The sequence below is a fragment of the Lotus japonicus genome, chromosome 5 (genome assembly GCF_012489685.1).
Source record: "Lotus japonicus ecotype B-129 chromosome 5, LjGifu_v1.2".
In the NCBI taxonomy this organism is placed as follows: domain Eukaryota; kingdom Viridiplantae; phylum Streptophyta; class Magnoliopsida; order Fabales; family Fabaceae; genus Lotus; species Lotus japonicus.
Window position 1 is genome coordinate 56,949,822 of NC_080045.1, and position 71,287 is coordinate 57,021,108.

General features: G+C 37.3%; 8 protein-coding genes across 9 annotated transcripts; 6 read left to right on the forward strand and 2 right to left on the reverse strand.

The window, feature by feature from the left end:
* Positions 1-4,868: 4,868 nt before the first annotated feature.
* LOC130717197 (protein VAPYRIN-LIKE-like) lies at positions 4,869-6,631 on the forward strand. Its single transcript, XM_057567333.1, has one exon. It carries the CDS (start codon positions 5,045-5,047, stop codon positions 6,428-6,430), a length of 1,386 nt encoding a protein of 461 aa, XP_057423316.1. The 5' UTR covers positions 4,869-5,044; the 3' UTR covers positions 6,431-6,631.
* Positions 6,632-8,130: 1,499 nt separating this feature from the next.
* On the forward strand, positions 8,131-12,057 carry LOC130717198 (uncharacterized). Its single transcript, XM_057567334.1, has 2 exons — positions 8,131-8,846; positions 11,131-12,057. The coding sequence occupies exons 1-2, from the start codon at positions 8,386-8,388 to the stop codon at positions 11,738-11,740; spliced, it is 1,071 nt and encodes a 356-aa protein (XP_057423317.1). The 5' UTR covers positions 8,131-8,385; the 3' UTR covers positions 11,741-12,057.
* A 2,126-nt stretch (positions 12,058-14,183) lies between these two features.
* LOC130720263 (serine/threonine-protein phosphatase BSL1) lies at positions 14,184-30,831 on the forward strand. Its single transcript, XM_057570890.1, has 21 exons — positions 14,184-14,721; positions 14,803-14,863; positions 15,010-15,088; positions 15,183-15,262; positions 15,365-15,459; positions 15,964-16,063; positions 16,147-16,216; positions 16,631-16,732; positions 18,360-18,441; positions 18,551-18,718; positions 25,018-25,183; positions 25,293-25,485; positions 25,559-25,726; positions 25,849-26,087; positions 26,829-26,911; positions 27,003-27,103; positions 27,175-27,374; positions 27,461-27,536; positions 29,687-29,822; positions 29,898-30,037; positions 30,359-30,831. Exons 1-21 carry the CDS (start codon positions 14,520-14,522, stop codon positions 30,440-30,442), a joined length of 2,625 nt encoding a protein of 874 aa, XP_057426873.1. The 5' UTR covers positions 14,184-14,519; the 3' UTR covers positions 30,443-30,831.
* Positions 30,832-32,616: 1,785 nt separating this feature from the next.
* On the forward strand, positions 32,617-34,453 carry LOC130720264 (protein SLOW WALKER 1). The gene has a single exon (XM_057570891.1). It carries the CDS (start codon positions 32,685-32,687, stop codon positions 34,281-34,283), a length of 1,599 nt encoding a protein of 532 aa, XP_057426874.1. The 5' UTR covers positions 32,617-32,684; the 3' UTR covers positions 34,284-34,453.
* Positions 34,454-39,953: 5,500 nt separating this feature from the next.
* On the forward strand, positions 39,954-42,899 carry LOC130718786 (rho GTPase-activating protein 2-like). Its single transcript, XM_057569412.1, has 4 exons — positions 39,954-40,430; positions 41,257-41,377; positions 41,483-41,833; positions 42,109-42,899. Exons 1-4 carry the CDS (start codon positions 40,111-40,113, stop codon positions 42,658-42,660), a joined length of 1,344 nt encoding a protein of 447 aa, XP_057425395.1. The 5' UTR covers positions 39,954-40,110; the 3' UTR covers positions 42,661-42,899.
* Positions 42,900-45,408: 2,509 nt separating this feature from the next.
* LOC130718787 (uncharacterized) lies at positions 45,409-46,246 on the reverse strand. The gene has a single exon (XM_057569413.1). It carries the CDS (start codon positions 46,103-46,105, stop codon positions 45,716-45,718), a length of 390 nt encoding a protein of 129 aa, XP_057425396.1. The 5' UTR covers positions 46,106-46,246; the 3' UTR covers positions 45,409-45,715.
* Positions 46,247-56,088: 9,842 nt separating this feature from the next.
* LOC130719840 (uncharacterized) lies at positions 56,089-56,955 on the reverse strand. The gene is made up of 2 exons (XM_057570445.1): positions 56,562-56,955; positions 56,089-56,285 (listed from the first exon to the last, which is right to left on the reverse strand). The coding sequence occupies exons 1-2, from the start codon at positions 56,953-56,955 to the stop codon at positions 56,089-56,091; spliced, it is 591 nt and encodes a 196-aa protein (XP_057426428.1).
* Positions 56,956-60,991: 4,036 nt separating this feature from the next.
* LOC130721519 (mediator of RNA polymerase II transcription subunit 11-like) lies at positions 60,992-64,039 on the forward strand. 2 transcript variants are annotated; one of them, XM_057572323.1, is made up of 4 exons: positions 60,994-61,139; positions 62,547-62,622; positions 62,701-62,817; positions 63,663-64,039. In XM_057572323.1, exons 2-4 carry the CDS (start codon positions 62,569-62,571, stop codon positions 63,837-63,839), a joined length of 348 nt encoding a protein of 115 aa, XP_057428306.1. In that variant the 5' UTR covers positions 60,994-61,139; positions 62,547-62,568; the 3' UTR covers positions 63,840-64,039. The 2 variants fall into 2 exon arrangements, with proteins under 2 accessions (XP_057428305.1, XP_057428306.1); XM_057572322.1 differs by having other exon boundaries at positions 60,992-61,139; positions 62,547-62,817.
* Positions 64,040-71,287: the final 7,248 nt, after the last annotated feature.

The window sequence follows — 71,287 nt, forward strand, 5'->3', positions numbered from 1 at the left end:
TGGTTGTCGGTTTTGACAACGGTCGTGGTTTTTTCTCCGGTTTTGGAGTTTCCACGTTATATTCTTGTGTTGTTGATTGCGCTCCTGTTTTATTTTACTTCTTCAGCTGTGTTATTTCCTAACAGTGGTATCAGAGCTTTGGTGCACGATTTACAGTTGGTCTACAGCTGCGATGATGCTGTTGTGATGGAGGAGTTGATGCAATCATGATTACACAAGGCGTTCTGGGCATGAGATTGTCCAGGTGGCACACGGACATTGGTTGATATAGATGCAAGGTGTGTGGTGATAGCGTGCGAGCATTGGTTGGCATTGATGCAAGGGATGTGGTTATGTCGATGGCTGATGAACTTCTGGAGAAAGCCAACATGGAAGTTGCACCATAAATTTTCAGCAAGGTTTCGGCATGTGGAAATTCTTGGGATGGTATAGTTCCAAGTGAAGAAAATTCTTGGGATGGTTTAGTTCCAAGTGTAGTGTACTCTTTATGGTGGAGTATGATAATTTAATTTGTCGGTATATAGACAATTATAATTGTGTTTGTCGGTGAAGACAATAATTGTCGGTGTAGACAATGAAGATTGAAGACCATTGCAATCAAGGTGGAGATTGTTGGGGTTGATTGCAATGTAAGTCCCAAATTGCTAATGAAAGAGAAAAAAAATCAAGTTATGCATATTGGAGAAGTCCCGCATCGCTTAGATTAGTGAGGGGTGAGAGGGTCCAAAACTATATATAGGGATCTCAGGCTCCTTGTTTCAACACACCAAAACACCAAAGATGTACCACCTGAAAACACTTTAAGTTTATATTTGTGTTTTCTTTTTCTCTTATGCTCTTGTTTTAGAGCACTGTGAGATGTGTTCAAATATTTACTTTTGAGAGTGTGGGTGTATTGGGGTCATGGGGTGGTTGAGAGTGAAGTCTATGTGTTGTAACAATTTTCACATAGTGTTTATTCTCTGGTTGTCGGTTTTGACAACAGCCGTGGTTTTTTCTCCGGTTTTGGAGTTTCCACGTTATATTCTTGTGTTGTTGATTGCGCTCCTCTTTTATTTTACTTCTTCAGCTGTGTTATTTCCTAACAAGATTATGATTGATTGCATTAAAAGAGATGTGATTCTGGTAGTTTAAACTCTTAACAATCACTCTAGTCTCTAATCATGCTGTATGGAACACATTTTCCATCAAAGTATCACTAATAGGATGATTTGGTTCCAACTTAACTCTCACCCCTGTAAGAATCTTCATGGTTTGACTTTCAACCAGTTTGAAAATTTGACTAAAAAAAATATAGGTTGGATCAAAATGGTTGATTTTACTGGGAAATCACTCAGCAAAGACCCCTGCTATTTCACATTTGAATTGGTTCAAACTTGCACTTTACCTTTCTCCATTCAAGTCTTAGTTTCACCATTAGTTGAAGACTGATTCGCATCCTTCTCCATTCCCTCATTATCCATGTTCCCATTTCCCCTGTCAAAGTCACAACTCCAACCAACTAGCATGCTACACAACCATATTAAAATTAATTACACCTATCACCTTAATAATCATAATCAATTAACAAAGAAATTGTAAACATCAATCAAAATATAAATTAAAGAAATAGGGAAAAGATCCAAAGGAACAACAAACAACACCCTTCCAGCAAGGAACTTTTTTCCTCCATAAATTGATTGATAAACCCGAAGTCAGAACAGAAACAACAAGAATAAGAACAACAAGGACCTTTCTCTAGTTTTGCACCACACCACCATGGACAGGTTGGTGAAACCAGAAGCACATGAAGTGGAACTCATGTTCCAGAAGGGCCAAAAGTGCAGCATGCACCACCTTCAAGCTCACGAATCTCATGCACCATGACCGTAGCAGTGTCCCCTAACCACCACAAACCCATCACTTTTCTCCATCAACAAATTAAACCCTTCTCTGTAACTGTAAGCCCCAACCCTCTTCAGCCTTATACATCCTCCACCACTCTCTCCACCTGGCCAACCCTCTCTCTCCAACCTTCTAACGTCAGAACCTCCATGCTCCCCACCGGCAAAGCCCCACTGCCTCTTCTGCCGACCGGCCCCCAGTACTAAAACAAGACCATTTTATTCAGGGAGCCATTAAAGAAGAAGTAAGGGGACAGGAAAATTAATACATCAAGTTAAGTTAATAGCTGATCATACAATACCAGCCAATCACTTTGGAGAGTGTTTTGAGGTAGAGAATGGTGGAGGTAGTCTCTGATGCTTCTTGGTTGCACCTTCATCGTAAGGGGTCAGTGGTACGCTAACTATGGAGGGTCATCAGATTGTCTGACACGTTGTATTCGGATTGACATCTTGTGACTATATTTTCATGTCGTTTAGCTGGTTGCCATTTAGAGCAACTTTATCCCTGGTTCTAAAAGTTAGTTCTTAGAAGTGTGCCCTTGAATCGCCAATTACTTAATGTACAACAAATAAGTGTGCCCATGAGTCATCAATTACTGCTTTTGACACTCTCACCATTCCAACTTTAATTTTCATAAGCTTAAAAGGATCCCTCAAGCCTCAACTTAAGCCTTCATCATATCCATCTTCAAAACACATATTTTCTCATTGTATTTTTTTTCACGTAATGAAAACACTCACATGCAATCAGCACATTATTAGTTTTTAACTGATTAGGAACAAAAGCACTTTGAGATTCATTAATAATATCAAGGAGGAAAAGTCTAAGCACATTAGCATTTGTCATTGTGACTAATTTGAATAAGACATTACATAAGCTAATAAGATTAAATTGGTCAGGATGCAATGGCTTTTGAATCTTTGGAATAAAGACAATAAAAGTTTGATTTATAAAGCATGGATCAATATTCTTATTCAAAATGCTCAAAATAAGGCATAAGACATCTCCCCCAACATTATACCCCTTTTTTAAATAAAAAAGAGCACACATATTATCTCTATTAGAAGCTTTCATAGGATGCATCTGACTAAGAGCACAAATTACATCTTCTCTCGAAAAATAATTTCACAAAATATTTAAATGATCGTTGATTACTCTACCATTTATGAGAGAAGTAATCTCAACGATATTTTGTGAAATAGAGGTATATAGTAAACAAATCATAGAAATATCTTATGACAACTTAATTGGCCTATATCTTCTTGGTCCTTACAAAATTCACCATCATCTCTAACCTTTTACCGACGCCCTACGTGGGGCAGTGAACCCTAATTACTAAATCTGAATCACAACTCAAACCAGAGACTTTAAGAATATAAAAGTGTGCATACTTTCTTGAATGTTTGACCCCCCCATATACACACACACCGTTGAGTTGTATGGTGTTGGTGGTGGCAGTGAGTGGTGATGATAACGACAACGTTTACATTGGTTAAATATGTTCACATAACTTATTTCTCACAATATTAACATAATATGTTGGATTAAATAATACTTCATTTTAATATATAAGATTGAATAAATGAACAAAGAGGATGTATCATGTGAGAAATGTGTTTTTATGTGAGAACATGAGAATAAATCATGATCGTTAGATCTAATCATGAACGGTCCAGATTAAAACATTAAGTCATGTGAGTTTTTAAGAAAGTCACATGACTTTTTTAAGTGATCATGTGAGCATTAAATTGTTTTAATCTGGACCGTTCATGACATGATCTAACGGTCATGATTTATTCTCATTTTCTCACATAAGAACATCTTTCTTTTGATACATCGGAAAAGTATAAGAACATCTTTCTCATATGATACATCCCCATGAAAAAATATATACAATACAATATAAACAAACTCAGAATATATTATGAAAAATTATACCATTAAATCTAATACGGCCTACCAAATTAGTCATAAGTATTTAATCAAACTATGTCAAGACCTCCCTCTAGAATATACTCCATCTAGTCAAATTGTACCAATCTAGAAAATTCTCACATAAAAGTTATTGCGTAGTCCGTTGATGCATATACTTTTATTATTCTTGGTCACAAATATATAAAGAATTGACGCATGGCTGCTGAATACGACCTCATCATTATACTAATAAAACTCTAAAACAACAGCTGCATTTTTTAATAAGCTTAGGCACTTGGTAATCCGTCAACACAAACGGCCAAAACACTACACAACAGAATATCTTTTCAGGGTTACCTGGGATTCGATGCTCCCATTTTCACTTTCTGTCCTGAGGATACAAAAATCTCAAACCCAAATATGACAATCCAACTAGCTTGGGGCTTTGTTTTTCTCTTCATCCATGTCCAACCTGTGAAAATCTCGTAGGTTTTTATGCCATGAGTCATGACAAATTTTTTGAGTGATTACATAAAATGTTACAAGAATGTGATTCTAGTAGTTTTAACTTTTTTAGTTTAACCATCACTCCTTTTTTTTGTTACAAGAGGAAGAGTAGTTGAAGTATTGAACCATCACTCTAATCATGCTGTATATAAAACATTTTCCATCCAAATATTAATAGGATGAATTGGTTCCAACTTCCAACTTAACTCTCTCCCCAGTAAGATTCTTCATGGTTTGACTTTCAACCAGTTTGAAAAATTGACTTATACAAATATATGTTGGATCAAAATGGTTGGTTTTACTGGGAAATCACTCAGCAAGACCCTTCCTTCAGAATCAGGCTATGCTATTTCACATTTGAATTGGAAATTGGTTCAAATTTGCAACTTCAAAGTCTTCACTTCACCCTTCCTTCTGCATTCCCTCATTGTCAATGTTCCCATTTTTCCTGTCAAAGTCACAACCCCAACTAACTAGCATGCTACACAACCATATTAAAATTAATCAAACCTTATCACCCTAATAATAAATTAACAAAGGAAATTGTAAACATCAATCAAAATATAAAATTTAACAAATAGGGAAATGATTCAAAGGAACAAAGAACAGCACCCTTCCAGCAACAACTATATTTCCTCCATAAATTGATTAGATAAACCCAAAGTCAGAACAGAAACAACAACAACACCAAGTAATAAGAACAAAAACCAAGAACCTTTCTCTACCTCAAACCACCATGGACAGGTTGGTGAAACCAGAAGCAAATGAAGTAGAAATCATGTTCCAGAAGAACCAAAAGTGCAGCACCACCTTCAAGCTCACAAACCTCATGCACACCATGACTGTGGCGGTTTCTCTAACCACCACAAACCCATCAATTTTCACCATCAACAAGCCGTTATCTGTAATCCCACCACTCTCTTCAGCTTCATACACCCTCCACCTCACTCCGCCGGGACAACCACCTCTCTCCGACCCACCTGACGTCATCACCGTCAGAACCTCCATGCTGCCTACCGGAAAAGCCCCCACCGACCACCTCCGCCGCCTGTTCTCCCGGCCGGGTCCTCATGTCTTTCGTGACGCCGTCATACCCATCACCCTCGTTGGCCCCCATGCCGTCGAGCTTCTCATCTCTGAACCCCTTCAAAGCCGTGACCTCTTCACCAAAGCCATATCCGCTTGCTCGAAGCCGCACCTCACGAATTTGCTGAAACTCGCCGTGGAAAGCGGGGAGGTTGACACCGTCGCCGCTCTCATCGCCGCCGGCGGAGACCCGAAAGGGCAGTCGCTGATTCCGTTGGCAATCAGAGCTGGGAAGCTTGAGTTGGTGAAGCTTCTGGTAGCTTCTGGGTGCAGAATCAACGACTCGGTGGAAGCGGGCGCGGTTTTGCTCGAAGCTGCGGCGGTGGATCGGATCGATGTGTTGGAGTTTTTGTTTGAGATTTTTGGTGAAGAATTGGATGTGAATTCGGCGAATTCGAAGGGGGTGACGCCGGTGCATGTGGCGGCGATGGAGGGTCACGTGAGGGTGATCGAGCTTCTGGTATCGAAGGGAGGGGACCCGGAAGCGGTTGACTCGGGAGGGTGGACGCCGCTGCACTTTGCGGCATGGCGGGGGCACCCTAAGGCGGTGGAGTGTTTGCTGGAACGCGCTGATACGAAGCGCGTGAGGGATAAGGAGGGGAGGACGCCGTTTTCAGTGGCGGCGGAGTGCGGGCACGCGCAGTTGCTTGGGATACTGCGGTGGAGCGACGGGCTGTACCGGGCGGCGAGGGCGGACGATGTTCATGGACTGAAGAGGTGTATAGCGGAAGGGGCTGCGGTGGGTGGGAGGGACCAGAATGGGTGGACGCCGCTGCACTGGGCCGCGTTCAAGGGCCGGATCAAGAGCGCGAAGGTGTTGCTGGAACACGGTGCGGTGGTTGATGCGGTTGATGATGCTGGCTACACTCCCCTGCATTGTGCGGCGGAGGCCGGGCACTTGCAGGTTGCTTTGTTGTTGATTGCTCATGGTGGCTCTCAGGCTAGTCTTAAGAGCTTTGAACATGTTGCTCCTCTGAACTTAAATTCTTTTCAGAAACATGTCTCTCTTGATTATCAATGTAAGAGTATAGCTTGAGAAAGAGAGATCCTGTTGGGGTTTTTCAATTTTTCCTTTTTAATGTACATTCATAGAGTTGTGAATTTTTGTATTTTACATTGTGAATGGTGGTTGATCAAATGATGAGGAGAAGAGGAAGAATGAGTAGCAGTGCTTGTGTTCTGCTCCCAATTAAGGTGTACATGGAGTTTAATAATACAGTTTCTTTTGGCTCTTGTATCTTCAGTTTCTTTTTGATGAATCCATTGTCTGCAATATATGCCACTATGTCAGGCAAAAGAGGCTTGTATTCTTTTTAGTTTCAATGAAGCAGCAAGTTGTTTTGAACTAATACATGGTGTGATTTGTGGGGACCCAATTGTATCTCTTCAATACACAATCATAAATTCTTTCTTTCAATCTTGGATGATTTTAGCAGATTTACTTGGGTGATACTGCTAAAAAGCTAGGCTGAAACACATGCTCCTTTGAAGAGCTTTATCCTATTAGTTGAGATACAACATAATGGTGGAATTAAGGCTATTAGATCAGACACTAGGACAGAGTTGAAGCGAACTGGTTTTTATGCTTCAAAGGGATCAAGACCACCAATTCCACATGGACTTTTCTTGACCTACCCACACACATGCCAGACCATGCAAGTGTATCAAACCACATACTCCACTGCAAAGACTACCACTGCTCTCCCCTACCAACCAAATCCTCCACTGCAAACGCACTATCGGCACACTTCTCTTATTAGAACCTTTCACTCTCTCACCTTTTATATTGCTTGTTCTTAACTTCAGACAGTGAACCTACTAGTTGCTCTGAGGCCAGCAACCATGAATCTGGCAGGCTGCTATATCAGAAGAAATTCGAGCCTTGAACAGTTGAACTTAATGGAAATTGGTAGATTGTTGATCTTCTTGCAGGGGTTGTTTCTTTTGGAAGCAAATTATGAACTTAAGAGGAATGCAGCATAGACTGCTGCAAGGCCCAACTTGTGACTAAGGATTGCAATTAGAGAGAAGTTTTGTACTACTTTGAAAACTTTTCGCATGTGGTTAAGTTGACCACAGTGCGGATGTTACTTGCCTTTTCTCTCATTTGGCACTTGTATCAGCTTGAGCCTTGATGTAAACAATGTTTTTCTCTAGGGGGGTCTATAAGAAAATGTGTATAATTGTATTTCTAATCCTAAGGGCCTCTCAGCTGCTGAACCTAGACCCAACAAATCTTGTAAACTTATCAAGTTTTTATATGTCTTCAAGCAAGCCAGCAATAAATTGTATGAACAGTTATCTACTTGTTTATGTGGATGGTGTCATTCTAGTCTAGTTGACAATTTCTTAGCTCAGTTTGCTTCCATCAAAAGCACCCTGCATGATTCTTTTGAAATCAAGGATCTTAAATATTTCTTTGGTCTTGAAGTTGCACTCTTTGACAAGGGCTTGTGCCAACGCATGTATTTCTTAGATCTCCTCTTAGATGCTTGTCTCACAGGTCTTGAATGAGAATCTATTGTTCATTGACTGTCACACATATCTTTCAAAGTTTCAACTCTTCCTCTTACTTTGACTATTCTTGCTTATGCATCCAACTTGGAAAATTGATTTTTGTTTCCAGAGAATTTGTGTATGTAAAATTATGGTTTCAAAAACAGTCTTTGGATAGAGAGCCATACAAGAAAAAAAGAGGAAAGGAAAAAACATACAATTAGTTATGTTATAAATAACATACAATTCAACCAAACCGGTTAACAATTAAAAACATTAGTTAACCGTTGTTAACCGGTTTGGTTGAATATTGGGACCGGCCCGAGTGGGTTCATTTCATCTGGTCAGGTTAGGGGAAATTGATTTCCACTCCCCCAATTCTCTTCTTCTCTGCATTCAAACCCAGAAAAGGGGTTTGGATTCCAAACACAGCGAAAATTTTCCAGCATTGTAGTTTCAGTTTCATCTGATTGTTCAATTTCTTGGCACACAAAAATGGAGGAAGCGAAAGCATTGCACCAGCAACATCAACATCAACAGCAGCAGCATCAGCAACACCAGCAACAACTGATGCTTCAGCAACAACAGCAGCAGCAACAGCATTTCCTGCTGTTACAGCAATTGCAGAAGCAGCAGCAACAACAGCAGCAAGCAGCCGCAATTTCTCGCTTCCCTTCCAGCATTGACGCTCACTTGCGCCCCATTAGACCCATCAATCTCCAACAAAACCCTAACCCTAACCCTAATAATCCCATTCTCAATTTGCACCAGAACCCTAATTCCAACCACCTTCAGCAGCAGCAACAGCAACAGCAACCCCAGCAACAACAGCAGCAGCAAAAGATGGTTCGACCCGGAAACCCAATGGAGCTCCAGATGGCGTACCAGGACGCTTGGCGGGTCTGCCATCCGGATTTCAAGCGACCCTTTTCTTCTCTCGAAGATGCCTGCGAGAGGTTCATTCCCTAACCCTTTATGTGTTTTCTGGTGCAGTAATGTTTCATAGAGCATTCCTATCATGTTTTATGCTTGCTTTATTATTAAATGGTATTAATTCTCATAAAAGTGGGAGAAACATTATCTTGCAAGCCACTATGTATCCGGTTTGATTTTACAGGTGGCTAGTGGTTGTTGAAGAGACTTGTTTGATCATTTAATGTCTTTTCTCGAAAATAGGAAAGATCACTTGTATGCTAATGAGTAATGACAAATAACTTAGGAGTTATCGGACATTTCATGAAACCCTTCTCCTTTTGTAGTTTATGCGAATGAGAATGTCATTGAAGGTTTAGAAGATAACTTTTCTTGTGTGCCCGTGCTGTATTTGCATGTGGATACTGGATACATGAAAATAATTTGCAAAGAGTTAAGTAGATGAGCACCCCATTTAAACAATTGGTGCAGAGCTCACTATAATGTGTATAAGAGATTGGGAAGCAGGAAAGAATAAATTTTGCTGCTTTCCACAGATATAGTGTTTATTGGGTGGTTTACTTAAGTAATTATGTTTATAGCCTGGCAGTTACTTGTTCATTGCAGCTTATTCTTTAGTTCTTTTTGAAAGTTGAAACTCATTTCATAGTTTTTGTCTCTCTCAAGTTCTTCAGGTTTTGTTATTTTGTTTGTGCTTTTACCATTAGCCAATAGTCTTTGAGCGAGAAATGCCTTTGCTTATCATACCATGTTAGGACAGTCCGCAGTTGTATTTCATTAGTGTTTGGGCTGCCTTTATCTGTTGCTGGTTGCCAGTGTCTCACACTTTTCACAGGGTAGCTATTGCTTGTTCATGATTCCCAACCATCCTTTGTGTGTTGTCAGATGTCTTTTTCTGAATAGATTTCATTGTTGCACTGCCAATAAGTAGAAAATTGATTAACAATTGTTTTTCTGTGAATTGATTTCCAATTGGTAAACTACTTCTTGGTCATGGTTAATGCTGCTGGTTTTCCTTTCTTTCATTCATTTAAGCTGATGCCACCTAAAAATCAAGTCAAGGTTTTTGTTATAGGCTTATATCCCGATAGTCCATGCATTTAATATTATCTAGCATCAGATTTCTGGGCTGATTCTATCTCTTCACTTTCAGCTTCTCTCACTATAACCTGCTCCTTATATTGGATTTGCTATGTAGCTGCAGAATACTCTCATGTTGCATTCCCCATTTTATTTGTAATTGAAGTTAAATTGCAATCTGTCCTTTTGGTGTGTTATATATTCAGTTTTCATCTTTCAACCTTTGATCTTCTGTGATGTTTGTCACAATGTTATGTTTAGCTGCTCTGCTTTTAGTATTGTTTAGCATATGCCATCTAGTATTCCGAAATTTCTCTATTTATTTATGTTTGCTACCATACCATTAAATTATTACCTATTTCCCGTGTTCTTACCTGTAATTTATTATATGCTTATATTATTTATACAGTTAATTCTTCAGAACCTATAAAAATTAGATTCTATAAAATATAATCCTTTACTTGGCCGTGTGGATAGTTAGAAAGCACAGATACAATACAATATGGATACAGAGATACAATTTTCTTAAAAAATAATAGGACACAAAACAGCTATTATACAAACATAAAATTAATATAAAAAGACAAACTTTAAATGAAAAGAGGGAATTAATATTTTAAAAGTTTGCATGAGTCATTGTAAGAACTGTAAAATAAAAGAAATATTTGAAGTGTCCAACATGATTATGCATCCAGCACAGTTATGACAGACACGGCTACTCTATTGAAGTGTTCATACTTCTTGGCAATTGATGTGCTAATTTACTTTAGTCAATGGAAATTGGGACTGACAGTTTATTTACTGTAACAGAAATCATCAATTCATTCTTGAAGGCTTGAACTCTAATAGCTTATTACTATGTTGCAAATGCGTGGTGTTTTTCCTTGTGGTAATTTTGACCACAGGATTTCAGTGGGTGCTTTGAATTGCTTGATATTTGATAATGAGGTGCATGTTGAGCTTTAGCAAGACATTGATATGATAAATTAAAACATCAATCAATGCTTTGTGTAATTTCTTATTACTTGCTATGTATGTATTTTAGCTTTAAATGCCTTTTAATCTTGATTGCATTTCGCTTTCTAATATTCTATAATCTATTACTAATCTAAGAATATCATTTTAGAACAAGTAAACATTTACTGAATTTTAAGTCTAATGCAATTGAATTTTGTTCTTACATGGATTTCTTATGTCTCAGAATTTTCCTAAATTTCCCTCCTGCAGATTATTGCCATATCATGTTGTGGCAGACTATGAAGCAGAAGAGGATGATAGGATCCTTGATTCTGACACCACTGGCCAAGTGCTTTCAAGGTCCCAGCAGTGGGATAATAATATTGCTGCTAAAATTGCTGAGTTTACAGCAACTTTTGAGAAACAAGCACTTGCCTTCAACATAATATCCCAAAAGAGAAACTTGGGTGAATTCCGGTCTGAGGAGAGATTGATGATTGAACAGGCACTTCTCCAAGAAGAAAAGCGAGCTCTGATGGCCGGTCGTGAAGCACATGAGGCTAAACTTCGGATGGCAGCAATGTATCAAGCTGAGCAGGCCCGGGCAGAATCACACTCTCATGCTGAAATGATGTCGCGAGCCCCCATAAGAGGGAGTGCACTTGGGTCCCAAGGCAGTGGTGATATGATGGGCCATGACATGGGAGAGCAGGATCAGGGAGGTCACCCAGGTGATATGATGAATGGATGGGGGAACAATGCACAGAGAGAAGAGAAGGAGCCATCTGAGGATTTCTTGAATGATGAAGCTGAGAATGGAGACACAGGCACACAGGATGGTTGGCGTGAAGTTGGTGAATTTGATTTGAATGCTAGGTGATTCTCCATAGTGACTGTATAAAACTTTTAAGGGAGAGTTTGAATTATGTTAAGAGATCAATATCCGTTTTAAAAGAATCATTGTCCTTGGTATCTTCAAGTTACCTATCTTAAGATTACTTTCTCGATCAATATCCATTCACAGGGGCGGAAGGAAAACTATTGAACCAGTCAAATGTTGAATTGGATGAATGTTCAGTTTATGCTCCTAGATTAGTGTAGTGCACATGATTGGATTATTAGCTCCAATGGAGTGTTATATAAGCATACAAATTAAGTCCAATATGTATAGGAAACTCTGGTTTCATCATTTTGTCATTTGATTTTGCAAGACGCCGTCAGATCTTCACTACCATTTTTCTCAGAAAATTGTCAAAGATATTTTAAGATAAGAATTTAATAATATGGGGATAGTTTTTTTTTTTGAACCAGAGGATAGTTAATTATATGTGGCCATGTGGGTTTTGAACTTGGCATTAATTTTATCTGACTATTTTTTTTCTCATTAAATTCGAAGAAAATGACTGATTCATGCTAGTTTATATCTTCATTTGTAGTAGCATAGAACCGATTCAACAAAGTCTTGATTCTCAGTAAGCTAAAATCAATGTTTGAAGTTATTGAATATATTGAACATATCACCTCGCACAGAGTACAATCTAGTTTTTGGTTGAATAAATTCTTTCATACTCCACGCACATAAGTGCGCGCTCAAGAGGCAAGTAGTATCTAATTTCTAGTCATTTTAAAATGAAAAATGTTGTTTTATACGACACACAAAACACACGATTTCGCGAAGAAATCTCCGGATGGGAGGAATTATTTGTCTGTCATTCTTGATGACTGCTTTCGTTTTAGCCGTTCTTTAAATTTGATTTTCAGTTGTTTTTGTTCGCCGTGATAACAATATTGTTGCATATTTTTTAGCTAAGAACGCCTCCTCTTATGCTGGGCATGTCTTGATAGAGGAGGTGCCCCTTGGACCGAACCGTTTGTAACTGCTGGTGTTTTGGCGTCTATGCCACCAGTTTAATATGGGGTTGTCTAAATGACCCATGTGAAAGTTTGTGTTAAATAATTCATCATCTAATTACATTGGAGATAAATGAGTTGGAAATAAATTAATAAATAAAATATAGAAATTTCAACCATGTATTTTCCCCTTAAACTTATACAATAGGACAACCATGCATTTTTTTTTAATATTTAGAACTGAAAATTGAATAATTATTTTTAAAAGGCACATAGATGATGTACAAGCCAATTTTTTCCAAACAATAATTTGTGTTAATAATCTGGTAGGTTTTCACAATTGGAAAAAAATGTACAGTCATGGACGTTTTCTCCATTGGGCAGTCAAACCCCTGGTCATCTGTCGTGATATTTGCTTGGATGCTTGCGACAATGTATCACTTGGAAAAATAAAATCTCTTGCCCCCGACTCTGCTCGAGATTAAGCAAAGATCAAAGGACCGGCAAGGAGAAGATGGTAGAGCAAAAGAACCCTAGTTCATGCCCTATATAAACACATGTATCTCCTATAGAAAAACACATTAAATGTACAACTAGTTTGGCGAGAGAAGCTCAATGTACCGACCGACTTAGCATTTTTAGATCTTTATGTGAACAAAAATGATTTCAAAAGAATACACTAATAGTATGTTTAGATCAACATATCTTTAAATCAAAATCAATTCCGACATTAAAATAATTTCATAATGATTTCTCTTTGATTTTAACTTTAAATTAATTGTAAAATAATTTTCAAAATGCAGTAAGAATATATTCTACAGATGAAGAATAAATGAATCTAAAACAAAACTAAAAATGGCAAGAATCTCAGGTGAGAAAGTTTCATAATTGCTTGGCAAAATGCATCATAGCACAACACGAACAAACAAAGCTGATTTCCTACCTTAAAAAAAACTGATTTCCCATTCCTGACCAGTGATCACTAAGGAAAGGACAAGAAATTTACCATTTTATTTTGTTGGAAGAGATTGGGCTAGTTATAGCCTACAAGGTACATACTATTATAGTATCCTATAGTATATACTAGCATAAATGTATTTGTCATCTCATACTCCACTTTATTTTTTTTAATCTCTCAAATATTTTACTAACATATCATATATTTCAATTTTCTCTGATCTCTTCCTACATCTCGCTACATCCAAGTGTATTTAAGATGCCAACTCTTTGTCATCCGACTATATCTAACCTATGAAAAGGAAAATCTTTTCTTCACACCCGATTCACTTTGACCTTCCATAAGAATGGTAACACAATAATAATAAGAGAAAGTGAGATTATCCTAGATAGTAAATAAACAAATCTTGATATACTAAAGTTGAGGATGTAAAAAACACTTTGACATTCACTTACCTTTTTCTCCCAATGACAACCTGTGACACCCGTTTGACTTTGTGTTGTTGGTGGCTAATCAACTTAGTTCAACCAAATTGCTCTGTTGAACTTAACTTGCATGCATAAATACAATACAACCATGAATCAAAACCCCAACTCTTTCAATCCAAATCCAATTCATCTTCTTCTTCTTCTTCAATCACTCTCTACAAATTTTCTGGTCTAAGTTAACAAACAAACAACACAACACACAGTTGTACAATACCACCATTCAATTCAATTCAGCGGGTCCGGTGCTTCTCCGGGCCCACCACCGGCGCCACCACCACCACCATTACCATTGCTAGGGTTCTTCTTCTTTTTCTCTCTTCGTTCAATTCAATTTTGCTGCAAACTGAAGAAGACATCGATCGATGGGGTCGAAACCGTGGCTGCATCCTGCTCCTCCTTACCGACCACTTGAATCGCACTGGGACACCGATGAAGACGATCCTGGTCCTCGCTGTGGTCACACGCTCACTGCTGTAGCCGCCACCAAGTCGCGCGGTCCGCGCTTAATCCTCTTCGGCGGCGCCACCGCCATTGAAGGAGGATCTACTTCAGCTCCCGGCATTCGTACTTGCCTCTTCTCTCTCCCTTGAAATTCTCTCATTTTCTGTCAGTTTTCAACTGAAAGTCTCTTCTTCTGGTTTGCAGGATTGGCTGGAGTAACGAATTCCGTGCATTCTTATGATGTTCAAACGAAGAAATGGACTCGGTTAGTTGATTTAAGCTTGCCCAGTTGTTGAATGTTTCTAATTTAGTTGATTTATGGTTCATTGTTGTAGAAAAGTTAAATTGAGTCTGTTGGGTGATTGAATTGCTACTCAAGTAATGATCTTTGGTTTATGGTTGTTTGTTCAGTCTTAAACCGGCCGGAGAGCCGCCGTCTCCTCGGGCTGCCCATGCTGCCGCGGCAGTTGGTACCATGGTCGTTTTTCAGGTGATTTTGGGTTAGGACTGAGATTTCATTTGATTGGGTTGATGGTGTAAGAGTTAGGACTTGACATTTGTTTTATTTTGTTTCGCTTGGCTAGGGTGGGATTGGTCCTGCTGGACATTCGACTGATGATATCTATGTGCTGGACTTGACCAATGACAAATACAAATGGCACAGGTGAGCTTGGTTGCAATTGACCAAGCTATTTTACTTTTTCCTACCAATTGCAATTTGACAAAATTATGGGGTTAGTCAATGTTGCAATTAATTCGATTGTAGAGTCGTTGTACAAGGGATAGGACCGGGGCCTCGCTACGGACATGTAATGGACTTGGTTGCTCAGAGATATCTCGTCACTGTCAGTGGAAATGATGGTGAGAGAAATTTATTTCCTGTTTGTCGTTTTCGTGTTTTCTTTGAATGTAGTGAATGATTTACTTGTATTAAAAACTAGACATATGGTACAAACTTCCTAGATGGAAATGTTTAGGAGGAACAAAGGTAAAGTTAAACATGAATGATAAGCTTGACTTATGAATGAATTCCTACACATGTTTGCCATACTTCAGTTGATTGAGAGTTGGGAAGAACTAAGAATAGTCATGAACATACTACAGAAAATTTGGTCATTAAAAGTTCGACTCTTTTTATCCAGTGATTATTACATAATGCCGGCATCTTGTTTTAACATGAAATTTGAAAATAAACTCTATTGAATTGGTAATGAAGTTTTCTCTAAGCTGTTTTCCTTGTGTATTCATATGCTACATATATCTGTCTGACTGTAGAGTGCCTGTCTTACTAGTAAACTCTTGTGAATAAAGTTTATATTGCCTTGTGATACATAGCTAATAATATTGTTTCTTTATAACTTGTAGGAAAACGAGTTGTATCTGATGCTTGGGCTTTAGATACTGCTCAAAAACCTTACGCGTGGCAGAGGCTGAACCCAGAGGGTGATAGACCTTCTGCTAGAATGTAAGTCTGTCTAGCCTCTTGGAAAGTAAAGCCTTAACTGACTTCATTGTTGTAATTTTACATTCTTCTTCCTCAATTTATAGGTACGCAACTGCTAGTGCCCGCTCAGATGGGATGTTTTTACTATGTGGTGGAAGAGACGCTTCGGGAACTGTATGATTCATCCTACCCTTTTTCTCAGATCATTGGATTCTCTTGCTTTTAGAAAGCTAAATCTGCCTCTGTCACGCTTTGGATTATTACATCCCATTTGTGTTGTAAAGTACCTCATCACAACTGTAGATTAAGAAATCAATGGTTGTAATTTTGGTCATATACTTGCACATGTATACCAAACTATGGTGTTCTTTAAATCTCAACCGTTGATTTCTCAATCAACAATTGTGATGCCCTAATTTATCCTTTTAATGTGACTCTTTCACTTTAGATGAGTCAAATCCAAAATTGTGATGTACTGCGTAACAAATACTTTTGTTTAAGCAGAAAACCATAGTTTGGGATGTCATATTGTTCTGAATCTGACATTTAGCGAAATATGATCGCAATTATTGTATATATACTTCGCAGCCACTAGCAGATGCCTATGGACTACTCATGCATAGGAACGGGCAGTGGGAATGGACCCTTGCACCTGGAGTTTCCCCTTCACCGAGATATCAGCATGCCTCGGTAATTGAGAGATTCCTACATGATTTTTTTTCATCACTACGATTTGTTTATGATATAACTATTCATGTTTAATTCTTTAATCTTGACTATTCATGCATGATATAACTATCAAGATTAAATACTCCATTCTTGTAATAAAAACATGCTTATTTATGTGCATGTGCACAGTCCCCAATTGCAAGAATTGATCTTACTTCCATATAATGGTTAAAAAACACCAAACTTCATTTTGGGGTATCACTTTAATTAGGAGCATTACCAACTAAAAGGCTATATTTCATACTCACACCCGAAATAAAAGTTTTGAACTGTTCATCTTACTTTCATCAATAGCCTAGTTGGGGTTTATAACATTAAATAGGAGCATAATACTTAAAATCATGCGCTGACATGCAAGGTTTCACGATCTTATGATTTTTCTGGCGCCTGAGTGATCTGAATAACACTCAAAATCGCGATCTCACACCAACAACTTGAAACGTTTAAATCGGTGGGATCATGCAATCCCATCGTGTTGGAAAAAAAACCTGATTGTCATTCATTGAACCATGACCTGTTTCAGCTTTTCAATTAGAATCCATCATCCATGCACCTCAGAGGCATGCTGCCTCTGTCCATCGATCTCCCCATGAGCACGCCGGTTGCCTTTTCCTTTTTCTTCTCTTCCTCTCCCCCCTGCCCCCACTCCCACACGTTTCTCTTTCTTTGACCCCATTCCTCTTGTTTGCTCTTCATGTCGATATTCTTATGTTAGGTTCCGGCACATTTAGTTTAATTTTTTTGGGGCAATTTCTAATTTTTATTGTTTTATTTGTCTTTCGTTAATTTATTATTATTATTATTTGTCTTTCATTATTTAAAAAAGGGGTGTTCTGTTCGGTCTAAGAAAACTGGGCTGCCTTGGTCCAAGTGATCTTGCTTTGATTGGCACTTTTGATCGTGTTACTCATTTGTATCTTCTTTTCCTTTGTTATGAGTAATGTATGCGTTTTAAGTATAATTAAGTGTGTGTATGATTTAAATATTTTTTTCTCTTACTTATGCTATATATTTAAAATTGTGTGTGAAATTCTAAAATATTTAAGTGGATTTCTCTTTCATATTTAATGCTGGATTCCGGAATAAGGTTGAAATATCTTTTATGATGTGAATTGGCGTAAGAGTTTTTCTTTTATAATGACGTTTATTGATATTGATTAATTTACTCATTCATTTTTGTTGAAATTATAAAGATTTAGGTAGAGAAGGAGGAAAAGAGATTAGAGAAATGCTTTTACGACACATTGCCAAATGAATAAAAACCAAAGTTAAACAATCACATTTAGCATCTGATTGTTGCTGTTGTTTTGGTAATATTCGTCTGTGTTTTGTAACACACATCAGTTCCCATATAAATTATATTGATATTATTATGAAAGATGTGATATTAGTATTTATACTAATAGAAGATTTCTAATCCTAGGGAAATTAATGATGAAATATAAATAAATATAGGAAATATTCCTAAGAGTTCTTCTCAGATACTCTAACTATTCTAAGATATATTCATGATAATATGAGATATCTTGTAGATATCCTAACACTTCTCAAGATTGTTTGTTTGATGGTGTGGCATTCATTTCATCAGGTTTTTGTTGGTGCACGATTACATGTTACAGGAGGTGTTCTCAGGGGTGGGCGATCTGTGGAAGGAGAAGCATCTGTTGCAGGTAACTTTCCCTGTGTTATTATCAAATTTTTATCTTGTGTTTGTTGCCATGCTGTTTTCCGTTTCCGGTATTCATGTACACCTATGTTTTCTATTTCTTGTTTTGGCAGTATTGGACACTGCTGCTGGGGTTTGGTTGGACAGAAATGGCATTGTGTCCTCCTCCCGCTCAAACAAAGGTCATGATCATGACCCTGCTTTGGAGCTTATGCGTCGTTGCCGCCATGCAGCAGCAGCTGTTGGTGTTCAAATCTATATCCACGGCGGTCTTAGAGGAGGTAATTACTCGTATTATGGGTGATGAAGTTGTATTGTTGGACTGAGAGTTTATTTTGACTTGAAAACTCAAATGCAGCATATTACATTACAATAAGTTCACAAGAATACTGGCACATTCCCTTGTGTTCATCCCAATGGATTTAGCCTTAAAGAATACATGACGAAAATGTCATTGAGACAGTCTGTCATATTAATATACTTATTTTATATTTTTTATTAGTTTAAATAGTATTAATCATCCCTTTCGAGGGTTATTGGCAGCTGCATGTGACTCTAGTTCTCTGTAACTTCTGGGCAAGAAAAACGTAGAATCCTTGTATCACTTTATCAATCTTGGATAGCAGCGCGGAGCAACCGGCCTAAAAATTGCTATATAGCTGGGTGGCTGCCGACATCAAAGATAATAGATTCAACATACATTATTTATGCTATATACACATAAATTGCTCAAGTATAAAAAAGAGATTTCTCCAACGTTAATAAGTAAGACATAGTCCTAATTAGTAAGTTTTGGTCTTTAAAAAACTGAACAAGGGGAGCTTGAGTTAACAAAACAGAGGGTGAAAAAGGAACACAAAAACACAGCTGCAAACTGAAGCAGGGGCTTGACTGGAGGGTTAGCGGTAGATTAGAAAGAAAGCAAATAGATCTTGTAGCTGGAGATACCCGCGACTATGTGTTTGGATACAAGGTGAGTTCAACGTGGACAGACTTTCTTCTTAATTCATAAGAAGAGGTCTTTCACTTTTTACCCAGGGTTGCCAATAGCGCGCTAGCGGTGCGTAGCGGCCCTTGGCCGCTCCTATTTGTTGCGTAGGGGTGCAGTTCAGTGTAGCGGTTGTTGCGGCTGATAAAGCGGAGGAAATAGTAGCCATAGCGGCGCTATTTGGCGGCTATTTGGTGGAACGGACAAAAACCCATAAAACAACCCACAAAAAAGTTCATGTTAGGGCATTTTGGGGAGGTATTTCAGGGTTTTTGCTTCCAACACATACTGAAAATGGTCTAGTTTTAGGAGAATGAGGAGGAAGTGATATCAAACTTTCATGTTTTTAGGCAATTTAGTTTGGGAGTTAGAGACTTAAACTTCTTGGTTACCTTGGCTATTATTGGTTCTAGTATGTTTTGTTTATGACACCTATGACTTGTTAATGTTAATTATGGCTGCCATGAATTTTGAGTATTCTTTATCGTTTATATGTTTATTTATAGTCATAGTATATTTACTATACAAAAAATTTAGCATGGCCGCTATGCACATACTGCTAGCGTTTGTGGGGTTGGCTGCTACGCTCCGCTATCCGGGATTGACAGCACAATTTTACCTTGAAGTGTGCACTAACAGCCATTTACAGTGGGAAATTTGTTAGGAACCTGATATTTTATTAGAAAGAATAGGGAAAATCTCCCCTATTACAGCACTGCAGATCTTTGAGTCCTGCACCTCCTTGCTCCAAGGCTCCAAGTCTTTCACAAATACATTGATAATTCCACCATCTTATCCTCGATCATTTATAACGTGCTAATATTTTTTTATTTTTCTATTTTTGTCATATTCATAATAATCATAATTCCATTATAGAACTTTTTTTTTTCTAATTCTTATATTCAACAATATCTTCTTTTAATAACTTCGAATGGTTCTCTTCCAATTACTTTAGTTAATGATATCCACTTTTGATAATTATGTTCCAGAATTATTCTCTCCTAATTACTATATTCAATATTATCTTAAATTATTCTTTCCTAATGACTATTGTTAGAAGTCCCACATTGGCTAGAGATAGAGCATAGATAGCCTTTATAAGGGGTAGTGAGCTAGCTTTTGTGGTTGAGTATAGGCCTCCCAATTTCTAATATGGTATCAGAGCCTATCCTAGATCCATTTGTTGTTTGTGGAGACTTCTCATATTTGGGGCACCCGTTGTTGTTGATCCCACGTTCCAGGTTGTTCAGTCCTGGACGTGAGGAGGTGTGTTAGAAGTCCCACATTGGCTAGAGATAGAGCATAGATAGCCTTTATAAGGGGTATTGAGCTAGCTTTTGTGGCTAGTAACTATATTTACAATAACTTTAACTATTGACTCATCCTAATTTCCTGTTTATATACTTTCCTGATAAACCTATAACTAGCATACACCTGACAATACGCCCCCCATGAGATTTCACCCAGTCCACTGTTGAAAGATTTTTTACCACTCTACGTTCGAATCTCTCAAGACTCAATTGTAGTATAGTAAAGGGTTTTGTCGTATCCACTGGGAGGTGTAATACTTATGTCATTCAATAGCTAACAAACTCAAATGATGGTTAACAGAGATATTAGGGGTTTGTTTAAGAACATGAAAATATAAAGAAAGCAGATAAAGTAATTCGATTCACCAAGGTAGATAGTTTTGCTGGGATTAGAGTTTCGTTGTTTGACCTCTATGTATTCTATTGATTCACATACAAATATCGTTCTATGCAATTGATTCCTCCCACCATTTCTTATCTTACTACCCAGTCCCCCGGCGTAGAAGATTATCAACTCAACTATATTAACCTTCAATCCCTTGATCGATTAACAATAGTGAGTAGCATTAAGCATGGATGTTTGAATAGACTAATGATCTAACCCTATCCCTAGACCTTAGAATCATTAGATGATTTTACCTATTTCAGATTTAAATAGTTAGTTCCCACCATCCTATTAAATCTAAATTCATGTTCTAGGTGATCAATCCAAAACAAGCATGAAGCACAAGGTAAAAATCATTGAATCATGGAAAAGAAACATATGATTAACTCCAGTTCAGACTCAAGAACGTGTGAATTCCCTACTCAAGTTTGAATCAATCAAAATACCCAAGGGGATCAAACCTAAGATGTAGCATGAAGCAAAAGAGAAAACCATTGATTCTTTAGCATAGAAACATGAAATTTGCATGAAAGGAAATCAAATAGATTACATGAGCATCAAAACAACTAGTTCTAATCCCAACAAATGAGAAATTAGCTATCCATTTCCATGGATAGCTTTACAATCATAAAAGAGAAGAAGAACGATGAAAAACCGAATACGTGACGGTTCCCCGGCGATGAAATCGGCTCCAAAGCCTTCTCCCAAGTCTCCTATACCTCCCTTGATGCTCTCCTTCGAGTTCTATCTTTCCCTAAGTTGTGGGTTTCAGTTATGGTCCAAGAAGTTCTCCTCTGTTCTGCTTTAAAATTTCCTTTTAAATGGCAAATCTGGCACGACCGCTCAGCCCCTTTTCTGGCCGCTCAGCTCCCTGTTACTTTAGGGATGAGTTTTCTTTAACCGCCTTGAAGACGTTCAGCCCCTTTCTTGGCCGCTCAGCCCTTTTCTGACAGGATAAAAGGAGCTCAGCTGGTTTTTAAAGGGCTCAGCTGATTTTTCCCAAACCATCCAAAACTCTTTATCTTTTCACCAAATCTTCATCTCTTCACTAGATTCATGTCCCTACAACAACAATTGAGATTGGATCTCCATTTAAACACATTCTAATCAAAAGAGAGTCAATTTGCAAGATAATTTCCATAAATCACATAGATAAGTGCCTTAATAACAATGGAAAACTACGTAAAATTGGCAATTATCATCCACACGGTGAATAACTTGTGATAGCTGAAAACAAACTGCCACCAGTGTTCCACTATTGGGGTCCATTGATCTTCTTCAAAGCCCCTAATGACAATGGACTTAATAGTTTGACTGGTGGCTTGGAAAGCATCCTTCTCTAGTTCCTATAGCAGCTTCCATACTTAGTCAATTAGCTGAAATACTTGGTCATCTCATCTCAACTTCTTACTACAACTCTCATTTATGGACTAGGCTTGGCCCTTACATTCAGTAGATGCAGAGCATACATTCTCAGCCTTAGCTTTTTCCCTTAATATGAAGAAAGTCCTGTGTATTTAGTGAGCTCTGTGTCCTGCTTCCTGCTAACCAATCCAACGACTAAGATACATTGGGTCTGGCCCTTTAGTGCAAGAAACTGGCTAGATTTCCATGATTCTAGTCTCAAAAATTGCCCACTCATGTGTTGCGCCTCTACCTTGGAGTTGCAGAACAACCACCATTTCTATCCCCTTCTCTCTTAGCAACGTAGCTTGTGCCACTGCATGAGTAACCTTGTTTGGAGATTCCGGCGGGAAAAACCTAGCTGAGATTTCCGGGTTCCTGAATCTCAGCTAGGTTCCTGAAAAGATATTGTTTCACTCAGATTTAGCAGGGCAGGATTACGATTTAGCACGGGATTAACATTGGCAGTGACATCTCAAATCTTGAAAATCGTACAATTTTGCGATTCTAAATGTAATTTCTCGACTACGGTGTTGCCCACATCTCCAAGATCGGAGCTCTTATACTAGCTGTTGGAACCTAGTATTTTATTATGGGAAAATCCCCTCATTACAAAATTGCATATCTTCTAGTCTATGCACATGCTTGCCCTGATGTTAAGGTCCCACATTGAGTAGAGATATGGTCATAATATATCTTATAAAGGGTAGAGCATTCCTCACCTTAAGCTAGCTTTTGGGGTAGAGTTAGGCCTAACCCAAATTTTAAGATGGTATTCGTGCCTATCATTGATCCGTTCATTGGGCCACCCATAAATGGGTCACGTGCATGTTGAGTCCTGCAAACTTGACGCTCCTGATGCTCATCCCTGAGCGTGAGAGGGGGTGTTAAGATCCCACATTGACTAGAGATATGGCGAACTTAAACCATATAAAGGGTAGGGTAAGACAATCATCACTTCTAAGCTTAGCTTTTGGGGTAGAGTTAGGCCTAGCTCGAAAGCTAAGACCTGAGGTCCCATTCTCTCTCAAATACGCCGTTATTGACTCTCTTATCTTCTATTTTTGTATAAAATACCATATTTTCCTCTTTTTCCTATTTTTTTCATATTCTTAATAGGCCTAATTCCACCATATATTGATTCTTTACTAATTACTGTATTTAGAAACATATACTTTCAATAATAACTTCATAATAATTCTCTTTCAATTACTACTTTTAATGATATCTACTTCTAATAATTCTAATCCATAATTATTCTCTCATAATTATTATATTTAATAACATCCTCAATTATTCTTTACCAATTACGATATTTAACAATATCTTTAACTATTGACTTATCATTATATCTCCTTTTTATATATATTCTCCTAACAACCCTCTTAACTAAAAACACCTAACAAAATCTATGGGCTCGAGCCCATGGTGTATGAGACAACTAGAGAGACATTCGGAAATGAACAGAAGTAGTTTTCCCATGCTCAAATATGCCAGAAATATGACAGAAGTATAAAAAAATTAGGGTTCGGAAAGATAAAAAGGGGGGTGGGGCTTTACCTTTCATGAACCAATAATGGTCCAAAATGGACGCGATTTTTGCCATGATTTGCAGCACAATGGACGCGACATGAAAAGATTCTGTGGGCTGAGTTGGGTAGTGGCCACGATCTACGATGCACTCCGCTGCTGCCTGCTATTGCGTCGGTGTAGCCACAGTTAGTTACTATGCTTAGTTATGATTGAACTAATGCAGATTTATCTAATTCATATTCTAATCTATGTCCAGTCATGCTACTACTAGATTTCCATATCATGGCAAACCAGAATTGTGTGCCTATTAAGCTCTGATAGCCATTGTCAAATAGGTTATCACATGCCATGCTGGCCTGCTGAAAAATGTTTTAACTTTTAAATATTCTTAATGCATTATAGCCTTTGGGTCATACATTACAATGCTTGGAATTGATTAATTCCCAGACATGCGTTGTTAGCTAGCAGGAATGGAATGTGAGAACTGGTTCAGAATATGAAGTGAAAAGAATGATTTCTATTGAGTAACCCTAATCTCAATCTCTCCTCAATGTATATGCAACACCAAGAATAGGGTGAATCTTCTGAAAAAATGTGTTCCCCCAGATATTCGAGAGATCCAAGACTCTCCCAAGTACCCAATACAAATTCCATGACCCTTCTCTCTGTTTCTCTCCTCTTACCTACCTAACAGTAGCAGTAGTTAGTCGTTAATCTACTTAAAAGAACATCCTCCCGCTCTTGAGAGGTTATTATCCTCTGCATCTCTCCTCGCTCTCCTCTGGTAGACCTTCCTTTCTATAAAAGTTACTATTATATTGAGTTTTCCAATTTTTATTATGGACTGTAAGTGTTTGATAATTTTATATTTTTGTTCCTCTTAATTAGATGTTCCTTAGATATTTCAAAATTTGTTTTCTCTGTTTATTAATTTTCATGAAACCATGTTATTACGTGCAGATACACTACTAGATGATTTCTTAGTGGCTGAAAATTCGCCATTTCAGCCTGACAATTCTCATGCGTTAACAGCTGAGAGAACATCACCTCTTACAAGTCCCAAATACAATCAGTCTAACTTCAGCTTGGATGGTACACAAGACGGACCCTCGTCTGGCGGCTCAGGGTATATCATTTATTTCTTCCTTCTTTGGAAGCCCGACAATTTATCTTACAATCCTTGTGCTTGTTATATTTCAATTTTATGACAGTTTGATATGTGTTCATTTTACCAGGATGGACAAACATTCGATGGAGAAACTGAGGGAGGCATCAGCTGCTGAAGCTGAGGCAGCGAGTGCGGTCTGGCAAGCTGTGCAAGCTATATCTGCGGAAGAAACTTCTGTGTCAGATGACAACTCACAAGCTGCAGAAACCGTTTCAGATGGAAGCGATACAGAGGGAGATGTTCACCTTCATCCTAGAGCTGTATGTACTTGGAGCCTTGTGTATTACTGAAAATTTCTATCACGGATGCAAAATCATGAACATTTTGTTACAGGTTGTAGTTGCGAAAGAAACTGTAGGTAACCTAGGTGGAATGGTGAGACAATTGTCTCTGGATCAATTTGAAAATGAAAGCAGACGCATGGTTCCCATGAATAATGATTCGCCTTATCCTACGAAAAAATTCACCAGGCAGAAATCCCCTCAGGGTTTGCATAAAAAGGCAAGCAGTATTTGATGTGCATTCTTCTTCATACTGTTGGTGCTTGATATATAATTGTGTACCCATTTAATTATCATATTCATATATTGGACAATCACTTATCATCATTGTCCTCTTTCCAGATAATTTCGACTTTGCTCAGGCCTCGCAACTGGAAAGCTCCTGTTAACAGACGGTTCTTCTTGGATTCGTATGAAGTGGGTGAGCTTTGCTATGCTGCTGAGCAAATATTTATGCAGGAACAAACTGTTCTTCAGCTAAAAGCTCCAGTCAAAGTATTTGGTGATCTTCATGGTCAGTTTGGTGATTTGATGCGGCTATTTGATGAATATGGATTTCCTTCAACTGCTGGAGACATCACGTAAGTCTGTTACATGTATATATCATAAATTTATCATTGCTTGTGTCAGAATAGTTTATGTGTAGATAAAGTATAATCAGGTCTTCCCTATTCCTGTGGTATCATGTGATCATGTATCTTTTCATTCCTTTGCAGTATTTAGAACTTAGTTCCAACTAGTCTTAGACTAGCATATTGTAAAATGCCAACCATCTCTATATTTTAGGTGTTAAAATAATTAAAATAATACGATCTCCTAGATAAACTGGTCACTGGATTTATTTATGTGTCTTTAGTTAATGCATGCTAGATACATCAAAAAGTTTGTTACTAAAGGCCTTAGGAATATTGTTGTGCATTTAGTAACAAGTTTTCATTTTCTGAACAGTTTAGCACTTTTGATTGGCTCTAAGAATGTACCTTACATTTACTATGTGGATTGTAATATTCAATTTTTCTGAATGGTTTGTTGTTTTGAGCTCTACCCCATGACCAAAAATGTTTTCCATCCGAAGACCATATCTAGAACTGTTTGCTAGCAATTTGTTGTGATTTGAAGTTAAAATTGCAGACTGATTGTTGGGATTAACTTAATATGTGATGTGTGTTCCTTAGCAGGATTGATTTATTTTCAGTCTTTTTCTGTGTAAATGACACATTCTTTTAGTTAATGGTTAAGTGATAATTTACTGAGACATTCTTCTATTGCTTTGCTCCTTAATCTGAACACTTTGTAATTAGCTTTCTCATTTAATGTTTCAGGTATATTGATTACTTGTTTTTGGGAGATTATGTTGATCGAGGACAGCACAGCTTGGAAACCATTACCTTGCTACTTGCTCTTAAGGAAGGCTACTGTTTAGTTATATTAGTTGCAGCTATTATTTTGTTTCTTTGTTTTTATAATTAACCTTGTAATTGCATCCTTGTTTCTGCAGATCGAATATCCTGAGAATGTTCATTTGATACGTGGAAACCATGAAGCTGCTGACATAAATGCACTATTTGGTTTTCGCATAGAGTGCATTGAGAGAATGGTAGAGACAGAAACATACTTGTATTGATTCAGTATTTAGGTTCGAATCTGCAACTAATTGTGCGCTTGTAGGGAGAAAATGATGGAATATGGGCATGGACGCGATTCAATCAACTTTTTAACTTTCTTCCACTAGCTGCTCTTATTGAAAAGAAAATTATCTGTATGCATGGTGGGATTGGAAGATCTATCAATTCGGTAGAACAGATAGAGAAGCTTGAGAGGCCCATAACAATGGATGCAGGATCCATCATTTTAATGGACCTTTTGTGGTATCTCTCTCTCTCTCTATCTCTCTCTCATGTGGCTTTGCGTTATGTTTGCATTTTCCCCCCTTATAACATCTATATATTTGTAGGTCTGATCCCACAGAAAATGATAGTGTAGAGGGTTTGAGACCAAATGCTAGAGGGCCAGGGCTTGTCACTTTTGGGGTAAGTATAATACCATTCATTGCAAACATGGGGGACCTTTCATGCTATGAGTAAATCTTTCAGTCCCACCTCCCATAAATTATGATGCATAGAAATGTATTCTCATGTTTAGATCTGAGATTATAGACTACTGTGTGAAAGGTGTGGTCTTAGTCTATTATTTTATTTTATTATTATGTTATTGAAAAAATCTCAAGAAAATATATGGACATATATATTTCTCCGTGGGAAATATGAATTTCAATTTCCACAATTTCCGAAAGTCTGAGCACTAGTTGAGAAGGGTACACTGCTTGCTGTTTTGTTCTCCTCTTTGGAAAATCATTATAATATTACTTTCAAAATATAAAAATAGTCACTTCTTTTGTTTTAAGTTTGATTCACTGATGAATAGGATTAGGTGTCTACCATTACTATAAATGCAACGTCTATCATTTTGCTGCATTTTATTCTTGTACTTCCTTTTTTTCTCATACTATACCCTAAAGACTTAAACCCTATAATTTCGTCATGGTATCAAACCAATACCATCCTTTGTGATCCATCCTATCAATATTTCACTGCCAAGTTTTCCAAAGTTTGAAACTCTGTTCTAACAATGTCATTCTCTCCCCAACAAACAATCCAGACAATCTTTGTTGTGTCGATTTTTTTGAGGTACTCTGGTTTTGTTCATATCCTTGTTGTCTGGTTGCAATAGCTATCAGCGCTGACCCACCTTACATCGTCTCTGCAAGTTTCGATATCTCTTTTCAATTTTCATTATTTAGTTTTAGGGCTTCAGTCACTGTTTACAACAACCCACCCACTCTATGCAGTCGTCAAACGTCAAGATTGACACCCTCGTTCATCTCAGAAGCCATCGATCGACCAATCAGTCCCCCTAGCACTGCCACAAAATTCTCCACCATGTGTAACCGTATCAACCAGTACAAGTTTTCACCAGCACGTGAGGTACATGCGGCGCCTTACTAGCCTCTACAAAATCCTCCACCATTGACGTTGCCGCTACTTTTGTGGTGGTTGTCCGCTTCTCCTGGTTCTGTTTTACCCCGGTTTGGCTTTTAGATTTGTTGGTCATGGTATCTCATTTGATGGTCACTATTTGCTGAGATAGACAGTCACCGGTGACTTCTATTCTCGTTTGGCCCTTTATTTGGTCTTGTGGTTGCTTATTTCACTCCCTTGTTTATCCCTAACTGGAGAGTACTTTTAGAGTTTCTTTGTCTATTCTGTTCTATGAATTTGTTTTGCTGCTTTTGCACCATGGTGCTCTATTTTCTCTGTTCCGATGTCTTTTTTGGTTGCTACTGGTTTATTGTTCTTATAGCCCAGATTTGTTTCTGGGTGAATTGATGCCGGTTTTCCGCTCTAGTTCACTCTCTACTTTTGTTGCCTGAATCAGTTGGCCCTGCGTTAATCTTAGAGAATCAGTTTGGCTTGCAACAGTCCTAGATAATCAGCTAGGCCCTCATTATTTTTCTATTTCTAAAGGATACATTTTTATTAAGCTTAAACCTAAGTAAGCTTGAGCTTTAGGGGCAGTGTTATGTGTTATAATAGTTTGATCATATCTTAAGTAATTGAGGGCAGTTTAGATTATTCTTTAGTTTTGATTTCTTTATTTCCTTATTCTATTGATTTAATTCCTTATTAAATTAAGATTAGGATTCTTAATTAGTTTCCCTATTTGAATAAGACTAGGACTCTACCATTAGTATAAAAAAGACTACGTATTTTTTTGTAAGATACCCAATATATTATATCAATACAATTTTATTTTGTGTATTCTTTTTCCTCTTTCTATACCTTGACTAAACTCTGATTTCATCATATATCCTAGAGGTGCTAATTTGACTATTTACTCTGATTTAAATTAAGATCATTCATGAGAACCTACATAAAGAAATGAATAGAAAAATCAACAGACAGACTTTGGAGATCTCTACAAATTGAAATTACAATTAAGGCAAACTTAACACGCAATAAAATATCAATAATTATTTCTTAACACAATTCAAAGCTCGTACTTTTTTTTTCACTCTCTTAAGACATTTTATAAATATAATATTTTTCCACAACTAGGCATGCCTTGAAGTTCTTGCTAATTATATGCGAACGTGGCCTAATATTTTTCTAATTTTATGCAGCCTGATCGTGTCACAGACTTCTGTAAGAGAAATAAATTACAGCTCATAATAAGGGCCCATGAATGCGTCATGGATGGTTTTGAGCGATTTGCCCAGGGACAATTAATCACCCTTTTTTCCGCAACTAACTATTGCGGTAAGCATAATTTCTCACCAGCTTTCTCCTTTGCATGTGATAGCATTTCAATCTCATATTTGGTATGTTATTTAGGAACTGCAAACAATGCGGGAGCTATACTGGTAATTGGTAGGGGTTTGGTTGTGGTTCCAAAGTTGATTCATCCTATACCACCTCCCCTTCAGTCACCTGAAACATCTCCAGAGCGTGTGATGGATGAGACATGGATGCAGGTGAGCTTAATATTTTGTTTGTTCTGACTTAATAGCATGTTTGGATCAGCTTGTTTTTCCGCGGAATCAATTTGGTTGCTCAAAAGCTTCAGTGTTTGTAAATTCTTCTAGAATTGATTTTGGGAGAAGTTTCTGGGTGACATTATTGATTTTGAGGAAAAAGAAGCTAATCTAAACATGCTATGCTTTTCCCCAAAATTGATTTTGGCTTTAGAACCAACCGTAAAATGATTTCCAATCATGCACTTATTCTAGGAGCTTAATGTTTTGCTGGTTATTATTCTAGGAGCATAATATTTTGTTTGTTCTTACTTATTATAGGAACTTAATATTCAGAGGCCGCCAACTCCTACTAGGGGTCGACCACAGCCTGACCTTGATCGTGGCTCTCTAGCATATATATGATGTAGTTTATGACATGAAATACAGTTTGGGGATTTCTCATCCAGCCTCGATATCCGCCCGCCAAATGTTCTGTTTGTATATCTCCTGTTGTTGACAGAAAACATGTTTTGTACAATGTTTTTTCTTTTTCTGTAGTTGTAGATGATCATAGTCTCATTACTTTGCAAATAGCTTGAGAGAGTGCATTCTTATTGTTAGACTATCTTGTGTAGATTGGGTTTATAAGGGCTCTGGACGAGGATAAAGTTGCAGAGATGTTGTGAGTGTCTTATACCCCTCAATATAGGGATGACTTTTAGTGAGGGAATAATTTGGCTGATTAGTTTGTATATTGTATCATAAAAAATATTCATAGTTTTTATTTTATATACATTTTTATAGCATTTGAATCAAGTGTCTTTAACCTCGAGTTTGACTGCTTTGCTTATTTCGCGAGGGTGAGAGTAGTCAGTTCTTAGGTTTCAAATCAAGTGCATTTATTTTAGATTTTACCAATGGGAAACTTTCATTTTACGAAAATGGAAAATTTTCCTCCTTTCAGTTCCAGTGTCTCAACAAGAAGGATGCTGCTAGCCATGTTGTATCACAATTGATATCAGAAATTTGTGTTGTACATAATAGATATCAGAATTTGAGGTATACATAAGTTAACATTTTTTTAGAAAAAATAAAGAATTCCAGCACCATGCCTGCAATTATTTGCTATTGAATTTTTCAACCTTGAACTCATTTCAATTACTTTTTACTATGTTTCCCTTGCTACAAGTAACCAACCTGTTAAATTTAAGTTTGACTCTTTTCTTTTGACATCAAATTGCATGGATCTATTTTTTTGGGCAATATCTGAAAATGTTGTTTACATGGAATTAAAATTGATGTTTATTTTCCCTCAAAAAAAAATTGATGTTTATTTGATATATAAAAAGATTGTTTTATTGCTAAAAACATTGTTGTTTTTCAATAAAGGGAGCATTATCAAGTCCTTAATGTTATAAATGTCAAGGTTATTAAGTGGACCTTTAGGAATTTAATTGGTTAATTTGAAATGAATCTCTATGACCACCTCTATCCTCTTTTGCATTATGAACCTCAAATCAAGAACCTATTATCCACATGAAAATCACATCTATCATTTTGCAATTGTTCAGCATAATTCCCAAATGTTATTTTGTCGACATTTAGATAAATAAAAAGTATATATAATATTATTAAACCTAGAGCGAACATAGACTCAGCCAGGATATCGGGTCACTAATCGGACGAATAAGTGTATGATTGGATCTGTTGACTCAGTTACTAGTGCTACACTTGCATTCAAGAGTTAAGGAATTTGCTCCAAGAATTAGTTATCTCAAATGTACCATTTTGTCTACTAAATCTTTCTGTCTCTTGGGATTTGATCTAGTCTTTCTTGTATGAACTTATCCTATGAATAAACCCCTCACGTTCGGGAGCCGCGAATTCAATAATACAGAGCGAGGATACAAAATGCAAGATAAAAAATGGTAGTCATAGTTCATTGCCTAAGAACACGATCCATTGAGCCTGCTCCTCAAGAATGAAGCTTGTTGCGATACCAGTATCTATACATAGACGTTACTTCATCAATGTCAGGGGAGTTTTATATACCCGACCCGAGCCTATTGTCTCTTTCCCCGCCGGGACAATACAACTTCCCGACTGAGGGACACGAATGCATTGAAAAAGCAAGTGAATTCCCTCTAAGCAACAAAGCATTATACTTTTGTAATACTTCTAGTTTTACAGAAGCAATAAAACAAGTTGAAAAAATGTAAAATAATCAAAGATATTTCTTGATTGTTATTAGAGGCCATGTTTATGGGACAACTGATATCTTTGATCCAATACAATTCATCTTAAAATTCAAGCAAAGTTTTTGTTAACAAGATCAATTAAAATTAATCAATTTCTTCACAACTAAAAAACTATTTTTAAACCAATTCTACTCGCTCCACTTATTTGTATTGAATACCTTCTTGTTATTAGAAAGATTTTCTCTTTGCTCAAGAAGTGTTTTTTTTTTTGCAAGTCTCATATACTTATTTTCATACTCATACACATACACTACAGTGTTTAATTTTGTCTGATTATTTCATAATTATTTGTATTCTCAAAACATACCCTATAAAACCCAACCAAACGACGTCGTGTGTCTCTCTATCTTAAACCCTAAAAACCTCGTCTTCCTCTTCAGAGTTGCAGCATTTCACAGCATTCATCAATGGAGGAAGCAAGAGTGAAGAGCTACCCTGTGAAACCGAAGCTCAAAACCAAACCCAGAACTCCATCCCAAACCCTCGAATCAAACTTCTGGTCCTCCTTCAAAACCACCCAAATCAACAACCTCATCTCCGTCCCTTCCCTCACCTTCTCCCCCACTCACCCTCACTCCTTCGCCGCCGCACACGTCACCTCTCTCTCCATCTTCAACCCTCAAACCCTCACCCTCACCGCCACCATCTCCTCCTTCAAAGACACCGTCTCCTCCGCTTCATTCCGATCTGATTCCCGCCTCATCGCCGCCTCTGACCTCTCCGGCCTCGTCCAGGTCTTCGATGTCAACTCCCGCACCGCTCTCCGCCGCCTCCGCGCTCACACCCGCCCTGTCCGGTTTGTCCACTTCCCCGTCCACGACAAGCTCCACCTAATCTCCGCCGGTGATGACTCCCTCGTGAAGTACTGGGATTACGCCGAACAGAAGCCGGTCCTGGAGTTTCGCGGCCATAAGGACTATGTCCGCTGCGGTGATTCCTCTCCTGTGAATGGGGACACGTTTCTCACTGGTTCCTATGATCACCTTGTTAAGCTATGGGATGTTAGGGTTAGGGATTCGAATTCGACGGCGGCAATGCAGGTTAACCATGGTGCCCCTGTGGAGGATGTGATTTTCCTGCCGTCCGGTGGGATGTTTGCGACGGCGGGTGGGAACTCGGTGAAGCTTTGGGATATGATTGGGGGAGGGAAGCTTGTTGGGTCGATGGAGAGCCACAATAAGACGGTGACTTCGATTTGTGTCGGTCGGATTGGGAAGGGTTCGGGTGAGGAGGAATCGAATAAATTTAGGATTATGAGTGTGGGTTTGGATGGGTACTTGAAGGTGTTTGATTATGCCTCTATGAAGGTTACATTTTCAATGAGGTTCCCTGCACCGCTTTTGTCGGTTGCTTACTCGCCGGATTGCTCTACGAGGGTGATTGGGACCTCGAATGGGATAATCTATGCTGGAAAGAGGAAGATGAAGGAGGAAAAGGAAGGGGAAAATGAGGAGAGTGAGTCCAGCTTGTTTTGGAGAATTAGGCCTGTGGAGCATGTCGAGAAGCAGGTGTTGAAGCCTTCGAATTTCAGGTACTTTCACAGAGGGCAAGGAGATAAACCTCGTGAGGGTGATTACTTGGTTATGAGGCCCAAGAAGGTGAAGCTGGCTCAACATGATAAGCTTTTGAAGAAGTTTAGGCATGGGGAGGCTCTGGTGTCTGTGTTGGAAAGTAAGAACCCTGGGAATGTGGTGGCTGTCATGGAGGAGTTGGTGGCTAGGAGGAAGTTGCTGAGGTGTGTCTCGGACTTGGATTCGGAGAAGCTGGAAATGCTTTTGGTGTTCTTGCATAGGTATTGTACCGAGCCGAGATATTCAAGTTTGCTGATGGGATTGACCAAGAAGGTTCTTGAAATGAGGGCTGATGATATTAGGGCTTCTCAAGCCCTCAGAGGTCATATCAGGAATCTCAAGCGCTCTGTTGAGGAGGAGATTCGGGTTCAACAGTCATTACAGGAGATACAGGGTATAATTTCTCCTTTGTTGAGGATAGCTGGAAGAAGATGAAATTTTGGCTTTCTCTCCTCATCTAGGAGGTGTTTTTGTTCTCATATTGTGCTATTTTATAGAATGTCTTCTTTGTTTTTGTGATTTCAGGATATTTCAGTTTATTTGAGAATTTTTGTGTACCTTTAAAGTGCCGGAAAATATTTAAGTTGTTGCCTTTTTTTGAGGAATTCTACTTGCACTTTCATTTATTGGTTTCATTTGGTACCTTTGGTTTGTGTTGAGTGTGATTTCCCTCCGAACTTGAACAGCGTTTAGGTTATGAATGGGAGGGTAGGGTGGTTCGACAAGTCCATTTTACACTTGCATCCAACTTGTGCTCTTGGGATATTTATCCAGTGGACCAAGAATGAATTCAGTTTCTATTTCAGCTATATTTACCAGGCTTGAACACTTGAAGAAGATTTTAAAAATGCTGTGATGTACAAACTTCAATTCTTGTGCTAAACTAATTCGGTACTTGACCGAAATGCATTCCTGAAAAAGCTGCACGCAGAGCAGCATTAGAAGCATGCACTACATGGCTGAATCAAACATTCTGCTGCAGCAAGAAGCTTTAAAATGTAAAATCAATTTTCAGAAATTGTATTATCATGCACGTAAACAGTGAATAGTTTGTCGTAGGAGCTAAACCTAATTATTTAAAGGCTAATATGATTCATAACAACAGGTCACTTTTAGTAAAAACAGATTTAAGTCTCTACAGCAATGCTGTAATGTAGAAGTGGCCAAAACACATCCTTCCTGTTCCTTAAGCAGGGTTTGGAATAAGATTTAAGGAAGTTGATGAAATTATAGGGTCTTTAAAGTATAGAAAGAGGAAAATGAGAAATTTTCAAAGTTACACCTTTCACATGAGCATTTGTTCTTACTCTAAAGTTGAGCTCTTGTCCCTTGAGCTCTTCACTGAACTTCATTCTCTCTCCCTCAAGCTCTTTGTGCTCTTGATCTGTTTACAAATCAAGCTTATTGAGCTCGTTTCTCCGTCTACGTAATTTTCAACAGAGGTAAATTGGTTTCTCTGTCACTATGCTCTTTGATGGTTTTTGTTTTGATGATTAGGTTTTTAAAATCCTTATTTGTCTCTGTTTGAAACATAAAATGGGTTCGAGTACCTGTATGTATCTTTGCTGCAATACTAAATCCTATTAATATTTAGATAGTTTCAGTTTCCTTGAAACTTAATTCACCCTAGCCTATATAAATTGCCAATATCCAGCACCAATTCAGTTTCCTTTATTTGCACCTTTGTAGCTGGTTTATTGGGATTATACTGCAATATGTACCTTTTAGTCTTTTACTGATTTTGAATCTAATCTAGGCAATTGCTTCTGAGGTACAAAATCTTGCTTGTCTTTGTAGCTGGTTTATTGGGAAGTAATGTTTAATTATGTGGTAATACTTCACACCTGAGCTTAACAGATTTTTTCAGGCCATACGGCCTTTGTTGGTGAAATAAATATGGGTCATATTGGCAATGCAGCTCTATCTTGATACAGGGAATCAAATGGCGCTTCTCCAGCTAGTTGTAGGTTCACCTCTGCGCACATCATGCCCTCTAATTGCTGGGCAACCTACTGAAGGGCTCTCCTTTCATGGGGCATCCAGGCGCTTTTCATGTGCCTCAGCAGTCTTCACAGGTGATCCGTAATAGAAACTAAGAAGTAAGAAGCCATGCAATCCAGATTTGTTTACATTCAATTGCTCAATAGATGCAGGGGCCATTGATTATTGGAATTGTGAGCTCAAACTTTTGTTGTTGCTTTGCAATTTCAGGTTGGATCTAATGCGATGCATGATGATTGGGAGGAGAATCTGGCTGTCATATCAGCAAACAACCAAAGGAGATGAACTTGTAATTACTCATCATATGGTTTAGTTCTCAATCTTTCTCTTTTGTTTTATGATTTTTGTAGGTTTCTATTCAGCTTCTAATTTGATACATATATTTTAGATTGCGGAAATGCTTCTCTTTGCGAAAGGAAGCGCGCACGAAACAAATGATTCAACTTGATTGGTTAATTTTCTCCTAACTATTAGCCATGTATCCTTGAATTATGTCAAGTAACAAATAACTAGATGACAAGTATGTATTCGAGTGTTTCGTTGAGGAATGTGGTCGTACATTACTCTTTAGATTATCACTGCACATCTATGCTATTTAGTTGTTGAAGCAATACTTGAGCCATACTTGAATCAAATATGCACACTTGAACCAACTACCTCTATTGGTTTCTTGTTTAAGCTTTGTGCTTAAAACAACTACCAGTTTAGTCTCTCTTGAAACAACTTATTACATGGGAAATGGATGACTTGATTGTCTTTGAAGACAAATAACTTGACTAAATTGTATGTGTGTTTTGTGCGTTTTATTGCTAACTAAGACAATACTACAACAGTGGTTGACCAAACTTCACATGTTTGACTTTGTGTGCAAGTGGTGGTGGTGGTTCTGAAAGACTGGTAAAAAAAAACAATCCAATCTACTATCTCTGAATGGCATGGAAAAGGACACTATCTCAGTCATCTTTGTGCCTTCAAAAGAAGACAGGTTGCATAGGATCCAAAGGACTATGACAAAGTGACAAACAGTTTTGGTAAACCAATGAGTAACCTTACGAATCTAATCCTTTAATCACGCGAATCACATAAAAAAGGACCCATATTTGTTGGAAATGCAAAAGTTGTCTCCAATAATAAGATGAATGTTCCGTATAACAGAATAAACTTTTTTGCAACGCTCTTCCACATTTTGAATTCCACTGTCCAAGCAGGTTTGTCTCCTGAATTTCTTGGACACAGATAATTAGCATTATGGGAAGACATTCTCAGCGTTTGAACTTCAAAACATTTTAACATAAACGTTGATGCAATTGTTTGGCAAAGTTTATAAAAACAACTTTATAAAACTACGATGTATGGTGTGGGTTTGTTCACCTCATCCCTTAACTATGAGGTTGGAGGTTTGGTTTACATCCGTGGAATTGAGCACATTTTGTGTACAATAATTTACTGCTTAGAGCGAGCATTCACGGTAAGAGGATTAGTCATTGTTATCGTTGTAGATACCCTAATCTAAAAAAACTACTTGTAAGCTTTTCTAAACTTATTTTCTTAAGTTTGTTGTTTCAATAATTTTTTTAAAGAAACCTACTAAACGCACAATTACGCTTTTATCATTTCATTAGTAATATAGTCGTGCAACATATTAATCATTTATGTATAAATTAAGATTAATTTATATCTAAATACTAATTAAATTATTTAAAATATACCAACTTAATTCATGCATGTTCTGGAACCATCAAGTACCAATTTCATTCTCCAGAGAGGACTTATTACAATTATCTATTCAAAATGTTGCACATTCTTGGAACAGAATCAAGAACTACGCTAGTTTGCTTCTTAACATTGATCTCTAAAAAATATGTTATCTGTGCTTACTACACCCCATCGTGGCTGATGATTGAAACATTTAGATTAAATATATGAACACGTATAACCATTTAGCTAGTTATGTCAATGCTTCATGTTATTATTAGTTCTCATGACATTCTTTTTTTAATTGGTTGAATTAGCTGGTTCGATTTTTTAAAACTACAGTATAAAATTTTAGAATGATTAATATTTTTTTAATAAAAAGTAATTATATTAGCACCATCATTACTCATTTGTTATGAATAAAACTAAAAGTATAAAGTAGGAAAATATTTAAGAGAATTATTGCTCATTATTGCACTGTGATTTGATGAGTTATAATGCCGTATTGTATTAATAAAAAATTAAAACACTTACTATTTATTGTGTTAAATATTTATAAAGATGGTTAGGCAACCATTCTTAAATTTCTCTAACATCATTAGATCATTAAATTCTTTATGGACAAATAAAGCAACTCTAGTTTGATGATGATCGACTGATTCCATCCAAGACTCCATATGTTTGTTTATTTATTTATTACGAAAAATTAAACATTCCAAAAAGTAGGATTTGCAAAAGCCAGCCTTGTTTGTGTCAATGGATAATAATGGACAGGAAATCATATATGGTCGAAAAGATTTTAGACGAATGATTTTTAACCATGGATTTTCAATTCAACAATGGTTATATTTTCACATAATGCAGCTGTGGTTTTCATTCAACTCATAATATAACAAGTCATGAGATTCGTAATTTTAAAGATAGAACTAATACAAACGTGAATTTAGTCAATTTACACTAATAGAAAAACTATAATTCGATATATTAAATTTAATGTGAATTAGAGAAGCAAATTTGTTATTTTGGATTCATATTAACTTCAATGGAAATCTAAACACATACATCTTCTATGTCATATAGCATTTCTCATAATGGACATTAGCGTCTTAAGAAGCAATCTTTAATTAATATACTTGAAATTGAAGGACCCAGACAATCATGGCCTGTATCTTTCTAAATCAGTAACCATAGGTTAATCTCTCGTTTATAATTCATTTTAGACTTAAAATGCACACTAAATAGACAAGATTGACTTACTAACAAAATCTAACACACTTGACCAATAACGTGGTCCCAAAGAATGCTCAAAATGATTTACAATGTGTTTATATTCACATTTTATTCTTTCAAAGTACTTTTACAGTTTTACCACCAATCTATCCATCAAATGCATTGGAAGAAATCATCCTTTTAATTAATGTAGTCATAAACTAAACCCAAGCCAATAGAACCATAAGTTTTTTTTTCACTTTTTATCTCAAGAATTGTGTGAATGTGTTTTCAATTTGGACAAAATTGTATATTTGAATATCTGTTAGTACCATTACCAACAGACGTTATCACGTTCGTCACATATTAAACCTAGATGATAAAGTTAAGTAAAAATAATTTTCCTAATCTTCGCTTTAACACTATCGTTTTAGATTTATGGAAGGGCCTTCAATAGTTGTCGAAGTAACAGTAGCGAGATTTCTGGATGGTCGGTCAACATTTATGGAGAGGAACTTTTCATTTCCCAAGATCACAAGATATTGCTGAGATTATGTAACGTGGTCAATCCTCATATAGGAACACACGTCAAGATAAAAGTGACCAAAATTATTCCCTTAAATTGAAACGAAAGTCTGTCACATTACATTCAACTTAGTATCCTAACACACTACATCCCAAAGCCTACTTTTATTTGTCGAACCAAAGTCTACTTCAATTATCATACTATTAGGGGTGGAAGTAGGCTAGGAGGCCCATCAGAGACCCGTTACCTGACCTGTTTATTAAAAAAGTTAGGCTTAAATTTTTTTTAAAAATCTAATTTAGTAAAAAGGCTGAACTCAAACTAATAAAATCATGCTTAGGCTTTTTAGGCCTACGGTATACGAGTGAAAATAAGTCATGTCAAACCCAAATTTGCCCGATCCAAATCCGACCTGACCTTTTAGACATCCTAGCATGCCCGACACACCATACAAAACAAAAACAAAAAACTCAAGTAACCCTAACTTCAGTAAAGGTCATTAAGGCATCACCTCTAAAGTCCAAAGATATTAATGAGGGAGTTTAACACTTAACAAACATTAACTTTTGATAAAAAGACGAGTGGCACCCCTAGTAGTTAAGATAAACATTGAGGTCAAGAATGAAAAGGTACCACAAAGAGAGAGGAGTTTGAAAAGAGTGGCCGTTTGAAATTGAAGTTGGAACAAAGTTTCATAGAGAGCCTCCAATTGAATGCAACCCAACAAAACATCACACACACATTTACTTCACTCAAATTTAAAACTCTCTCTGTCTGTCTCTTATTACGCAGAGTTCTAGAGAGAGACAGCATTTTCTAGAGAGAGAAACCATGACGGGCCTTGTAATGGTGACCAAAGGCGGTGGATGCGGTGGCAAGAGAACCAGAGCTTCTCGCACCGCCGAAGAGGAACAAGACCGCCAGAACCAGCTCTCACTCGTCGCGCTTCTCCTCGCGGCGCTCAGGAAATCCATGGTGGCTTGCAGAGTCGACCGACCCGATGAAGCGATCTCCACAGTTCACCAAATGGAGATCGGATGGCCTACCGACGTTCAGCACATCACTCATGTCACCTTCGATCGCTTCAATGGCTTCCTGGGTCTTCCTGTTGAGTTTGAGGTTGAGATCCCGGGTCGGGTTCCCAGTGCTAGGTAATAATTTTTTCTTCATTTTTTGTTAAATGTTTTTTCTTTCGTTGAAATTTTGTTAGTTTTCAAATGGGTTTTGCTTAAAATTGAATTTTTTGCTTAAAAAATTTAGTTTTTTTGGTGGGAGTAGCTTTTTGTGTTGATGGGTATGTTTCTGAATTTCTGTGTGTGGAAGAGGATGAAAGAGAGGAAGTTGAAGACTTTTGCTTTTCATTATCCTTCAAGGTTCTTTCAGCTGCTAGGAGCAAAGCTGAAGGAAGATGCATGACTAAGTTGAATAGGTGTAGTGAAACCAGATTGAGGGGCTTAACATACATTGCAAAAAATTAGGTTTTTTGACTTGGGTTTTAATTTTTGGGTTTGTTATAGTCCAGAAAATGCAAACACTAGTTTGGTTCTATTATGTTGTTCCTTAAAATTGGGCTTGGCTTAGATATATAGGTGTAAAATGGGGGAATTCAGATTATTTGGGGTTTGGGGCACTTGTTGATTGTATGCTATGGTAGCCGCGAAATCGGATAAAGGCTCTTTCAGATAGGTAGACATTTGTGTTTGTATCCATATTTTTTCATTCAAGAATTCATTTTGACTTGAAGTGTCTGTGACTGTGTGACTATTATTGTTCTTCCAATCACACACTACAACAGAATCGCTTGGGCGAATTTCTTGAAGCATGTGCTCTTCTATCTTATTTACAGTTCCTCATTGGCAACTTGCTGCTATTACATTGTTCAGAAGTAAAAAAAAAAAAGAAAATTGTAATTTTTTATTTTACCCTAGTTTGTAACATCTTTCATACTTTTTGACTTGTTGTCATCTATTGTTGCAGTGTAAGTGTATTTGGCGTCTCTGCAGAATCTATGCAGTGTTCTTATGATTCAAAAGGGAACAGTGTCCCTACAATTCTCTTACTAATGCAGGAACGTTTATACTCCCAGGGAGGCTTAAAGGTAGAACTCAATGTATACTGCATTTTATTATTTTTTAACATTAAGGTTTTGCAAGCAGCCAGTTTCAGAGAAATTCATTTTTTCTTTTCAATGGTGTTTTTTCAGGCTGAAGGAATATTTCGCATAAACCCAGAAAATAGTCAAGAGGAGCATGTGAGGAACCAGTTGAATAGAGGCATTGTGCCAGATGACATTGATGTCCACTGCTTGGCGGGACTAATTAAAGCCTGGTTCCGAGAGCTTCCTCAAGGAGTGCTGGATGGACTTTCCCCTGAACAAGTTCTGCAGTGTAACACCGAAGAAGAATCTATCGAGCTTGTGAAGCAGCTGAAGCCAACCGAGACTGCCTTACTCAACTGGGCTATTGATCTCATGGCCGATGTTGTAGAAGATGAGGAATGTAACAAAATGAACGCAAGAAACATTGCAATGGTTTTTGCTCCAAACATGACTCAGGTATGCGACATACCCTTTTACATAAAATTCGCTTAATGTTCATGTCTTTATAGGTTATCTTAGACTATCCATTTCCTCTGTTTTGGGATTTTGTTAAAATCTGAATTATCTAATCATGGTTATCTTCACATAAGACATCTATAGTTTACATTACCAAAGAAGTTGCAACATTGCGCTTTTCATTTCTTGCCCTCATTAGACATATACACACTGGGAAGTCATCTATTGTATTTTGATTTTTGAATTCTTGTTTATGTGTTTGTCTCCTGGAACAGATGTCTGATCCTCTAACCGCCCTGATGCATGCGGTTCAAGTGATGAACTTACTCAAGACATTGATAATGAAGACACTTAGAGAACGTGAAGAAACAGCAACAGGTGGATATTCACCCATGTCCTTTCATTCATCAGATCGCCGGTCTGAGGCTGAATATGACAGTCAGCGAGAAATGGACACAAGCGGTGAGCTGAGAGGGGCCAAATCAGATTGTGGTTCCCACTACAGCCATAGCAGTGAAGAGGAAGTGGAGGCTGAATCTCTGAGTGAGATCGAAGAACGCTTCTTGAAGCAGTTGGATGAGAACACAAAAGGATTCTCAGAAGAACCTGCAGCTTCTTTGCAAGAGTATGTTAACCCCAGTAACTCTGGCTATAGCGTGGAACCTGCTGCATCAAATACTGATAGCAAAACAGGGAAACCTTGCTTGAGGACCGGTTTGGATTCAAGTATTGACTCAAGTAGGGCATGGACAGGCACCAAAGAAGTGGAGATGATGGATAAATTTACAGATTCGGTTCCACCAGTGCCGCTGGTTGCATCTAGTTAAGAACTGGTCTTCTTCTAGCAGTTTTATACATCTTGTTTCATATTTTGTCTCTAGAAGTAGGTTTGCTTATGTAAATTTATACATTGAGTAGGAACTATTTGCTCCTTGTGGATTGTGGGAAGGTTATGTTCAGTTCAGGGCTGAATTAGACCTGGTTCTGTATGTTCCGCCTGTACTGGACAACTCTAACCATGACAAAATGGGAATGGCTAAGGTCTAGCCAAATCTTCAATTTTCAAGTAGGTGAAAGTTCTAGGCATAGGTAGATCGATTTAGCTTGAGATATACCTTGTGTGTATGGTCAAAATTTGATGGATTTCAGATTTGATTACCGTGGTGTTTGTATAGTGAACACCACAATGGTAACGGGATAATATCCTAGTTGCCGTATCTCAGCATGTTAGATTGTTAGGCACAGAGGGGCTGTTTTGTCCTAGTAACTCACCATTGTGCAATTTTTTTTAAAAGTCAACGATTGAGATTTAAAGTCTTAGTTTAGTGATATCATTTACTCCTATAACCAAAGTCTTACTAGCTCCACCACATACCTTACTTCACCTTCAGCGCCATTGATTCCTACCCCCCCCCCCCCCTTCTCTTTGGTGTCTGCTAAGGTTTAGGGAACACTTTGCTACACATCTTCCTCCTTTGCCCTCTCTGTCATCAATTCCCCTTGCTGTCATTGACTCTACCATCTTTCTGATACCTGCATTTGTGAACAAGAGTCATATCGTGCTTTGTTTTTTGTTGTCTTGACTGCAACTTGTCGCTTGCAGACCATTTTGGAAGATGATTAGTTTTGCCTTCTCTTTCTCCTCTCGCATCTGACAACGGCATTTCGAGCAAGTTAAAGGATGAATTATGGAGAATTGTTGGAGTGAGGTAAGATGAGTTTGTGAGGGTGGATTAGAAGGAACTCATGAAGGGTGGTGTGATCGGATAGCGTGGAGGCGAGTCAATTGGATTACGTTAGCTGAAGACTGAAGTTAGTACATATAGGCTATGTTTGACATGTTTAGCTGATAAGCTAGCTGAAAGCTGAAAAGCAAGCTGATAAGCTAGCTGATAGCTGAAAGCTAAAAAGCTACATGATTGAAACAAAAGTGTTTGGTAAAATTAGCTGTTAACCAAGCTGAAATTATAAAATGACATAAAAGGACATACTTGTACAATTATTTTTATATTTAACATTACTTTATTTTCACATTAATACCTATATGATATTAATATTAAAATTATTATCACTTTAAATATTTTTATTAACTCAAGTTATTTGTTATTTATCATCTTAAAAGTATAATATTAATTTTTACTTATTTGATTATTATATTTTCATCAAATTAAATAGAATATACTAAGTAATTAGTTATTTGTTTTATTCCAAAGTAGTAATAAAATAGGTGGCGCGAACCGCATACGAGAATGTTAGGGAAAAATATGTTTAGTGTTTTTATAAATATATAAGGGTAATGGTGGAATTTTAATAAAATAATAAGGATAAAAATGAGAATATATTTAATAAGCTATAAGCTTTAAGCTATAAGCTACCTGAGATAGCTTATAGCTTTAAGCTCCTGAAATAAGCTCATTCATCAAACACTTTTATAGAGCTTTTAAGCTAGTCAAGTAAGCTTTAAGCTAGTCAAATAAGCTATAAGCTAGCTGAAATGACATGTCAAATATAGCCTATAGTTCATGAGATGGATTCGGTGGTTATGTCATCAACTCAATAACCAAGCTGACAAATATACGAGACCTTTTTACCTATATGAGATATTTGCTCAACTCATTTTTAACTATTGAAATTTTGGATATGGAGTATTACAAAATCTTTGGGTGAATGCCAAAATCTAAAATCTATAGAGAAAACTTTTGTGACTAAAGTTTTTACTGTGTAACATAAAAGTAAGCAGAAAATGTTGAACAAAGACTATTATTGATAATCCGTGCGTGAAATGTTTGACCATTCCATTATCCTAGCCAACTTGGTGAATTTATTATACCGTGCACTGAATTCGACAATAACACAAAGAACACATGTTATATTGCAATTACTCCGTCCCTAATTATAAGCTAACATTGAGACTTTTTTTGTGTCACTAAATATAAGCTAACCTTGCAAAAGTTAATATTTCTTTCCATATTCACCCTTGCATTTATTGGTAGTGGAGCACCACCATTAGTAGTACAATGATGAAAAAGTGTTATCATAAATAGAGGTAAACATAGAAAGTTGTACATTTTTTTTGAAAACCAATGCATCAATTAAGGCTTTCTTAATAAGTGTGATTTTTACAACTTTAGCTTATAATTAGGGACGGAGGGAGTATAAAATACTTAAATCTCTTATGAGAATGTTATAATGGAATAATGAACTCGGAACTGCTCACATTCCCAGTTATGCTGGATAGCTTCAGAAATTCATGAAGATTAGAGGATTTGTTATCAGCATCACCAAACTAAGTGCATGATCGAAAATCATTCTAAAATTGATTTTAAATTAAAATCGGTTTTGAAGATAACTTTTGTGATTAACTTTTGACTGTTTGGAAAAAAAATTGTTCCAAACATATGCCATCTACCTCTTATAAGTCGAGAAAATTAGGAGTAGTTTTTCTACCTACCCTTTATGAATCTTCCCAGGCATTTAAGGGTTGGTGGCTGGCACGTGATCATCTGTATTTGAGAAGGTGAATGGAAGCACACAATTTTGGACAAACATTAGCAATTATGGAAAAAATGCAGAGAAATAACATATCTTATCTACATTTCAATTAACGAAAATCACAAAATACAGCCAGAACAAAATAGTTAGCTGCATCAGATTTAAGCAACTAAGTAACATTGGAAGTTCCTATTATTATTGATTTATTCTAATTAAGCTAAGCTAACCCCAGAATATTAAACATTCGGCAAATATGCATCAGAACATGGAACTCCTAAGATGAAAGTTCGATCCTCAGTAACATTCTTATGAAGATCTTTGGTTTTGAGCACACATTCTGGTCGAAATTAGGTGACCATACTGAAAAAAAAAAAATCCCCACCAATACAATCAAGATGCCAAACAAGCCTCCCAGAAGAGCCTGTTCTTTTCCATCTCATCCAACACGTCATGGCCTGAATCGAAAGACACATAGGACTTGTGGTGTTCTTGCATCTCATCATCTTCACAATATGATCTTCCATAAACAACATCTTCCTCAATCTCATCACATGACTCATGATGTTCATGGAGTTGATCAACTTCAACAGCATTATAAACACCAGATCCATCAGATTCATCATAGCTGCAAGACAGAGCATCATCATCAACATTATCTACTGATCTGGCTAATTCAAAAGCATAATCACCCATCACAGGATCACAGTCAGCTTCAGAGTCCCCTGTAACCTCAAAATGAATGTAAGAAGAAAAATCCCCATGACCCTTATTCCAATCCATAAAAAAGATTGAAGCTCTTTGATGTCTTTGGATATGATCCTACAAGACTACAACCACTGCTAGCTTTTGTACATATATAAGAAGGTAATGGTGGGGCTCTATTGTTTGGCACTTTAAGTGACAGGGATGGCCAAATGGGTCTGAACTCTGATGGACCTTAAGTAAGGTTGTGACGGTGTTCTAGAAGCATGGCAATTCATGCATGCCTAAAAACAGTAGCCAACAGGGATTGACCCCACGCTCTTCTAGAAGAACGGTTAGAATGGTTGGACAATGATGTAATACATGAGTGGAGAATTCCATGCCTCAAAAGTTAGATCCATAACTTATAACCTAATTATAACTAAATTCAAGGTACATCATTGATAATTTTTAAAAGAGATATTTCATCTGTTTGTTTCTATATAAGTGTTACTATTTTGATCATTCTTTTATTCACATTTACTTGTCACTTTTACAATTTTAAGAAAACATTAATTATATTTTACAAATTGTAACATTAACTTAATTATAAGTATAGGATAATTGAAAAGACAAAATTAATAAGCGATATAACATGTTCATAAGGAAGTTAAATAATAATTTTAATAAAACTATAACAATAAATGATATTCTTTGATACATGCACCACAACTTTAAAATGACAGATATTTAGGAATGGAGAAAGTAAGTAATTTGAAGGTAGCTATTAATTTTTGTTTCATTCTTTTAGTTTCTCTCACCACCAAAATTTATAGCATTCATTTTTGTGGGAATCAATTACACACCGTAAATATAAGTGCAGAAAACAATTATGCATTTCGCAAATTAAAAGTGTGGAAGGGATGAGATATGGATATCTAATTAAAGGGGTTGTGAGAAAATTAATGCTCTTTGAATTTTGTGATGTATTCACTGGTGGGTCCAAAAATTAAAATTTGTTATCTACTCGTACTTATTCCCTCAATTTCAAAATTTATTGTTATTTTAAACTTTTTTTATAGTGATTGTTGCTTTAGAAGTTCAAGACTATTTATCATACATTTTCTCTTTATATCCTCATCTAATGTTATATTTTTCACCATCACATTCAATTTCCCCCAATCATAATTTTCACATATTATTTAGCCAATAATAATTATCATTCTTTTTTTTTTTGATGCTACAGAACAAAGAAACAAAGAAAACAACACAACATAAAGCGAAAACCCCTACGGCCTAATCACCACATGGCCCATGGCATCGAGCAGCAGCAGCTCATCCAACCCAGGGAGGGGGTCCTGGAGAATAGTGAGGTTTGAGTCCTGGCGCGCACCCGCTTTCGCCAAAAAATCAGCACACGAATTGCCCTCTCGCAAAACATGCTCAACCCGCGAGACCCAATCACGCCTCAACAACTCAACAATGTTGCCAATCAGAACTGCAAAAACATGGTGATGAGAAGGAGGAGAACGCACCAAAGAAACAGCTAACAATGAGTCAGAAAAACACACGACTCGGCGATGCCCCAAGGACCAAGCAAGCGTGAGCCCATGAAACATGGCCAGTAACTCCATATGCAGAACTGAATCCTGACCTCGAAAACCCAGGAAGCCTAAGAGCCAAGTTCCACAAGGATCACGCAGACAACCCCCAAAGCCAGAGCGCACCGGATCACCAAGGGAACTACCATCACAATTAATAGCAATCTCCGAAGGCCCCGGCGGTGTCCAAGACACCAATCTAGGATGGGAAACACGCGGCGTGGACGACCAAGCTTGCAGCATCAACGCTTTATGATCAAGAATGGCACGCACAAGCTGAGCATCAGGAACAATAGACTGATCAAACAAAGCTTTATTCCTCGCTGTCCAGAGCGCCCAAATGGTAGCCATGGCCGTGACCGGCTCTTCACGGAGCACAAGCTTAAACCAATCCCAAGTCTCCACCACGCTGAAAGAAGCATGTCGAGGAGAGAGCCCAATCCTAAACCAGATTCTACGAGCAAACCAACAGTCCCGGAGGCAATGCAGCACCGTCTCCGGATACAGGTTACAGTGCGAACACACCGGCGAAGCCGCCATTTGCCGATGGAAACGGAGGTGATTCACAGGCAACGCATTATGACAACCCAACCAAATAAGGAAGAGAATCTTAAAAGGCCCCTTAAGCCGCCAAATCCAACCCCAATCCGCCTTGGGAGGAAGGTGCAACGCGTCATGTCTCGCCTGGAGCAGCCAGTGGTAACCAGAAGTAGCAGAATAAATCCCAGACGAATCTGAGTTCCAAACCATACAGTCAGGCACCCGCTCATTAAGCAAACAATCACGCCCATGAATCAACCCCACAATATCTCCAGGAAGCCCGGTATACAACCTGGAAAAATTCCAAGTTCCCTCATGAACCACATCCCTCACAGTAAGCTGCAAGTCATGGATATCCACCACAGGGACCAGATCACAAAGTTTAAAATTTCCAAGCCACTCATCATACCACAAGGAAGAGCTGCCGCTGCCCAGCTTAAAGGAAAAACCATCCATGAGCACGTCTCTAGCTTTCAAAATAGCCTGCCAAACCGTGGAGCCAAGCTTCCCTGGGGTAGTGAGAAAGTTCCCTTGCACACCATACTTTTCTCTCACCAAAGACACCCACGGCTTCCCCTCACCATTAATAATTTGCCAAACATTCTTACCAAGAAGGGCAATGTTGTGATCCCTCGCCTTACGTAAACCGAGTCCCCCTTCTTTCCTAGGCTGCGCCACAGTGTTCCAATTAACCAAATGAATGCCATGGTTCCCTGTACCCTTCCAAACAAACCTTCTGATAGTCGCATCAATGTCATTGCAGACACCAGAAGGAATCCAAGCATGCTGCATACAGTAAGTGGAAATCGAAGATAACACAGACTGAGCAAGAGTAACTTTCCCTGCTCTATTGAGAAGATTGTGCTTCCAGAAAGCAACCCGAGAGCTAACTCTCTCCACCAAAAAATGAAAATCTCTGTTAGTGGCTCTTTTATTAAAGGCTAAAAAGCATTTTTGGCCCCTGATGTTTCAAGTTTGTGCAAATTCTGCCCCTACTCTATTTTTGTCGATGTTTCTACCCCTCATGTTTTCAAACAGTGCATCGTCTACCCCTCATGTTTTCAAACAGTGTACCGTCTACCCCTCACGAAGGGGTAGACGGTGGACTGTTTGAAAACATGAGGGGTGGAAACATCGACAAAAATAGATAGGGGCAGAATGTGCACAAACTTAAAACATCAGGGGCCAAAAATGCTTTTTAGCCTTTATTAAAAATAGGGAACCCCAAATATTTACCAATATTTGGCGAAAAATGAATCCCAGTGATGTCAAACAACCGGTTCTTCATTACTGGAGACAAATTCTTCTGACCCATGGCTTTAGACTTGGCCTCATTCACCCGAAGACCAGAAGCCTCACAGAAGGAAGCTAGAATATTCCTAGCCAAAGTGACTTGCTCCACATTAGCACGAGTAAACAAAAGGAGGTCATCCGCAAAGAGGAGGTGAGAGAGCTTTAGAGTCGAGCCTCGCACCGTGACGGGTTTCCACCTCCCATCTTGAACCGCCGAAGAGATAAGAGAACTCAATCTCTCCATACACAGCACAAAGAGATAAGGGGAGAGGGGGTCTCCCTGACGAAGCCCACGCTTGGGGTTAAAGCTAGGAAGCTTCTCGCCATTCCAAAGCACAGAAAGAGAAACCGATGTCATACAAAACAAGATGAGGCGAATGCACTTCTCCGGGAACCCAAACTCACGCAAAGTATTCTCCAAGAACCTCCAATCAAGCCTATCATAGGCCTTCTCAAGGTCCAGCTTAAAAATGACATCCCCCTCCTTCCGAGTAGTCTTCATCATAGAGTGAACCACCTCTTGGAGAACAATGGCATTATCAGTGGTACTCCTGCCAGGGATAAAGCTGCTTTGAAAGGGGCTGATAAGCTCATTGAGGAACGGTCGAATCCTGTTCACCATGATTTTAGAAATAAGCTTATGAAGGACATTGCATAGACTGATTGGACGCAACTCCTTCAAGGATTTGGGATTATCCACCTTTGGAATCAAGACGATAAGAGTCTCAGCAATACGAGGATCAAAATGGCCAAGCTCAAAAACATCATGGATGAAGGAGAACACTGCGTCACCCACTATGTCCCAATACTTCTTATAAAAGCAAGCTTGAAAACCATCAGGACCCGGAGCTTTAAAAGAACCCATATGCTGAATAGCCTCAAACACCTCCCCCCTCGAGACCGGCTGCACAAGATCACGAATACCACCCGAGGGGAAGGAGGGCAAAAGAGGGGTAGAGATGCAAGAAGGATTAACCTGATCACACATAGCAAAAAGGTTAGTATAAAAATAAGAGGCCTCGGCCTTCAAACGCACCTCATCTGTACACCAACTGCCGTCATCCAAGGTGAGCCCCTGAATATGATTACGCCGTCTCCGGATGACCGTCTGAGCATGGAAGAAGGCAGTGTTTCTATCCCCAAATTTGACCCATTTCTCCCGGGATTTTCGATACCACAACATTTCTTCCTGAGCCAAAATAGCTTCTTGCTCAGCTCTCAAATCACGGAGCTTTCGAAGGAGATAAGTGGAATCAACATGCTCGAGCCTTGCCTGAACGTCCGCTATCTTGGCCGCAACCAGTCTCTTTCGCTTAAAAATGTTCCCAAAAACATCTCGGTTAAAGACTTTTGAATCATCCTGCACATGCTTCAAGGACGCAACCAGCCACGGGGTTCCTTTCTCCCATGCATCTTTCACCACTTGCTGATACTGAGGATGCTCCATCCAAGCCGCCTCAAAGCGAAACGGCTTGTTGATAGGGGCCTCCCTCCTAGGACAACAGCGAAGAAACAAAGGACTATGATCAGAATGATGGCGAGCTAACACCTCAACAGAACCATGAGGAAACCCAAGCCTCCAATCCAAATTAGCGAGAGCTCTATCAAGTCTACGCTGAATGGGTGGGCTACCTTGAGCATGACGGTACCAGGTGAAGGAGAGACCAAACGACCCAAGATCCAAAAGGCCACAGCTCTCGAGATTATCCACAAAGGTGCGAGCTCTTGCCGGTGAGAAGTTACCACCGCGGGCCTCCGTTGAGCTAGCTACATCATTAAAATCTCCAATTAAAGCCCAGGGACCTTGCGCGAGATCAGCCACTCCACGAAGATGCTCCCACAAGCCTTGACGAAGAGAAGGTATGGGGCTAGCATATACTCCAGTGCCAACCCAAGAAGCTAAAGCAGAACTAAACCGGAGGCTAACCGCTTGGGGGTGAGAAGCAATAGTTGTGACCTGCACATGAAGCGAAGTGATTCCTAGAGCCCAAACACCACCAGAATGCCCATGCGCCTCTTCAATGGCAAGCGGCTTATAGCCCAACCGGAGCCAAAACGTTGCCAAACGAGCAAACTGGACATGGGGTTCAAAGATGAAGCAGATATCAGGCTTCAATCTGCACACAATCTCTTTCAAGTTCCTCTTGCAAGAGACATTAGCCGCCCCTCGAACATTCCAAGAAAGAATAGAAACATTCGTTGTGTCTAACATAAAAACAATACACAACATGGGGAAACTACTAATCATCAGAATGATTAGTTAGATATCAATTGCTGCCCGGAAGGCTCGAAAGGACCTTCTACATTTGAACCCAGCTTCTTGACTTGAGAGGCTCCTGCCATTGTTTTAACCAACATCATCTCTGGCTGCATGGAAGCTTGAACTGAACTAGCAGTGAAGACCCCTTCCACTAGGCCAGTATTCTTGTGCATGAAATTACTGGGGCCCTCCATAATTTCCAACTGAGGAATACCCACACCACGCGCAGGGGCAGGGCGCGTAGGCTCGTCCCCCTTCCTCCTTTTCTTCCCACTTTTGGAATTAATTGACGCGGGACTCGCACTCAGGCCTCCCTCAGCGCCGTTATTCCCCTTCACAGAAAAAGAAGCATCAGTTCGCGCACTCCGAGGCATCATGGGACCTTGGAGCTTGGATTTTGAATTGATATTGTCAACCCCATGGAATTTGGGAACGTAATTATCTCCTGCCTTAATTGGCTGATTCTTCTTTTTTTGTTTCCTAGTAACTGTCATCCAGTCACCAGCCACCTCCAAGATAGTGGGGTCCACCTCAATGATTGTGGGAACCGTTTTCTCCTTATTCTCCGCACTTGCATTAACCGCTGGCCCTGATTGCTCCTGGCTTCCCGCACCTGCCAAACCTGGAGAGGGAATATGCTCAACACCTAGGGTTTCTGGCGGCGGCACATTAGGGTCTGGTGGTGTCTCAACGACCACCAAAGTATCAGTTGGCGGTTGGTCGGACTCAGACGCCGGCGGCTGCACTGACTCAGATGCTGGCGGCGGCACTGGCTTAGGTGCTGGCGGCTGGACCGGCAGTTCCATTGGTTGGGTCCATTCTCTTCCCCGGTGGCCATAACAACCACATTTGGGGCAAATGATATGGAGCCCCTCATAGACAACCTTGTACCAGAATCCTTCAAACCAAAATTTCCCCACCACCGGTTTAGTAAGGTCAAGCTCAACACATATCCTAGCGAACTTCCCCCGCTCCGCCTTCAACGTGTTAATGTCCACTCGAACCGGAGTTCCCAGCAGCTTGGCCATCGACAGGAGGAAGCTTTCATCATAATAAGTAACATTCAACCCCGGAACACGAACCCAAGCCAACGTTCTAGTAATCTTAGCAGAAGGGCTAATGAAATCCCTGCTCCAAGGAGCAACAGCCAAATAATGATCAAAGATCATCCATGGCCCCCCATCCATAACCTTCTTCCGGTCTTCCTCACGATCAAACTTAACCATGAAGAAGCCATTGTCAATATCCAGCAGATCAAATACCCCAGAGAGACTCCAGATGCTACTAAGTCTAGCTTTCATGGTACGAAAGCCTAGCTTCTTCCCCAACAAACCCACCACTAGAGCATTTTTCCATGGTGAGCACATATCATCAATCACAGACTTGTCAACATGTAGTCGTGGAAGTTGCCTATTGTCATTGACGTAGGTTACTCTCATCTTTCCAGTCTCCCAAAGATCCTCCACTACTTTAGGTTGAGTTTTTTGACCCTCCCCCATGAGCGTATCACGAAAAGAGGGTTGTGCGCCCCCTCCGTCGCCATCAGGTGGCCGTCCCTGAGCGTTAGCAGCCGCACTCGCAGAGGAAGAGACTTTCTCCGTGTCAACCTCCATCCAAATTCTAAATTCCAATATGTGCCAATAATTATCATTCTTTTAATATAACTTAACTTTAAATAAGTGTGTTTTAATCAAATAATATAGCAATTAATGAGCTTTTATTTCTGTGTGCACAACCTTAAACGACATTTTTTAAAAAACAAACCTTAAACAACAACTATTTTCAAATGGTGGGAGTATTTTAAAAAAAATTTAGTAACATACAACTTTATGAATATATTAACAAGACCAAAATTATAACTTTACTAAAACATTTTTTAATGGTCTTTTGAATTTTTAATTAATTCTTTTTATTATATAATAGCCGTTTACATTTCTGCTTTTTTATTGAAATATTTGAAGTAGTGAATTTTATATCTTAGTTAAATCGTAGGTAATAATTACTTGTATGAATACAAGCATATAGCTACTAATTAGAAATAAACATTTAAATTCTTATTTATTAAAATATAATGTAAAATTATTTATGTGACTCTTACTTAATAACGTAAATTTTTGAAATAATTGATTGTTTGACAGTACTAACCACACACAAGTATAAATACAAAACAGATATTTTTTTTGAAAGCCAGAGTATGAAAATAAGTACTATAGTGTCTTATCCTTGGGATATAGTACATTGACATTCTTCACCTTAAACTTAAAGTCCTTATTGACAACATCACTAATGTGAATTATTTTTTTTGAAAAAACACTAATGTGAATTTTAAACGTGGCTCCATTGTCCGTGCATCTACCACTTGGTAAGATTCCCAGGCTTATTCTCCACATGAATAAGGTGTTTATTTATTATTTTTAATATAGTATTAAAAATCAAATGTAAGAAACATATGTTAACAGCCTTCGTCAGTAACCCCCCAAAAAAAAAAATAAGAATAGTCTTCGTCTACTTTACTTGAAATCACGATTAACAGGACATGTTTCAAACATGGATGAGTTAAATAAATAACGGCTAAAAAAACATTTTTTCCCCTGATATTTTAAGTTTGTGTAAATTATACCCCTACTTTATTTTTGTCGATGTTTCTACCTTTCTTGTTTTCAAAGATACGTTAAAAAACTGACAGAATGAGCTGATTTGGCTTTTTTATTTTTTTATTTTTTGGACCTACTACGTGAAAATTACAAGTGAAATTTGAAAATTAGGCATGGGAGATTCAAACTCAAGACTTGTAAGTAGCAAAACATGCTTTTAACCAGTTCAATTACATACATAATTGATACATACATCAAGCAAATTTAATTTATATCATTTCCTTGATTATTATCAACTTCATATACTCCTCTTCATCTCTCCAATCCACTCAGAAACCTTTTCTGAGAAAGCTTGACTGACGAAGAGGTAAACAGTGTACTGTTTGAAGGTAGAAACATCGATAGAAATACAGTAGAGGCAGAATTTGCACAAACTTAAAACATCAGGGGCGAAAAATGCTTTTTAACCTTAAATAAACTCTGTTGCTGATGGCTGTCTAAAATATTTTAAATATTTTTCATATAAATATTCGGTAGGCAAGTATAGGTATAAATGATCAAATGTATCCAACCCCTTTTATATGCATATAATATATATATGTTTATTGTATTTTATAATTATATATTAAATTATTTTGAATATTTTAAAACTAAATTATATAATGTAATTGTTCATATTTTTTACTTTTTAGTTTAGTATAAAACAACCGTGGTATCCGCCGTTGGTATATAAAAAACACAAATTTATTATAAAAAAGATAAATTGAACATATATGTACGTCATAACATTAAGTTTTAATTAAATTCTAGTAAAAACATCCCTATAAACTATATTATTTGTTACTTTAAAAAAACTATTATGTTGAATATGTATTATTTAATAACATGTATTTATAATTAAAACCCAAGATTTTTTGAAATTAAAATTGAAGAATTTTCCGAAATTTCAAAATATTATAAAACAAAAAATTACGTAATTTCTTGCGAAAATTATGAGCAAGAAAATCATATTAGTGTTGATCTCACATTATTCGGTTTGAATATTGTTCCCAAACAAATTTCACTATCGTTTGGGATGTATACTTGACTCATCAATAAACAATAATGATTAAAGAAATCAAATTTGAATTTGTCTTGATTTATAAATGAGATTGAATAGTTTTGAATATCTTACTTATCACTGTCGTTCCCAAACAAACTTCATTGTCGTTTAAAAAACAACTGTGTACTTGACAGTTGACTCATCAATAGACAATAATGGTTAAAGAAATAAATTTGTATTTGTTTTAATTTATAAGTGAGATTAATTGGTGTTAGGAAACTTAGGGCCTGTTTGATTTGTGTTTTTAAAAATAGTTTTTTGTTTTGTAAAATAAAAAAATAAAAAAACTTGTTTGAATGAAGTGTTTTTAATTTGTGATTCTCAAAACTGTTTTCTTTTTTTGTTTTGTTTTTAGAACAATAAAAGCAAAACAAATTAAATCTGTTTTTGTTTTTTAGCTTTTGGTTTTTCGGGGAAGTAATGATAACAAGGAGAACAACCTATTTTTTTGTTTTCTCATTAATGGCATAATTGTAATAATAGTGAATTAGAAAATAATTTTGAGCCGAGACTCCCATTGCTTCCCATGCATAGAAATCCGTTGCACACCCTTCATAGCTGTTATCTTCTCCACCCTTAATACTTGTCTTGAACCTTCATTCTGGCGGATTTGGATCCTCTCCATCCGGCTTCTCTCCATCCCCTCTCCATCCAAGATCTAAGCCATTGATTTTGAATTTTAAAGGTGGGGATCAATTTGAGAAGAGAGAGAAAAAATGAGGGAACACATCAAGTAAAGCAGAATATTGATTTGTGGGACGAGCTATTTCAAATTGTGCAACAAGGGAAATCTCAACAATGTAGCGGCTTCCGGCGAAATTCACATCAATGTACTCATATTCACTGCCTGGGAATTTTCTATTTTTCTCCCACTTAGATTTGCAAAGCCCTACAATAATTTAAAGTAAATAAGTTAATCAAAACAAATCAACTAACCAAGACTAGCATAATTTTATGTTGTCATTTGTAACCGCAATTGCCGCCGCAATTGGGGATGCATCAACTACATTCAATTGCGGACACAATGTAATGAGTTGGAGTCCTGTATGAACAGTCATTGCAATTGTGGACACTTAAACTGCATTTGTCCGCAATTCTGCAACTGATAACTGAAACTCCAATTTAAAACCCTAGAACAGCAGGATAAGGGTAAATTAGTAATTACCAGCATCGAAACCTCTTTCACGCAAGCGAGACATGAAGAGACGTTTGAATCCAGGCAAGGAGGTGTCTTCCCCAACAAGACTCCATGCGAGTTCAGCTTCTCTCCTAATCTCTTCTCTGCAGGCATCATTATCATCATCACATTCACCACCAGCAAAAATCTCCTTCAACGTCTCCAATTTGTCGTTGTCAGAATCATCAAACCAATCCAAATTCTCAACATCTTCGCCTTCGCCTTCTCTATAATCATTCTTCTCCATGAACGATTTGACGAGATCTGATAAATCAGTTGAGGAGGAGTATTCAATGCTATCGCAGGGCCTCACGCGTTTCATGTCGGCATCAAAGGCAGCTGCTACCCTATGAAACCTCGTCGAAATCGTGTTCCTTGCCATGGTCAATGGGTAAGAATGGTAGGTGTGGGGTTATGAATGTGTGTGGGGGTTTGAGAATTGAAATAAATGGTGAAATGTGACGTTGGAGAGAAAAAGATGACACGAAGAAGAAGATGGATAAGAATCAGAACAACGGAAAGCCTCATATTTATAGATAGAAATTGAGAATTGTAGAATTTATGGGTTAACTACAGCGTGAATGTAGTCCAAATTACGACTTTTTTTCGATGAACCCAACATCCAAAAGCGTCCAGGTTCGGTATTCCAAATTGTCTTGCAAGTCAGATACGGATGGATATAGACAGTATTATTTATTGGTAACGGATTCTAATTTCTATTACTTCTTCAATTAATATACTAAATTCTCCATAAATATTCCCTCTTATTAATTAATGTTATTTTTAAGGCTTAATTGCACTTTTCATCCCTTAAGTATTGCAATTGTGCGATTTGAGTCCCTAATCTTTAAAACGAGCAATTTGGATCCTAACATTTTTAAATTGTGCAAATCAAGTCCCTCTGTTAACTTGTCATCCAATTGTTAACGGACATTGCTTACGTGGTGCTCATGAATGACGTGGCTCTGACATTTTTGCCACTAGGATGCCACTTCTATGCCACATAAATAAATAAAATATAAAATTAATTAAAATTTTAAATATAAAAAAATCTTAATTAATTTAACTTTAATACCCGCAATCCATCTTCATCATCTTCACCCTCATCATTTTCCATCATCTTCACCATCTTCATCCATCATCTTCAACAAAACCCAGAATAATCCTCATAAAATCAAACTCATATCTTTATTATAATGCATCAATTTCCAGTTAATTCGATTTAATTGTGAATCGCAACTCCAATCAAGGAAATAACTATATCCATTCCAGCCATAAAGGTACAAACCAGTACAACAAACATAAATCATGAATCACATTCCAAAACCAGAATATGCACTTAACAACATTCATACGTATAAAATAGACCAAAAACGTGAAAAAAAAACCTAAATGCCTGATCAAAATTCAATAGCATATAAAATCAACACATCAAAAAATTAATGGATTTAATCTTTCTCTGCTACTTCCTCCATCGTTTACACCTTTCACCTTTCAACCCTTCAAATCCCAACTCGGTTGTGAAGAAACCCGGGATAGCAAACACCTGTGTAGCATAGAAGGAGAAAACTTAAATTGCACAAACCCAGAAATTTTTGTGTTAGGGTCTTAGGGAGAAACCCCCCAGGAATCACGACCACTACCGCCGTACCACCCCCCACTACGACATCACCTACCCACTCTTCTTCTTCTTCTTCTTCTCCGTCATCGTCCTCCTCCTCCTTCATCCCACCACTGTCACAAGTGAACCCTACATTGCCACCAAGCCCCTAACCAGAAGCATCACAACAACAGCAAAATCAACAACCAAACGCCATCGTAGATCTGAATGCTTCTGCTCTTCCGCTTCCTCTGAAATCGATCCAGCAACCACACCAAAAGAAGAAATCGTGTCCAAACTGAGATGGGGATCTCGTATTGGTGATGGTGGTTTGGTCGATTGTTACAGCTGAGACGGGAACCGAATCTGGATTTTGTGGATGTGGGTTTTGTAATGGAGAATTACGTTATGCAAGTTCAGATCTGAGAGATAAGAAGAAGATAGTGGGTTGAGAAGGGAGCTCGGTGGTTATGGTAGATGGTGAAGAGAGGGAATTGCAGGGAGAACGCATTGGGGAAGAAGATGAATTTCATTTGGATTATTTTTGTTACATTTAGTTATATTTTAATTTTACTTTTTAATTAAATTGTTTTATTACTTCTCTTTTTTATTTTTATTTACTGATGTGTCATGATAAGTGGTGTATTTAGCAAATGGTGGAAAGTTAGGTTAAGGTGGTGAGAATAGTAGCGCCACATAAGCAACTTCTGTTAAAAATTGGATGCCAAGTTAACAAATGGACTTGATTTGCACAAATTAAAAATTGTAGGATCCAAATCGCTCGTTTTAAAGATTAGGGACTCAAATCGCACAATTGCAATACTTAAGGGACGAAAATTGCAATTAAGCCTATTTTTAAATTATCAAACTACAAATAAATAAATCCTTTTAAAATCACATTAGAAAATAAATAAAAGGAGTAACTCCGTTTGTGGTTAAATTGTTCAATGTATATCAATAAGTGCTAGCAAGTAGCAATATATGTTTTCACACTTGTAAATACGTTTTTTATATGCAAGATATATAAGGTAGGTTCATGCGCGTAGTTCAACCTTCAAGTTTAAAAGACTCCTTACAAATTACAATTACATAAAAGGATGTAGTAGTAATATCTATCATTTACTTCTGCTTAGTAAAAACTTTTATATACTGTTTTTTTTACTAAAGGATGTGAGACATTTTCATGGAAGGGATAAGAGAAGTTACTTTTATAACCTTACATGTGATTATTGGTTGAGTAGTTATGAGGATATTTTAGTCAACTTCACCAAAATGTTTCAAATCCATCTTTCTTCCTCTCCAAAACCTAATATTTGGGGAGAACAAAAATTATGAGAAATTTTAGGTCCCTTCATACCCAGTGGCGGAGGGAGGGGGTGGCCCATAGGGGTCATGGCCCCACCCTGAATAAATGGTTTAAATACACCTATACTGTTACACTATTGCTTTTACTCTTCATTGAGTTATTCTTTGAAGCAAAATTTTAAAAAAGAAAAGTTATTCTTTGAAGGAGTTGGTGAAGGCTATTGTTAGATTGAGAACCGATTACTAACATTTTATTTAAGACCTTTGTGAGCATATAACAAACTGAAATGTTTAGTTGAATGTAACAATAAAAGAAGTTTAGATATTGTATTTGGAAAATGTTTTGGCTCACACTAATTTCACCTCCACTTTAGAGAGATATATAAATAGAAGAGAGAAAAGTAGGATATGTGATAAGTAATATGTTGACTAAAGAAGAGAGATGAGAAGAGAAAATGAGACAAAAAAGAAAGAGATATCAAAATATATTAAAAGTGTGCATATTATGTATGTGAAAATTTCTAATTTTACTATAAATTATATGTCTTTAGTCTCGGCCACCCTAAAACTAAAGCGCTGGCTCCGCCACTGTTCATACCTAACCCCCCTTATAACTCACTGGAGTTCATCTACAACCAAAATTGTGCATTTGCTTTTGGTGCTCTTCAAGGAATAATATAAATAGAGCACTACAAAACAATCAATTGAGTCACAACACAATTGTTTTTCTTTATTACACTTAGAAAAATTAATACACAAGGCTATCTAAACAAGCCTTAACACAAAAAGAAATAACTAAAGAATAAGTAAATTTCCAAATGCATATAGGAGATCCTTTCCATGAAGCTTGGTAAGCTTAAGCAGCTGTCATTATCTCACGAGAAATATATCTGAATCTAACACTACAATCCTATTCACTATGTCTTTTACCCTGAGTATAACATTCTCCAACCAATAGTCATTAGTATGATTATTATTACTCAAGATATCCACGTCATCCTTGCAATTATAAGCTCAAACAACTTTTATGTATCTCAACTCACATGCAAGAAGGAGACAACTCTCTACCGCAAGCAGCTCCGCATGAAATGAACCCCTTTCACCAAAGCAATAAGAGAACCCAAACAACCATCTTTTCGTAGGTGCCACCTAATCTGCACCACTTTTTAGTGGTGCAATCTTGCACCACTATACCAATTGTTCATTTTACCCCTGTTAAAAAAATTATTTTATAAAAAGAAAAAAATATTGGTATTACCAGGTGGATTTTGATGGGATTAATTTTTTGAACAGGGATAAAATGGACAATTAACATAGTGGTGCAAAGTTACACCACTAAAAAGTGGTGCATATTAGGTGGACCCCTTTTCGTAAGATCACAAATAATGCCTCCACCACCCATGCTATCTCGACCTCATATGCAACTACCATCAACACAATCAAACTCCTACTCAAAGTAATTTTAGAATGTGAAATGAACACCACCCTCGTGAAGAAAGCGATAGACTTTATTTTTGTCAAGTTGGACTGGACTGGTTTCAGTAAATATTGGGCCCAATCCAATATTTTGAGGCCTAATAGAATTGAATTTTGAACAAGGGACGAGAATCGAGTCTGCCTGCGTTCACCACCACTTGCATCTCCATCGCCATCACATTCAGGTTCGATTCGATTCACTCTTCTCTTCTTACTTCACCCTCCAATGTCAATGCAATGTTGCTTGCTTCTTTACTTTTTCTGCTTTCTCTCTCACTATTTTTCTAACCCTACTCTGACAATTGAATTACTCCCTTTTCACTTGCTTTTAGGGGATTTGAGATTTTTCTCTTGCTTTTAGTTTTTGTTATCAGGCAAGATCCAAATGTAGAGCTTTGTAGGTTTCTACTGATAATTCTGAACACGTTACGGTTCCGCTGTCATTGAATTGCTTCCATGTTTGCACTCATTCTAGTTAAAATTTAGCAAGCATTGCCTAACACAGCTACTTTTTCTAAAAGTAATATTCCAAATACATTCCACGCAAAAGCATCTTTGCACCAATTACACACACATAGCAGGAAGTAACTTTAAATGAATGGAGTTGGTCTTTATCACATAAGCAAATACAAAATATATACAAACATAAGTAGCCACTATTGCAGTATGGCTAAAGTAACTTCAAATGTTAAAAGTCACATCTTACAGTTAATGACATAAGTTTGGAATCATGTGATGAAAGACATCTATGTATGGGGATATCACAGTTCAGACTCTATCTAGCTCAGAGAAATGCTGGTTTCAAGTAATATATGTGGTGTTATAACCAGATGAATTTAAACTTCTTATTGTTATGAAATACCTAGTGTTCATCTTTATATTATGTTAACTACTAAAATGAACCACTATAATATTTGTAGTTATAAACTTATAATAGTGCAGTTTCGGTAGTGTGTGCCTTTTCGGGCACTTAAACCTATAATGCCACCCTCTTACCATACATTAAACAACAACAAAACCCCTCTTACCATACATTGAATCATTGATAGACAAAATACTAAATTGATTTTTGAGAGACAAAAACCTTGATTAACCTCCCAATTTCACGAAAGAAAGAGATGATTATCCATCCACAACTGATCTGATCTTGTAGCGCATAGAAAAACAGATACGCTCCTCTGGATCTTACTCGTAGTCCACGACTCCATTCTGCTTCTTAATGTCTTCAGTAGCGTTTTCTACTTCAATTTTGCGTTCATGTTTGAAGTTTTTGATTTAGTTAATGGCTTCAATTGCTTAATTAGCCCGCATTTGATTCATGTTGTTTAACTAATTTCTCTTCTCTTATCGTGTATGCAATTTGATGCTCATCTTTATTTTGAATTTTATTTGGTTCTGAATTCTGGTAAACTAGAGCTTGTTGTATATGATCTCAATTTATGAATACTTGTGACCTGATGTTATTTAATTAAACCCTAAACTCTCTCTTTTACTGCTAAATTATGCGATTTAAGCTATAAACTATGAGGTCTGTTTTTGATAGCTATTAAGTCTAGCTCATGTTTTAGTCTAATTAAAAATTTGTTGTACAGACTTGTACTAGAAATAACATCCATGGATCCGCAGGGCCAGACAACTTCTTTGCAGCGACTTCAGAATGTGGAAAAGGTACATTTTCATAGCATTAAGAAGAAGCAATGTTGCTGGCTGTTTGTTCTAATTTATTTTGTTCTTGGTTATGTGCAGAGAATTGTGAAGGTTTTAGAGCTTGCGGGAGGAGTCATGGATGAGCTTGCAAGCCCACTTGGTCCCCGGAAAGATGTGGTCCAAAATCACTGCCTGGAATTCATGCAATTAATCAAGGTTCTTGTCTCTCATAAATCAATTTATTATTTTGTCTATCAATGTATGGTAAGAGTTTAATGTATGCCATTATAGGTTCAAGTGCCCGAAAAGGCACACACTACCAAAACTGCACTATTATAACTACAAATATTATAGTGGTTCATTTTAGTAGTTAACATAATTATGAACACCAGGTATTTCATCACAATAAGAAGTTTAGATTCATCTGGTTATAACACCACATATATTACTTGAAACCCGCATTTCTCTGAGCTAGATAGAGTCTGAACTGTGATATCCCCATACATAGATGTCTTTCATCACATGATTCCAAACTTATGTCATTAACTGTAAGATCTGACTTTTAACATTTGAAGTTACTTTAGCCATACTGCCATAGTGGCTACTTATGTTCCCTTATAGTGTATATATTTTGTATTTGCTTATGTGATAAAGACCAACTCCATTCATTTAAAGTTACTTCCTGCTATGTGTGTGTAATTGGTGCAAAGATGCTTTTGCGTGGAATGCATTTGGAATATTACTTTTAGAAAAATTAGCTGTGTTAGGCAATGCTTGCTAAATTTTAACTAGAATGAGTTTTGTTTCGTTAGAATGGTACTATGACTTAAATTAATTGAATGTGGAGTGGTGTGTTTGTGGCTTTTTGGTGTAACTATAACCCTTTTCCATTTCTTCCTGACTGTCAGCTAGCTTAGTTTCAGCTAGTGAAATGATGCTGTAAAATTCAGCTAGTGAATAGAACTGTGTACTTATGATCAATGACCATGTTCTTATTTTGGTTCATCATCATGAATTTGATTTTTCCCTTCAACCTTTTTTCCCCTTTGTAAATCTTTTAGGACATCCAGGTGGCGTTGCGTGATGAAATCAAAAGTGCTTGTGAATATCGCCCTTTTGAGAAATGTGATTATGGTTCAAGAATAGCCAATGAGATTTGTTACCAGAAGGTGGAATTTGTCATGTCACAATTGGATGCCATGAAACAAACTATAGATGAGTATCATGCAGCAGTCTGAAAATGATGTAGTTTAGTCCCTTTTGGAAGCCAGTTCTACGTCCTGGTTTAAAAATTCAGTGATTTGAGGTTTCTTGATACAGGACAAGTTGTTTATGGATAATAGAAGATATTAAATTCGAAGAGATTTTCTACTATTTGCTTCTCACAATGCTTGTATGACTTCTTTTTATCTAGTTCATGGACTATTTGGACAATACATATGCAGTGTCTACATTATATGTTGACTATTTAACAATGATTTTGAAACTCACAATTTAGTTTTCAATGAATGGTTATAGCCAGACCACAAATATATAAATCATGGCACTAGTTGCTGATTCTCATACCATATTTGGGGTGTTTTAATCAAAAGTTACACAAAATTGCATTTTCGCTCCAATCACTAATTGCTGGTCACAAATTGTCTCTGGTTCTGGTGGGTTAATTATTTGAAAGATGTCTTACTTTTAAGCATAACTAGTTTCAATAGATTGGTAAAATGTTTAAGCATAACTTGTATATTACTAGTATATGTGCCCGTGCTTTGCACGGTGTGTATTTTCTAAAGAATTTGTTGACCCAACATAAATTATTCATTAGGTAGGGGTAACGTATTCCATTTCGTAGGTTCATAGAATTAAGAGACAACCCAGTACACCATAATAGACATTACATGGCAAAATGAAAATAACAGTACAACATTCAGGGCTAGATAGCTACTGATCCTCGTCGTGTATTAATACATCAATGAGGCCAACTTCTTCACTGGTGAAAAAAAATGTTAAGGAGTCACCATCTTTCAATGAATGTGACTTGCAGAAAGCCCTCCAACCCCTACCAATCCTTGCATATGTCCGTTGTTCTGTTACACCAAGAATTTTACAATGAACCTCTTTGCCAGCTGGGCCTCTCAATATCCAGGTGTATAGTTTACCGTGAAGTAGATAGTCATAAACATGAGCAGGCAAATTCTACAAAGCAGAACAATTAATATTAAAATCATTGTTTTAGAACTACAAATGAAAAGTAAATTGGTAACACAATACCATCTGACTCGTTATTGATTGATTACGTGAGAGTCTGCAAGAGAAGAAGCATGGATACAATATCCAATCTCGATCCTGAGGTGTTAGGATATCTTTGCAGTCTGACTCTGTGGATTTTGCATCACAAATCGAAGGAGGAGGGGGAGTTATAACTGGAGGTGGAGGTGGGGGGAGGTAACATACTTCCTCAACACCTTCATTGTATATAAATAAATCAAAGTTGGAAAAACCCCGGTATTTAAGAAGGCACTAGTTCAGGCCTTCCAATGAATAATACTTACGGATCTCCAATAACCCTTGTCCCAAAAAAGGCTTTTCAGTTTTTCTTTCATATGATACCAAATGCATCTTCCCAATGGGATCAAACAACTTCCACTGCTGAGTTAGTTCATGATCAAATTATTCAGCAAATCTAGGTGAAACGAATGCTATTTCCTGAAAAATCAAAATACGTATTTCTGTTGACAGATTCTAGTTAAATTAGAACATAAAACAATTAAGCTATATAATGGTAGACACCTGCTCAGGTAATGATAGAATGGCAATTGAATCTTTACATCCTAGAAGATCATCAACGAAATTCAGCTCCATTTACAGAGATTTGTTTTGATCTTTGAAAATCACTTGCCTGCAATCCCGTTTGTCTAAAGCTGAATATATAAGTACTCGACAATACACTACTATATTATGGCCGATTTTATTATTCTTGACAATATGGTTCAAAACATATGAATGAAGCTTTGAAAAAGTCAATGATATTCAAATGATATGTTACCATTGTCTGACATGCATTGAATTCACCTTACCAAGTTTGTCAAATTTATCTATCTAGTTTACCATAGTATATAAAATGCGTTATGAGTATACCTCGTTTGGAAAATTTGGTAAGTTAGTATTGCATAGTATAAGTTATGAGGTATACCCGTTGACAACCAGGTGTGAAATTAAAAAAAACGGGTATCTTTTTTAGTTGTTGAAACCAGTTTAATTCGGTGGATTACAAAAACATAGCTTATATATTTCCTAATATATGTTTTAGTTATAGTCTTAAGCAGCATGAAATGCATTTCCAAATAGTTGTTTGTCTATATAATTTGACAATGGTATATTGACTATTTTGGCAGGATTAAATAACCATGCACGTAACTGATGCCAACAAATTTAATGGCAGAAGATAAGATTCAGTAGCAGAGCTATTCACATGATCGGGCTCAACGCGTGGCACTTCGATGGAGGGCTGGCCGTCGTAAAGTACCAAGGCCATTGCTTGTGACAACTCTTCTTCCTCCGACGATGCTAAAGATACTCTCTCACGAAGAGTCTCTTCCTCGTTTGCATCTCCATAACCTTCCCTAACAGCTCCGGATGGAAGATAGCTTATCTCCTGCTGGTACATATCATATACTCTCAAATGAAAATGAGACGGGGCAAACATGTTTAGAATACACACATGAGTTTGATCCAAATCATATGCGTCAACTATGGACCTCCATCCATGTGCCAGTACGGGCTTTTCAAAATCCATGTTAAAATCCACCACATAAAACCTCTGCAAAGGGTCTTCAATCAGCCACTTAGGTCCAAGAAATCCAGGATGTGCCAATACTTGTTCAATGACCACGTACTCCTACAACAACAATCATAAAGAAAATGAAAATTTACACAATGTCTTGAAGGTTTTTGCACAAAATGCCATGAACAAATGGCATCACGCCATAAATCTTCTCCGTGAAATACGTAATCTTAAACATCAATAGACTCTATACACAGTCTTGTAACACTTTTGAAAAACTATCAAATATTTGATATTTTGGCAGTTTATATTCCATTACCTACAGGTGATGATATAGCGTTTTGATGATAAACAAAGTGTTCAAGACAAAGTAAGAACTAAGCATGATGTGTGGTTTTTCCATGTTTATGGTAAGGTTATATTTACTCCATTATGTAACAAATAAACAGAACAAAATCTCAAGTTGAAGCAAGTATAAAACGCGTACGTCGTGTTTGTGCGGGAAGAGGCCTATTGCATCCATGTACCCACCCCATGGCACCAAGTGAACCATTGTGTAGAGGAAATATGATAATGAGCTTTACTTGAGAGAGTAAGTGTATCATGCAAAATCCTGAGATGCATCTTAACCAAGGGGCATATTTATAGCAATAGTGTGCAAGTGAAGGGCAATTTTGTGTTGCTTCTCACTCTACAGATTTTACACATAATTCGCATCCTTGAAATAAAAACCACATGATTGGAATTTAGTTTGGCAAGAATTAATTTTTCAGAACCCACCTTAAAGGCACTATAGTAAAATAAATAAATTTTTTAAATAGAATGAGAGATATTGGAGTAATGTTCTAACCTACCCAAGTACAAACATCTAATGTATTTTACAAAGGATGTCACACGTTGCATGTAAAACTAATTGCAAAATCTTGTGGAAAAAAACTTACATCATACAACTAAAAGAAATGTCAAACTTCCCTATTAACAACCACCCATCTGTATAACGTTACAGGCATAACTAATGTAATAAATGGCACTAATCACTCCCCATCTAACCCAATTTATTAGAGACATGATCTTGCATATACTAAATCTAGCAAACAGAGCATTATGCAAGAAAATCTCTGTTGGGGCCAATGAAGCGGAGGCCAGGGCTGTCTAATCAGCCGCACACTGCTGCAAAATGTCAGGAGAATAATTGCCAAACTTAGATATATTGATTCGGGAACTATAGAATACTATTATTAGATGCATCACCCATTTGTTCATTCGAAGCTTCCCTTAAAGGAGAACTAAAAGCAAACTTCATTTTCACTATTTATAGACAGCATGTACACGTACACGATCGAAGTATGTCTTTGGCGGAGGGTTCACTATAAACAGCCAAGGATTTGTGAGTAGAACTCTAGAATGGAAAACATAAGCCTTAACTGCATTTCTTACACTACAACTACCCTTCTTATTTGTAGGTGCTACAATTTTTTTAGTTCTTACCCTTCATTAATTATATGATATGATGCATAACTAAAATTTGCAAATGCAGTGGAGGCAACCAGAGATATTCCCATCAATGGTGATTTTATTAAAATTATCTTAACTATTGATGGGAAAAATTCAACGCTCAGTTTTTGGTCCCAACTGAAGGAGTGCATCAAATATCAATGTATTGATATAAATAATTCAAAGTTCACGGCCTTGTGTGTTCATTGCTATTTAAAATTAGACTCAACATGGTTAATGCAACATGTTTAGGTTTTTAGAGAAATTACAAAAATCATTTTATTATAAAAGCAACTTACTTTAAGATTAACTTACTTAGTTAGATAAGTGAATCATTCAATTAGAACAGTAAAATACTTTGTGGGATATGATTAACTGACATAGTTAGATAAATTAATCATTCTATTATGAGTTTAATTTTGATGCACCGACGGCGTAAAGTTTTTTTACACCGTCAACCAATCAGATTTCAAGGATGTGTCATGTCAATTAATGAAATTAAATAAAAAGAGAGATTTTCTCACATTCTTGAAATCTGATAAAAGTAACTTACTTTAAGATTTAACTTACTTAGTTAGATAAGTGAATCATTCAATTAGAACAGTAAAATACTTTGTGGGATATGATTAACTGACATAGTTAGATAAATTAATCATTCTATTATGAGTTTAATTTTGATGCACCAACCAATCAGATTTTAAGGATGTGTCATGTCAATTAATGAAATTAAATAAAAAGAGAGATTTTCTCACATTCTTGAAATCTGATAAAAGTAACTTACTTTAAGATTAACTTACTTAGTTAGATAAGTGAATCATTCAATAAGAACAGTAAAATACTTTGTGGGATATGATTAACTGACATAGTTAGATAAATTAATCATTCTATTATGAGTTTAATTTTGATGCACCGACGGTGTAAAATTTTTTTACACCGTCAAACAATCAGATTTCAAGAATGTGTCATGTCAATTTATGAAATTAAATAAAAAGAGAGATTTTCTCACATTCTTGAAATCTGATTGGTTGACGGTGTAAAAAAACTTTACACCGTCGGTGCATCAAACTTTTTCTCTTTTATTATAAGGGAAACTTTATTTGTTGGAAATGACTAATCCATTGTTTTGATATGAAGTTAAAAAGATAGAATCACAATTATATTCCAATTTTGGAAATTGCTACTAAAATTCTTGTTGTTAATACTTTCCAATTGTGCTTTACGAAAATCAAATCAAATCACCAACCACCGCCTTGTTTGTTCATTGCTATATAAAATTATACTCATTAAATTTAATGAAACATGTTTAGGTTTGTAGAGGAATAAAAAAAAGCATCAATTGAATGGATATGTCTATTGATGGATATGTCTATTCTAGTGATTTGATATGAAGTTAAAATGATAGAATCACAATCATATACCCATTTTGGCCTTGGCTACTACGATTGTTGTCGTTTAGACTCTCCAATTGTGCTTAACAATAACTTACTTAGTGAGATATCACTATTCCATCTTTTTGTAAGGAATTAAGGTATTAGAAGTTAGAATGTAAGAAATTTAGTGTTTCCAGATCAATCCTTAATTTAAGTAACCAACTCTGTACTTAGTCAGGCTACACAATGAAATTAGTATATAAAAAAATGTATACATTAGACATATAAATCAGCCATACTGGTATAATCCATGTTGACGATGCAAAGTACCTTAGTTTTATTCATATTCATAACCATGTTCACTGGAACTGGCATTTTTAGGAACACACTTAAGTAAAACTACACTGAATTATATCATCAAAAAGGTTATGCACTAAACCTTACGGCTGCATCTACAGGCAGTATACCACCATTCCACACCTTCTTCCATAGGGAGGATGGTCCCATACACAACACAAACACAGTCCTACAACAACCAGATTACATTGAACATGTTCTCAGAAGATTCGAACAAACCATAAGAAAACTTAAATCACATAACACCTTGTTTACCTTTTTAATATCCCTCAGATCAGCAATGGACTTAGGGCTAGTCAAGACCAAAAAGTCATCTTCACCAAATACGGTTTTCGAATCAGACAACTGGCTTAGTGAATGGGATGCACTCGCATTAGCTTCTAAATAACTGGGAATGAACAATGCAGTATTCATCATCGGATACATTTAAATTTAACAAGTGATATACATTAACATATTAAATACATACTTTGATTTCAACACAGTTGCCATAGGAACATCAGGGTCAAAAACTATTTTGGTAGCACCATGAACGTTCTGAAGACTGTTGTTCCCCTGGAATGATTTCACTTTGGCAAACTGAATAATGACAACCGGGTTGTTGAGTTCACCACCGGCAAGAAAATTTGCCAATTCATCAACATAGGCTCCAAATAGGGCACACTCAACCCTAAGCCTGATACAATGCAAAAAATCAGTAACATGTTTTGGTTTGTTTAAATGAGAACATTGATTTGATAAAATTACCCGGCAGACTCAATCTCAATGACATTCATCTTAGATTTCTTTCCATTAGTCACAATCTCCCTCTCAACTCCGACACCAGTCAAAATGCCAATGACATCTGCAAACATTATTCAAAACCGGTTATATAAGGAGAAAAATTAAGTTATACAGGTGCTTACAACATATATTCATATAGCAAGACTTACCAATCAGATAAGCCGAATCAAAGCCAGGGGACAAAAGGTCAGCAAGGGATACAAAGTTGTAGGAAAACTCATCAATAGTAATCTGGGGCATGTGCCGCACTTCTGTGTTATACATGAAACATATCTTATAACGGTGTCTCGTAGGTTTATAATCCCCGCTGCTATCCACCAAAACGAAAGAGGACAAACTGTAGGCATTGCCCTCAACCAGTAACTTCTCAAACTTGTACATCAGGGTCTTCTTGATAATCGCATGGATCTTGGAACCCTGAAATGTATAACAACAACAACCAACCATTAACCTTATTTAGAAATTAAAATTCAAACAATAAACGGAAGATTACTGTCATACCTTGTTATCCATCAGCACCAACTCAAGAGAAAGGGGCAACTTCGATGAGGCAAAACCTTGGCTGTACTAAATGCGAACCACCTTCACCAAAATCCTCCAATGTTGCTTCCCAGAACGAAGCTCATCAACATTGTGGTAAACAAACTCCATAGCGGATCAAGAAAGGTACAGGTGAACTCAAGATATAGAACACAACTAAACCAGAATGGAAGGGTGTGTAATTTTGATGAAATGTACAGCGTTATTTATAGTACAAAGAAGCATATGAAGGAGTAAAACTTGAGATTCAAATAATGGGACAAAACATATACCAAAGTTCCAGCACGAAACATATACCAGACTTAGATACCAGACTTAGATTTAAAAACCTATCTTTGTACTGGAGGCACAAAATATATACATA

Coding starts and splice junctions, on each gene's coding strand:
- LOC130720263 (XM_057570890.1), top strand. CDS start 14,520: ATGGGGTCGAAACCGTGGCTGCATCCTGCTCCTCCTTACCGACCACTT. Junction 14,722..14,802: donor TACTTCAGCTCCCGGCATTC/GTACTTGCCTCT, acceptor TCTGGTTTGCAG/GATTGGCTGGAGTAACGAAT. Junction 27,537..29,686: donor CAGGGCTTGTCACTTTTGGG/GTAAGTATAATA, acceptor AATTTTATGCAG/CCTGATCGTGTCACAGACTT.
- LOC130717198 (XM_057567334.1), top strand. CDS start 8,386: ATGGAGGAAGCGAAAGCATTGCACCAGCAACATCAACATCAACAGCAG. Junction 8,847..11,130: donor CTCGAAGATGCCTGCGAGAG/GTTCATTCCCTA, acceptor TCCCTCCTGCAG/ATTATTGCCATATCATGTTG.
- LOC130718787 (XM_057569413.1), bottom strand. CDS start 46,105: ATGGATTGGAATAAGGGTCATGGGGATTTTTCTTCTTACATTCATTTT.
- LOC130719840 (XM_057570445.1), bottom strand. CDS start 56,955: ATGGCAAGGAACACGATTTCGACGAGGTTTCATAGGGTAGCAGCTGCC. Junction 56,286..56,561: donor TGAAAGAGGTTTCGATGCTG/GTAATTACTAAT, acceptor AAATTATTGTAG/GGCTTTGCAAATCTAAGTGG.
- LOC130720264 (XM_057570891.1), top strand. CDS start 32,685: ATGGAGGAAGCAAGAGTGAAGAGCTACCCTGTGAAACCGAAGCTCAAA.
- LOC130721519 (XM_057572322.1), top strand. CDS start 62,569: ATGGATCCGCAGGGCCAGACAACTTCTTTGCAGCGACTTCAGAATGTG. Junction 62,818..63,662: donor AATTCATGCAATTAATCAAG/GTTCTTGTCTCT, acceptor TAAATCTTTTAG/GACATCCAGGTGGCGTTGCG.
- LOC130717197 (XM_057567333.1), top strand. CDS start 5,045: ATGGACAGGTTGGTGAAACCAGAAGCAAATGAAGTAGAAATCATGTTC.
- LOC130718786 (XM_057569412.1), top strand. CDS start 40,111: ATGACGGGCCTTGTAATGGTGACCAAAGGCGGTGGATGCGGTGGCAAG. Junction 41,378..41,482: donor ACTCCCAGGGAGGCTTAAAG/GTAGAACTCAAT, acceptor GTGTTTTTTCAG/GCTGAAGGAATATTTCGCAT. Junction 41,834..42,108: donor TTGCTCCAAACATGACTCAG/GTATGCGACATA, acceptor CTCCTGGAACAG/ATGTCTGATCCTCTAACCGC.